The 72,089-nt window shown below is 42.4% G+C and overlaps 1 protein-coding gene across 1 annotated transcript; it reads right to left on the bottom strand.

Moving 5' to 3' along the window:
* Nucleotides 1-13,465: 13,465 nt before the first annotated feature.
* Nucleotides 13,466-62,597, bottom strand: LOC148013327 (pentatricopeptide repeat-containing protein At3g03580-like). The gene is made up of 3 exons (XM_087667870.1): nt 59,365-62,597; nt 59,200-59,262; nt 13,466-13,508 (listed from the first exon to the last, which is right to left on the bottom strand). Exon 1 carries the CDS (start codon nt 62,595-62,597, stop codon nt 59,547-59,549), a length of 3,051 nt encoding a protein of 1,016 aa, XP_087523996.1. The 3' UTR covers nt 13,466-13,508; nt 59,200-59,262; nt 59,365-59,546.
* Nucleotides 62,598-72,089: the final 9,492 nt, after the last annotated feature.

Raw genomic sequence — 72,089 nt, 5'->3', positions numbered from 1 at the left:
TCATAATGCTAACAAGACCACTCTTACAGAGTAGTTTTGTTGCGAGATGCTTGATGGGTTTGGAATGTAAGCAAAAGGGGTTGGACAAAAGGAAAAATGTAATACCATTGGCTAGATGTTCTTTGTTTCTCATACATGCTTTAAGATCCCATTGCAATTAGAGGGCCATTCTACATGGAATAGACCCGAGCAAGTGATCTAGCATGATTATTGAGACTACCTCATTTTATAGGATGATAAGAGTTTATGAGATGTCATGTCTTTTAATCGACCTTTTGGTGAAAATATCATGTTTTTTGGAGGTCACTTTAGACAAATCTTACCTGTTGTGGTCAAGGGAGGTTTTAAGGACATTGTGAGTGTATCCCTTTGTTGATCGACTTAATGGAAATATGTAAAAAAATTTAAGTTGACATAGAGCATGCAAGTGTGTCCTAATGATGAGTGCATGGGTACAAACTTCATTAGGTGACTTCAAGGTATTAGAGTTTTATTACTTGCATGCATGGTTATACAAGGGGGATTAGTTAGGGATCTCATTGGATGTGTATATAATGACTTTTTGAATATACATGATCAAGTAACTTTCTTTCTTGAAAGGGTGATTCTTATTTCAAGGAATGTAGGGTTCGAGATAATTGAATTTAAAAAAATTGTGTTTGATGCCAAAAGACATGAGGCAATATTATAGTGTTGATAGTATAATTGATACAGATAATAATATATTTCTCTACTCTCTATAATATTTGAATTCTCTTGATCTTCAAGGTGGATTTCCATTACATTTATTGCTCTTAAAGGCTAATGCACCTATTATTTTGCTTTGAAACTTGAATCATGCAATAGAACTATATAATCGAATGAGTTTGATATGCAAGGCTTTCAGTACCAAGGTTTTGGAAGCTAAGACAATTGCATGTATAGACATTGGTGCCAAAGTATTCATTCTAAGAATCACATTCATTTCCACAATTTTGCCCTTTTTCCTTCTCTATGAGGTGACAATAGTTTTCTATACCACTAGAATTCGCAAACTATTAACAAGACTCAATGACAAACTTTGACTTCAATGGGGCTTAATCTTAAAAGCTTGATCTTCACACATGGGCAATTGTGTGTGGCATTTTCTCGAGTGAAATCCTCTACTAGACTAAAAATCTTACTACATGACAATGATCATTACGCATGTTCCACTATTAATATTATGTATAAAGAAGTCTTGCAAAGAGTGTAATCATGTGCTGCTTCTTGGAATGTCATGCTTAATTGTTTCCTTCATTATTGCTCATTCAAGACTCATTTTATCTTTATTTGTTTAAATTTTTCACTTTTGTTTTGTAGAACAATGAAGACCATAGTATTTGGTTACTACCTTGTATCTCAGGCTCATATGAGATTACGAGAGAAATTATTGCCTTTGGTGCAATAACCTAAAATGCGTAGATCTCTTGTACACACAGTGCCTTAAGAGTCTTCCACCTATTCATAGGTCTGAAGGCCTATTTATTGAGATTGTTTACAAGGGATAAGTGTTATTGTGTAGTGCCCCCTATCTACAACCATATTATGTCCAAATCACACTTAGGGAGGATTCCTCCTCAGTGGCAAGGATGGAAGTGTCATGGCTTATGCTACTTGGTTGTGCTGCATCAACTAATACTGTTATCATCCAAGGTTTTTTTTTCTTTCATTGTAATTGGTTTTATTGTTTGGTGTGCTCACAAAATGTTGTCTTGCTAATGTTGTGTTTTGTTGTTGCAATACATGACATGTCTTGTAAAGAAGTATGTTCCACACATGATACTTCAACTAAAATTTCGTTACCCATGCATATGGAGACGAGGACACTTGCTATCATTGATAGCAATGCTTGCAAAAGAAAACTATTTGAAGACTAAATGATAACTTGAACATTTGTTTGATATCTCAAACAATCTACATTGATTTAAAAAAATCCCCTCTCCCAAACATACATTATTTGTATTATTTTATTGTCATGAAAAAATAATAAGGATGAGGTGTTGCCTTTGCTCTTGCACAAACATTAGAGATAGTATAGATAGTAGAATAAGTAATTTTAGGGCCTAGGGTGTAGCTAATGGGAATGATGGGGAGAGAGAGAGAGAGATGGAACCAATGTGTGAGAGTGTGTATTTATAATTTTAAAAAAAGTTTTTCTAGATCTATAGTATCTCCTATTTTACAATATCTTGACCCTGTCACCAATTTTAAAAAGGCTAAAAAGTACTTTGATATTTTTATTTTTGTTGATTTCATGTGCTAGTCATCTAATATGAAATTTCAAAATTTCACACGTTCTCTCAAACATGCATTATGCTGTTGTGAGAGATAATGAGAGAGGGTAATAAGTTGTTCATGCATTTTAAGAAGGAAGCTTACAAATTGGTGTATCGTTAACAAGAAAGATATTTCCTTAGAGAAACACACACGAAGGAGAAAAGAAAGGTTAAATACCATCGCATTACATGGGGTCATCATGACCCGCACTAGCATGTGTCATTACATGGAGGGCTAGTATATGAGAATTTCTCTTAGACTTGATGCATTGCATTAAATCTTATTAAAGTTAATGCATTGTATCAAGTTTCTTTTTTTTTTGTTCTTTTGCACTTTAATAATATAGAAGTTGCAATCTCACTGGAATTTTGATGCATTTCATATATACTCCAGACAAAAATATGGTTTAGAACATTATACTCTATGGACATTATTAACAAATTTTAAGTTGGTTTAAACTAGACTACAATAGTACTAATGGATCTAGAGTGTTTGGCCTCTAGTTAGTCACATTAGTTCAATCAAGAACTAATAATACTTCTTTCCTCGAGTTTATAAAGACCAACATGAACAATATTTCATTATACTTGTCTTGTAAAACTTCTTATGGATTTGCTAAAATTGTAAGTTATTTACATGGCCCTAACAAGTAATAGTGTAAAGGTGCAAAGTACTACATTACACAACATATGTAAGTGTTAATTATTATTTATTATTAACTTCCAGGCCCCAAAAGGGAAAGAATGTGTGTAGTTAATCTTATATACAAATACATTGTTTGGCCTAAACCTTATTATGAGGAAATATTATTCATTGTTTTCAAATACCTTTACTATTTTAATCCAAAATTCCATAAATTTAACATTACATTCACATACTAAAAATATCATTTATGAATGGTGTTGCAGTACTTATGTTATAACTATGTCAATATGGTTAAGTTTCTTATTCTTTATTGTAAAAGACCATGATCATGGTTACCTAAACTATCTTACAATACAAGTTTTTTATTTGTGGATAATGTTCTTATATGTTCATGTTCTTAAGTAACAGAATTGACATAGCTTTCTAATGTGTATATAGTGTTGAATTCATGACAAATATCTTAGCTAGAATGACATATTTTGTGCAAAATAATTAATGTCTCAAAGAAAACAACTTATGTGTTTTGGATATAACACAAGTTTTAACTTTTTGTAATATTTTACACAAACCATTGTGATTTAATAATGTACAAAATAAAATTAAGGATATCTTAAGTATAAATTATCATGGAGAGAGAGAGAGAGGATAATTAATGTCTCAAGAGAATGATGTTAGTTGCTCTCTCTCTCTCTCTCTCTCTCTCTCTCTCTCTCTCTCTCTCTCTCTCTCTCTCTCTCTCTCTCTCTCTCTCTCTCTCTCAGGATCTACTTCATGACGTTGGTAGGTGAATTGGATAGTCGGCCTCTAACAACCCCCAAGACAACACCACAGAATAAAGACCAAGGATCTCCCCTCAACAAAACCCACAAAACAACACCATTGAACACATGATTAAATATTCCTGATCACTCACTCCTCACTGAGACTTCAACTCAACACTTCAGCAATTTTAACCTTTAAGCTCAAAATTTGCCATTTTTAGAGAGAATTTGATACGGAAACAACCATGGTTGAGACTCTAATAACACAAGCTTTCAGATTCACACAACTTCTATTTTCTAGGGATAGCAGTCCCACACAGCTGTTAAAATACTGAGAATGCATGCTATGGAGGATCACTAATGAGCAAATAGACAATCATAATGAGACAGAAGCATTGATAAATAAGAACAACTAATATTATCCAAGCATAATGCAAGTACAACTGATATTATCCAAGCATAATGCAAGTACAACTGACTGATATTTTCTGATGGAATGAGTATGGGGATGAGTGCCTTTTATAGGCTTACAGTAGGTGGTATTGGTAGGTGGAGATAGATGAAAAGGGACCATGGTATTCAACAGCCGTGGTTTTAATAAACCGTGCATACATGACCTAGTCCAAGGCTTTATTTGTTGTATGTTTCATTGCCTTATTTGTCCCATACAAAGAGGCTATCGTGGATGTGATTGCACATTTCTCAATAGCAGCAACTGCCCCACAAAGCATGGTTGCTTCAAGCAATGCAAAATTAGTTGTAGATCCTTTCTATTCTTTTCTCAGAGCACACATAAATACAAACCAAATACTCAGATTACCAAAACTTTATAAGGTGAATTTCCATGCCAACTCAATGCCGGCTACAAGCATTTCACTATTGTAGACATTCCATTACTACAACAAAACAGAGTTTATATTGATATAGCAATGAATAATCATGATAACTTTCATGGGAAACCAAGTTGGTGAAGTAGATACTGCTGAATTCACATGTTGCCTCATAGAGCACAGAAATTACCTCATAGAGCACTGCACATAATAGCTCATAACTTTCTAATCAAGTCTTGGATTGCCAAGCTTCAAAAAGGAAAGTTGTAGCTCTCTGTCCAATCAAGAGCTCTGCAGAACAACTCAGAGCCAAATTCTTTGATCTACTATCCTAAAACAGCTATACATAGCCTGCAATCCTAAATATACTGTTGTTCTATACAGCAAACACATAACTTCTCTCCCCTACCAAGTAAATTTCCACTCTTGTGGACTCAAAATCAGAACCAAGAACATATTCCTTGTATGAGGATATCTCTTATTGCATAAAGCGCATCTCAAAATTGAAATATCATAACCACGTGTCGAACATGCATGGTACCACTTAGGATTTTCACCTATCAGCATGTCTCCTGCTACAAGGTGTTAGAAAGAAAAAAAAAATGATATTTGCATGTGTTACCCACTTGACTCCACGCAGGATCATGTCCCCGATCGCTCATTTTCACCCAACGTCATACCCAGTCCACCACCATGATGTCATGAAACTTGAACTTTAATTACTATGCAAAATATTTTTCCTTACTTTCCTCTTACAATTCTTTTTAGACTTTTAAGCATTGTTTTCTCCACTTCAATCCATTTGAAAAGCAATATCCAAGGCACTTCTTTTAGGAACCAATAATACACACTATCATCCCTCAAAATTCTTTTATTTCTCTGCCCAATAATGATCTAGACATATATTTGAACACCAAACCATTTTGGGCTTTTCTTTTTAAGAGATTAATCAAGTGCAATATGCATCAAGGTTATGATAATTCATTCTAGCTCTCATCTCTTTTTTAATCTTATTATATTTCTCATCCTTCATTATTAAACTTAGTTCTCTTTCATGAAGGTCTTATCTCCTCATTTTTAATCTTATTATATTTCTCATCCTTCATTATTAAACTTAGTTCTCTTTTATGAAGCTCTCATCTCTTTTTTAATATTATCATATTTCTCATCCTTCATTATTACTTTGACATCTTTCCTACTTAAAATCATTTTGATATGCATAGTTGAAGTCTCTATGCTTGAAACCACTTGTTGATCAGAATATAAAAGATTTGTTTTGTAAAACAAATATGGTTAACTACCATAAAGTAAATTGAAAAACAAGCTGAATTTTTTATAAAATAGAGTACGACGAACACCAAGAGATGTTTAGAAAAAGAGCACATTGCATCAAAACTCCATATTTTCAATATCCAAGGCTTTTTGTCATTTATTTAAGTCTAATCGATCCCTTTCTTTCCCAAGCTCCAAAATAGTCTCCACATTTTAAAATGGTTTACACATATATTGTCAATTCTTTGCTTCAAATAAGTATTCTCTTCTCAATAAAATCTATTTAATCAAGGGTATCACTTTGTTAAATAAAGGTGAAGTCTTTGTAGATTATCTTTTGGGTAGAGTCTTGTTAATCACAAGTCTATATTTTTTTTTCCTTGAAATCAACACATTTCTTGAGAAGAAGAAGGGAAAAGACAAGGTGTATGTTTCTTGCTTCAAGGCTTATACTCATGATCAAGCTTGATGTGGAGGTTATATGCATCTCCCATATGCGTCTATGATGTTGCTTCAACTATGTCCTAAACCTTCTATATGTTTTTCTCCTCTCAAGTTTGTTTCTAAAGTTTCTTTTAAAAATGAGAATGTATCAAACTATAACTTGCACTACGCATCAATTTTTTGCTTAACAATTAATAGACACATGTACCCTCAATCAATTTTGGTCTAGATACATCCAACAAATTTTCAAGTATGGCCATTCTAATCTAGATTAAATTTCACGTATTGGCCATTCTAAACATACCCATCAAATTTCAAGTATTTGCCATTCTACTCTAGATTAAAGGTAATTAACTACTTGAAAAGCTCCATGCAACTTTGTGCTTTTTTTTAAAGGCATATTGACCAAAAAAACCAATTTTATATCATTGCCAATGTTGTTTTAATTACCTCTTCCTATGTTGAGGTCAGCCTCCCTAACGACCCAAAAAATGAAAAGGGAGCTTCACAAAAGAATGAGATTTTCATGAGAAAAAGCTAATAAAACATGACAAACATGAAATAATTAAAGACCCCAAGATTCATGCATTAAAAAAATAGCATAGACCACATGGATCCCCTTAATTATGCATTGGATTAGCTTCTTATTGGCTAAATCTTATAAATCAATGAGTAATAATCCAACCCTTTTTTAGTCAACTTCTCTCGTAATATGAGGATTTAATACATATATTGCATCAATCACCCTTCTGAGTGACCTTCCTCTATTGTTAGAGGAAATTCTCTAAAAACCTAACTCTTTTTAAAAAGACAACATGGGTGTAGAGGCGAGCTCAAGCTCAACCACCAAAATCCACGAACTGCTTATTGTTTTAAGCATTTCAAGCCAAACACTAATGGCTACCTCTCACATAGCCGACACGCTATCTCTCTCTATGAGTGTAGTGCGCTGACCTCCATGCCCGATCAAGTTGCCTCCTCTCCCGAGCACTCTCGTAGCTCCACAATCCAAGTGCAAGCTTCAAGCGAGCTCGATCCTCAAGCTCCATGCTCCAAGCTCCATTGACGCGAGCAAAACAAAAGAAGAGAAGAGAATAAGAGAGGAGAAGATGGAGAGCTTCTCCACCACGATCCCTGACCCTCATACTCTCACACTCCCTCTCTCAAGCACAAGCTCAAGCAAGCAAGAACAAGAAGAACAAGAGGAAGGAGAGAAGAGCTACCTTTGGCCACACACAAGAATGAGCTCCTCATTCACTTTTCAACTTTATATACAAAACCCTAAATCCCTTTTGGGCAGTCATCCCCTTATCCCATTTTTTACATGGCCGACCGTGGCCTAAGCCCTTTTTCCCATTGTCCTCCTATCTTCCTAACTTCCTACCGCCCATCTACCTTTACAATTTACACGGGTGAGAGCCCCGATGCTCTTTTACAAAATAAATCATGGTGTGCCTTGCGCTCTTTTACAAAAGCATTGACTTGCGCTTTTCTTGTGTGTCTCTCTCCTTGATTTAGGATTTTTCTGTACTTCTTGTGTTTCCAGATTTTTCTTTGCGCGTCTTTGTCTTCTGTTCCACTTTTGCTTTGACCTTGCCTTCTGCTTTAGATTTTTGGATTTTCCACCTTGTTCGTCTGAGGGTTAACGTTATCCCCCTCCTAGACGAGTGCCAGTCCCATGGCACTCTCCCTCATAGGTAACAAGCTTTAGCATGCACCAAAGACATAGTTGGCAGGGACTGCTATGGTTTGCCGTAAAGGAGGTTTGGTGGGGGTGCAAATGAAGGTCGTTGGTGGCACTTTGTTGGCCTGATTGGCTAGTGATAGGATTGTTGTAGTTGGTGATAGGGCTATTCTTTGTTGGGAGTTGCACTCATGGATGTCACAGGTGTTGGTGTTCTGGGGATTGTGCACATGAAGATTCTTTGGTGGGCTTGCATGATGATAAAGGAGAAGAGTTCAGAGTTGAGTGTTGATGAAGAGCTGACAGTACTTTCATTAGAGTCTTCAATATCTGCAATTGAAAACCTCTCTTATGGTCTCTCCCTAGGGGTTAGTACTAGTCTTCAAATCATACATAAGATGTAGTTTGATTAGTTTGGAAGACATGTCGAACTCTAAGCAAGCCGAGAGTACTGTCCTGCACTTGAGAATCCAAATTGTATATAGATTGTGGTGCAAATATTATGTGAGTGCATGTGCATACTTAGATATTACGTAGTTAGACAATTGCTAGTCTGGTTCCTCATAGCAATGTGGGGATGAAGCGAGATTCAATGGGGTGGAAAAAATTGTCGATGTTGAGAATAAGTACGCTTGAAGGCTTCTTGAGACATCAGTTGTGATTTTGACAACACGATGTAGTATAATTGATCTCATTGATGCTAAGATTAGATTGCAGAGGCCAAGGTTAGATTTGATCGGGTAGTGGAGGCCTTCAATGTCGGTGATTGATCGCCATTGTTGAGTATACATGGAAAAAAAAAAAAGTGCACTACCCGGGGATGTGTCTACCTCACAGTGCAGTGTTGCATGGTGTCCATGCTAGTGAAACTAGGAGTTGGGTCAACCTCAGGGAAGCCTGTGGTGTTGTCCCGCACTTGAGGACCCAATTTGTGTGCAGGGGAGGTGTTGTGGATGTCACTTAGGGAGACAGATCTAACCATAAGCAAGCACAAACTCCCTAGGTGTATCCTACCCTTGATGTGCCCCAAGTGTAAAGTGGGGGGAAAGGAAGGACTAGGGGGTTAGGCACGGAACCGGCTAGCCAAGGCCACCGGACATGCCTAACTTGAGGACCCCTAGGTGCAGTGTTTGTGGCACTCTGATATACATGGAAAAGCTCATTGTTTCTTTCCTTTTTCTTTGTGTGGGTCTTTTCTTTGTTTTCTCTTTTCTTTTTCTTTTTCTTTTTCTCTCTTTTTTTTGTTTTGGAGATGAATTGGGAGGGGACACGCTAGACATTATCCTGATGCTCTACAGTAGTTACATTCCGAGAGGGCCTAAGAGATTTTCCAAGGAATGCATGGCTCGGTATGGAGCTCTTTTCTTCTGACTGTACTTGTGGCCACGGAGGGGGCTTGGTTCCTGCACTCATTCTTTCTTTCGTTGGTCTAATTTAGAGTCACACCCTTCTTCATGGACCAGCTCCAATGGCTTCTGTTGAGGCGACTGTGTTTGTTGTTTTGGCTCCCCAAGCCCTTAGCAAGGAGAGTTCCTATGAGATTCAGCCAGTTGAGATTAGGGGAGCACATTGCTCCTCTACTCTTAAGCATGTGTTAGGCTTAGGTGTCATGGCATGGAGTCCATGTTGCAACGATATGCTAGCTTGTAGGCTAAATCTTTGATTCCATCTTCATTAGAGTAATCTTCTCCTCCCTTTTGCCTTAGTCGTTCTTCCACCTCTTCTGGCGTTTGCTTGCGCTCTTCTTCTAGTCTCTTCGATTCCTCCTCCACCCTTTGCAACTCTGTTTTCTTTGGAGGTGGATTCAGTTCTTCTTATGTGGATTTTGAGAGTGTGATCTTTCCTCTCCCCTTGACTTGATAATTTTTTAGCCTTGCTCCTCACGAATTGTCCTCTCACTTTCTTGTTGTTGAGATGGTTGGTCATTCTCCTTTTTATTAGAAACTCTCTCCATATTGTCCTGCTGTTCCTTGTGGACTTCGTCTTTCTCTTGTTCTCAGATTGGTGACAGCTCACCCCCAACATGTTATACACATCCCTCCTTCGGCGTTTCTCAATCCTGCTACTGGCTAAACCCAGGGCCAGGCTCAACGCCACCTCTACTTTGGTGAGCTTCTTCTCCTCTTCTTACCGTCACCATGCCACATTTTCTTTTAGCATCGAAGCTCCTTGGAAATTATGCACACTTGCTGTAATCAATAGCATGCCCGACCTTCTCTACATACTTCTATGGATTGCACTCGTCCATGAGTTGTTTTACAGCTGGCTCCTCCATGATGGCGTCTTCTAGGTTTAGGATAAGCTTAAACATGAACTGGATGAAACACAGTGGAGGATAGGAACCTCTGTAATGCCAAGCTCTCTCACCAGACATGAAAGCCATAAAGTCTCCTTGCATGCCTCAGTGGTAGCCACATACTCTGCCTCTGTAGTAGACAATGCAACACACTTCTGCAACCTAGATATCCAAGAGACTGCTCCCCCCGTGAACATGAACACATATCCTTAAGTAGACTTCCTACAGCCACGATGACCAACATAGTCTGCATCCGTAAAGCCAATAACAGATGACTTCTGCTTCTCAAAGCACATGCACAAGTCCTTTGTGCCCTTAAGGTATCTCAGGATACCCTTCACTTCTTCCCGATTCTTTTTCCTAGGATATGCCATGTACTTGCTAGCCACTCCCACCGCAAATGCAATGTTAAGGCATGTAGCAACCATAGTATACATTAGGCTACCAACCACTAAAGCATAAAGAATCTTGACCATCTCAGTCTTTTCATCATTAGATGTAAGGTTGTCATTTGCACTAAGTTTCATATATGGAGGCAACAGTACACCAATGGCTTCCCCCCCTCCATATTGAAACGCCGCAAAACCTTAGTAACATACTCCTGTTGTGACACATAGAGAAGATCTTGCAATTCGTCCCCGAGTATACACATGCCCAAAATAGTATTCGCCTCACCAAGATCCTTCATATCAAAGCTGTTGTGTAGGCTTTGTGTCAAGGAGTCCAAAGCATGAACATTCATGCCTACAATCAACATGTTATCCACATACAACACTAAGAGAATAAGACTGTCATCTACCACCTTCTTGGTGTATAAGTAGTGATTAACTTGAGATCTATAGAATCCCTAAATTTGCATAAATGTATCAAATTTATGATATCATTCTCATAGTGCTTATTTCAGCCTATACAAACTCTTGTTGAGTTTACATAACATGTGTTCTTTCCCCTTTGCAACAAAACCCTCTGGTTGTTGCATGTACAGATCTCCTCATGCAGATCACCATGTAAGAAAAATGTTTTTACATCCATTTATATGAGTTCCGTATCTTGAGATGTAATCAAGCCCAAAATGATTCGCAAAGTAGTCATTTTGACTACAAGAGAAAAAATTTCATCAAAATCGATTCCATGTTCTTACTTGTACCCATTAGCAACCAGTCATGCTTTGTACCTTGGCAAAGAACCAGAAGTAACTTTTATTTTGTAAATTTGCATGGTAGCAATTTCTACCCTTTAGGCAAATGCACTGAATCCCAAGTGCTATTTTTCATGAAAGATTCCATCTTTGACAGTATAGTCTTATACCATTTCTTGCTGTCTTTTTTATCCATTTCTTCCTTGAAGCATGACAACTCACTACAATCTATCAACATGACATAATCAGCCACATAATTGACACCAAGAATAAACCTATATGGTTGTCTTTGCATTTTGGTCCACCTATGGACCTAATGATCAAGATTTGTTGGCTATTCTGCCTGCAAATCTACATAAACAGCTTGATGTTCTGCAGGTTCAACATGCTATACAGCCGATTCTGGTTATTCCAAAGACATCTTTTCTTGCTAAAATTGTGGTAAATCATGGGCAATATCTTGCTGATCATTTTTAGCATCATTTCCTACATTTTCAATCCCATTTACAGCAGGTATTTGCTACTGTCCAACACACATTCTTTGATGTCCTATTGGTACATCTTCCCGAAATACAACCATTTTGACTTCCTCAATCTTGTCAAGTTGTTTGTGCATGCGAACTTCCTAGAAGATAACATTATTGTTGCATATAATTTTCCTTTTGTCGGGATCCCATAACATATACCCATTTCACCCTCAATACCATATCCTAAGAAAATAGATTTGCAAGACATTGGCTCAAGTTTGCTACGTTCTTCCTTGCGAATGTGCACAAATGCCTCGCAACCAAACACTCTCAAGTGAGCATATGAAGGTGGCTTGCCCAACCACGCTTCTTACTGGACTCCCCTCCCCTGCCCCCAAGACCATTTTGGTGACCAATTAATCAATAACATCCTTTGCCCAAAATCCATGAGGTAAAGTAGTATGCGCCAATATTGTACAAACCCTGTCTTGAATGGTCCTATTTGTACGCTCTACAACACCATTTTGGGGTGGATTGTGAGGGGTAGTGAGCTCCCTTTTTATCTATTTGCTATCACAAAAGTCTTGAAGGGCTTTTGACACTTTATGTCTTATTGGTCTGATTTTCAACAAGTGCCATGAACTTTTTTAATTTATCCAAAGTCTCATCTTTATGATGGATTGAATAAACCTATACTTTGTGTGTGGCATCATCAATAAAAGTAATGAAATACTTCTTTCCCCCTAGAGATAACCCTAGCATCTGACATACATCTGAATCTGCCAACTCTAAGAGTAAAGCCTTTAGAGAAAGAGATTGTTTATGTGACATTTAAGCATGCTTAACATATATATAGTAATCACATTGTTCGAAATCAACATACCTCAAATACAGCTAATAACCCAACCGAGAAAGTACTTTCATTCCAGTTTCGCTCATGTGTCCTAACCAACTATGCCACAAAGAGACACTTGGCTGCTCGGTTATTGCGACTACATGGTCACGTATGCTAGATACATACAAAGGATACAAAGTATCACTTTTAGAGCCCTTGGTAACAATGCGAGAGCCCTTACAAATTTTCCATTTGCTATCTCCAAAGGTGGTATGATAGCCTTGGTCATCTAGATGCCCTGTGCTTATCAATCTCTTCTTGAGCTGAGATACAAATCTTATACTATGCAAAACAAACATGAAGCCATACTGAAGTTCCAATTCCACACTACCGATACCTGCAATTTGACATGCATAGTTATCCCCCAAGTGGACAACACCACATGCACCACCATTGTAGTCAAAAAACCACTCATGATGTGATGTGACATGAAAATACATATCTGAGTCAAATATCCAAGTATGCATGTCACCATCAGAATCTACAAACAATGCATGTGCACTCAAAGAAGCAAGGAGTACATCACAATCACTATCATTCTCATGAGTGACTATATTTATCTCCTCTATCTTCACACTGCTTTTCTTTGCATGTTGGATATCATTTTTCTCAACCTTGTTGTCTTCAGTGTCTTTGCTTTTGCCATTCTCTTTCTTCAATCAAAAACTGTCCCATTTGTAGTTCCTTTCCTACCACAATGACAACACTCCAAATTTTTACCACGAGACTTGATACGTGCTTTATTTTCAGAACTGCACTTTTGCTGAAATCTGCCCCCCTAGTATGCAATACATTAGAAGACTTGATTACCGAATTATTTTGCCTATTGAGTTCTTCCACTAGCAAAGAACTCTCCACATCAAAATCTAACAACTGAGCATTTGAGTTACTCAAAGACATCCTGAAAGTATCCCAACTTTCAAGCAAAGTGCATAGCAAAAATGTAGCCTTGAACTCATCATCAATGTGGAACTCCAAAGCAATCAGCTGACTAAAAGTTAAGTTAAACTCATTTAAATGTACAAACATGGTTGTATCTTTCTTCGTGTGAAGGTCCATCAACTTTTTCAACCAATGTATTGACCTACCCGACAAAGCAACTAAAGCAAGCGGCTCAACTTAACAAGAAGAGCCTCAGATCTAGAAGAATATGTGAGACTTCTCCCAAAACTAGCTGGACATCACATCTCTACAATTAAGGTTCAGACTTAGCATAAAGGACTTAAGAGTTCATTTTACACAGGAAAGCCATATGGCATAGTAATGTTCCATTGTTCATTCAAGTTAATGAAAAGTTTTGTGCTAACTTCTTCTCTTGAAAGATACATGTGAAACTCTCTTCCATGCTTCACTTCCCCCCTTCAAACACACAAATGATACATAAACTCAACCAAATACGGCAAATCTCTTGGTCAAAAGAGATCAATGGAAATTTAGATTTAAACAAATCTAATCAGCCGCAATACAACCAAAAATGTCAATCCTCACGTGGCTTATTCTTCACAAAAGCATATGGACCCAAGAAAAAGCAAGGAGCATTGGAGTGAGGACAAGAATTTGTCCACCATGTGGCAAAGGGATAGAAACTCTGCCACATATATTCCTCATATGCTGAGATAACCAGAACATAATGAACTAGCTATATAAAGTTATCTTTCTCCTCCACCCTTACCTGTTCAGCTAGAAGGAGATTCTATTGGGAGAAGCCAACAGGATACCCTCATTAGTCTGGACCTATTTAAGGGGGGTGATTCTTTGGAACCTTTGTTGCAAAGGAATTCAACTATGTTGAAGGACAGTTTCAAAAGAAGTCGAGTCAATCTAACTCTTAACCTTATATCGTAGGTTCTCTGCCATGCTAGGCTGATAGCAAGGATGGAAGCAAAGACTGAGATTACTCGCTCATTGGTAAAGCTTAACAAGGAGCCAAAAGCAACCATCTTGAACCAAAAAGTCAATGAAATGGCCACAGTTCTTTCACACATGAAAAATGCGATATTTAGTGTATTGCCACCCAACACAATTGCTCAAGAGCTGGCGAGCTAGCTAGAGGAAAGAGAAAAGAAAAAAAAAAGTGCCATTGGAAATCAAGATGATAGTCTACCACGAAAGAAGTCAATAGCTTGAACGCATGATGTCGATTAGTCTTTTGTTTTCCAAGCAAGTAACTCACCCTCTAAGGACAGAACTTGATCACCACCTTGGATACTCCTCTACCACAAATACAAGATATAATAAATAAATAGAAGCCATATAGGATGTCTCCACTTGCCAAGCACGTTGTACTTCACATAAGGGCAGTGCCCCTATTTTGATGTGATATCCCCTCTTTTTACTATAATACAAATTATGCGCAATATTTCACTTCTTTAAAAATAACAATGAAGGTGCCAATTGAAGGAGAGGTCATTCAATTGTAGTCAAGGCACCATGCGAGTATGCAAACAAGACTAGCATGCCATTAAGCAACTCGACATCAATGGTTTAGCTTATCCATGTTGAATATCCTCATATTGATTCCACATTGTATCAGGTCCGGTATTTCAGTCTATTTAGTTATTTGTTGTTTCCTAGCTAGATGCTTCCTCTTAGATTATGGTTTCTTTACTCTACTTGAGAAACGTGATAGTTCCTTGAAATTTGAATGTATCTATATATCTCTCATAGGCTGATTTGGGCTTTTGTATACATTAATACAACCCTCTCTCTTTTTCTTTTCCCATAATCAACCCCCCTCTATTTTGTCGTAATAGTCAACCTCTCTCTCTCTCTCTCTCTCTCTCTCTCTCTCTCTCTCTCTCTCTCTCTCTCTTTCATTTTGCTAGAGTTCCATATTTCATTGTTGTCATTCACTCACTATCGCATGCTCAAATACCCAAAAATGGTTTCAATGCATTAAGGTACATACCTATGAAATGTTAAGATTACTATTGTTGCTTCTCTTAAAGAGAGTTGTTGTAGAAGAAGATTAAAAGCAAGAGAAGAGGCCTTTACTCCATCATGTTCCCAATAGGTAGTGGAGGTGTGTTTGCAAGGATGGACAACTACTGCAAATAGGCAACCATCCATTAATCAGTGAAAGGTCCACCCCTCTCCCTGATGTCGACCCAGCTATCTAACATGTAAACCCCACCATCTACTATAAGAAGGTGCAACAAATCTATACTCATGAAATTAATCTTGGATAAGAACACTCATCTCAAAGGAGAAGAAATTGTTGAAGGTGAAGGAGAAGGAGAAAATGAGAAGACTAGGACACCGTGATTCCCCACATGGGGGAAGAGATTACAAAGGATGATATTATCACTCCCTTTTTACAACAAGACTTCAAAACCCTAAGGCTCCATTCAGCAAACTTTCAAAACTTCTTGCTAGTGACCAAAATCAATGGCAGCAATCTGAAATCATTCAATTCAAATAGCAATCAGAGTCAGACCTCAACAGACCATCTTGAACACACTGCAGGACTCATTCTCTCCTTGCAACCTAGCAAGGCTTGCTTGAAGCTTCCAAGTGAACATATCTTGAAGACCTAGCAACCTTCCATGGCATAAATAACCTTGTTGAAGGGAGTGGCTTTCGACAACTATACTACCAACCGTAAGGCCTCTTCTAGCATATGCACATCAACCTTTCGCCAATATTGGAAGGCTCTCAGGATCCAGTTAAGGTGAAACTCAAGCATCTTCGGCCTAAATTTGGCTAGTTATATATTTTGTACTTCCACCTGATACAAGCCAAAGTCAACAAATTGTGAAGAAATGCTCTAAACGTAAAAAACACAAAACCAATCGTACGACGAAGCACAAACTGATAAACACAAAATACAATTAATGTTAGGGTAACTTAGAGACAATGAACACAATGAATAATGAATATACAATGCGCATGCAGCAAACACACTATGCAATGAATATTGAACCTCGAACTCTATCTCTAGAATCAAGGTAAAGGCAGCCTTTGTGTGTCGAACACCAGCAAATGCAACTAGGGAAGGCTAGATCTGATGCAAATGGCAACACAAGAGAGAGAAAGACTAAAAATGTAGATATCAGAGGTGAGAGAAAACTGGGCGACATCTAGAGATGGCCAACGCAACAGTCTAGAGGTGGGCAACAGTGTAGATGACCCTGTGGAGGAGAGAGATGATCAAATGCGGTCAGTCAGTGCAAGGCGACAGCACCTAGATGATGGTGGCAGCTCCGGAGACCCCTGATAATTGTAAACGCAGCTTGGATGCTAATGTCAGCAGCTCGAGATGGATGCCTGACAACAAACGCAAATCTAACAGTGATGGAGCAGCAAGCGATAGCTTGGATGTGGGTGATGGAGGCTCGAATCAAGCGCCATATAATAGCAACTGGGTGGGGGAAGCTCTAACCATGATGTCCTCTGCAAACTGGGTATGGGCAGCATAGACATGGCTCCTCAAACCTGCAAAAACGAGATTGAGGGAGAGTGGTGGGTTGTATGCCTATTTATAGAAAGTTTGGGACACCCAAATTAGGGTTTTACATGTGGGACACAGTAACTCTCTAGAATCGCGTTTCTTTTTAAAATAAGAAGACTTCTTCATTAATTAAGCGTGTTTTGGGTTTGTTTAAGTTAGGCTAATGCATTTTTATCTTAACACTCCCTCTCAAGCCCAAAACTAAGCCATGAGAAATTAGCCCTTGATGTTCAGTTTCTTTTAAGGTATCCCACCCCAAAGCAACCAGGGCATCGGCCAAAGGGTCCATGTTGCCTACCCATTGACCTACCAAGACTATAGAAGCGATGGTTATCTTACCAAGGGAGCCCAAGTGATTACCCCAAAGAGGCAAGGGTATCAGACCAAGCATACACGTCAGTTGTCCAAGGGCCTACCAAGTCCTACAAAGGTGAATAAAATCAACATTGGACTTTTTTTTATGAGGGCTTTGTTTTAATTTTAAGAGATTTAGTATTAAGTGATGGTTTCAAACAAGTGGTTCCATTGGGTCACTATGTCCCAAAGTACTGATGAAAAGAAGGATAGAGAGCCCCACTACCTTCGAAGCAAACAAAACAATCCCACACATTACTAGGGTAAGTGCCTAGGGATGCCTAAGAGGATGTGTGTGTGTGTGTGTGTGTGTGTGTGTGTGTGTGTGTGTGTGTGCCAATCATATGCAAAATATGTGGAAAGAACGGCACAATGGGTAAGCAAGCAAGACAAGCAAAGCTAGCATGCAAGCATAGGAAAAAAAATGCCTTTGGAGACTACCATATGCAATGACACGAGTATGGTGGTGTCAAGAAATGACTTAGCAACCAGAGAGACGGTATGGTTTACAGGGAGGAACACAGTGCATATAGCAAACAATGAGAAGAGAAATAAAGAGAATTTCACCTGAATGAATGAAATAATGAAGTGAATCTGATACGAGGGTACTATAGCACGAAGGATGTACTAGAGCAAGAAGACTCCCAAAGAAGCCTCTAAGTTTGCAAATGCAGGGATGATGAGGTGTTACCTAGAGCAAGGAGACTGCCGTCGAAGAGGAGCCTCTGAATCCACAACGCAGGGATGATGACTGGTGATAAAGGTGACCTCCTGAGAGTAGCCCAAACCAAAGACTAGATGCTATCAAGGATTTGTACATTGTTGTCAAATGATGGAGGTGGGTCAGAGCTGCAAATGCAAGGATGAAGAGCCTCTAATGATGGAAACGCCAATTGTGATGTGATGCCATATGGTGGAGTAGTCGCCAAATGTTGCAAACACAAAAACCAACAACTAAGCAAGATGATGCCTGATAATAGGGGAAGACGCCAGGTGGAGAAGAGTCCCCAAGGTAGCCAAACGCAAAGATGAACCATCGCCTAAAGGAGAAGAGCTGACACTTGGTAGGTGGATCTTGATGCCAGCAAGGGTGAGCACCAAACGCAAAGGAGAAAGGGCTCTGGAAGCTGTCGTCTATGTGTGGATGATAATGCCAACTAGATGGACTCCAAGTGCAAACCTAATGCAAGAATGCAAGGCGCCTGAAGATGGAGAGAGGAGAGAGGAGAGAGGAGATGAAAATCTCAGAAGAAGTGAGTATCATGAAGTTGCTGAGAATGAGAGATGTGCCATATATGTAGGTATGAACTGTCTTGAGTCTCGCCCACTGAAGTCTCTCGTACGGCGCTCCGACTCTCTCGAAAGACCCTAGAAAGCATTTTTTGGACTGGAAACTAAAATCAAAAAAGGAAATGAAGGAAAATCATACCAAATGATGTGGTTTCTCAACACTCCCTCTCATGCCTAAAAAGGAGCAAAAAAAAAAGTGATATAAAGAGAAGAAGAAGATCCACACTGTAATCCAAAAATGCCACCTAAAAGAAGACTTGTGAAGATAGTCACGAGACTAGATGAGCAATAGAACCTAAGACACAACCTCAAGAGAGAAGCCACTAGCTCCATTATACCATGCTAAAAGGAATACGAAGGCCTAGACACAAAGTCGCTACTAAAAATCCAAAGGTCCTAATCAAAGATAGATCCTCTAGAGATTGGATAGGTATAGAGAAAAGGACTGCTCAAAAGAAAGCCACTCCTCGAAAGTAAATAATAGTGGGTAAGGAACTTCAAGAATAGTAGGATTCCCCTCTGAAACTAGAGGAGTAGGAGCCCCTTTGAAGCCGAAGAAAAAGGAGATTCCCCCTCTGAGGGCAAAGGAAAAAGATCCCCCTCTCGAGCCCCCTTTGAGAGAGAGAGGGACCCCAACTCATGGATCATGGACTCTGAGGTGTCTAATAACAAAGGAAGTACTATTGGTTGTACCAAAGAGGGTATCTGGGGCTCGAAAGGAGCAAAAAGCAAAGAGCGCCCAGAGGTGTCTTCTCGAACCTAAGTAGAAGAGGGTGGGAAAGAAAAAGGTTCAACATGAGCCAAGGGTAGGGAACATTCGCAGGCTCAAAATGGAGTGGATTATGGAGGAGATGTGGACCGTGGGAGTCATCAAACCTGAAAATGGAAGGGGAAAATCTCCATGCAATGTGGTGGTCTCCAGGAGGACTTATTGCCTCATAGGTCAAAATGCATCTGTCGTCTTGTGAGGAGGACTTATTGCCTCATGAGGTCAAAATGCATCTGTCGTCTTGTGAGGACATAGTGCAATGCATCTTATTGGTTTGAGCATAGTAAGCTGAGAGCTGATGCAGAACAATATCTGTGGCCCAGAAAGGAGAGGTAGCACAAGGAATGCCTAGTGAAAGATGCATATACTTCAGTGGGGTAGGGAGCAAAGATCAATGGTAACAATCGTCGGTAGTGAGACTGTTCTTGCCGCAGTAGGAGCACCTAGGAAATAGGCAATCTAACAGTGGAGTATCATGATACCGTAGGGCCAACCTATAAAAAAAAGGATGGAAGGGAGAAGAAAGATATCTCCCAGGGACACAACAACAGTAGAGTAATAATCAGATGTTGATGTCAATCTTGCAACCTGTGTCTTTGCCTTCACTGATGCAGAGGATCTTCATAGCTCACTGGCTCTAATACCATATCAAGAAATGACTGAGCAATCAGAGAGACAATAGGATTTGCAAAAAGGAACAAAAAGTGTGTACGGCAAACACTGAGAAGAGAAAAAAGGGCTATCAAATGAATGAATAAAATGATGAAGTGAATTTGATACAAGGATGTCATAGCACGAAGAATGTCTTGGAGTAGGGAGATTGCCGAAGAAGTCTTTAAGTCTGCAAACAAGGGGATGATGAGGTGTTGCCTAGAGCTAGGAGACTGTTGTCGAAGAGAAGCCTCTGAATCAGCAATGAAAGGATGATGACTCGTGATGAGGGTGACCTCTCGGATAGCCCAAACACAAAGGCTCGATGCTACCAAGGACTGGTAAACTATCACCAGAATGACGGAGGGGATGAAGAGCCTCTGACCATGGAAACGCCCTCTATGATGTGACGCCAGATAGTGGAGCACTTGCAAGATGCTGCAAACGCAAACTCCAGCAGCTAAGAAAGATGATCCTTAATGATGGAGGAAGGCACTAAGTGAAGGAGAGCCTCCAATGCAACCAAACATAGGGATAAACTGTTGCCTGAAGGTGAAGAGCTGGCACTTGGCAAGTGGATGCTGATGCCAATAAGGGTGAGCACCAAATCCAAAGGAGAAAGAGCTCTCGAAGTTGTCACCTGTGTGTGGATGGTGATACAAACTGGATGGACTCCAAATGCAAACCTTATGCAATAATGCAAGGCACTCGAAGAAGATAAAGGAGAGAGGAGAGAAAAGAGACGAAAGTCTCAAAAGAAGTAAGTGTGGTGAAGTTGCTGAGAATGGGGGATGTGCCGTATATGTGAGCACCAACTATCTCAACTCTTACCCACTGAAGTCTCTCGTACGGCGGTCCAACTCTCTCGAAGATGCTAGAAAGCCTTTTTGAGACTAAAAACTGAAACCAAAAAAGGCAAAGAAAAAGAAAAACTGTACCAAATGATATGATTTCTCAATAGGTGGATCCGGAGTCAACCACTCCAAGGGTGACCAAAAAGGGATAAATGCGCACAGATGCATATTTACATGAATAGAATGCCAATACATGGGGTAATCCAAAGGAAGATGCAAGTATTCATGCTCATGTATAAAGCGATACAACGGTGCCACTTGGATAAGTGGCCTCACACGGAAATTATTCACTTACCCAAGTGCCCTTTTACAATCATGACATCCTAGCAATGTAGAAGAAGTTACAAATATCCATAATATACAATACAAACATGTGGATCCGAAGTCGACCACTCCAAGGGTGACCAAAAAGGGATAAATGCACACAGATGCATGTTTACATGAACAAAATGTCAATACATGGAGTAATACAAAGGAAGATGCAAGTATTCATGCTCATGCATAAAGCAATCCAACGGTGCCACTTGAATAGTGCCTTCGTAGGGGAATTGTTCACTTACCCAAGCGCCCTTTCACAATCATGTCATCCTAGTAGTGCGCATGAAGTTACAAATATCCATAATATACAATATAAAATATAAGCATCATCATTGTCACTATCAAGAGAAGAAAACCACCCCCTCTCAAGCTACAAGAAGTAAAAAGGAAGCACCCTAGCACCCTCTCCCAGTCAATCTAAAGAAGTAGAGGAGGGTATACCCAAGCCAATCTGCAGTAGAAGATACTGAAGAACTAGCTAGTTGACTACCTTGGTCAAAATATCTGCAAAATTGTCACTAGAAGGCACAAACTCTAGGCAAATAGTGCCGACGTGCAGCTTTTATCCGATGACCTGGCTACTTTGGGGTGGGATGCCTTCGGGTAAATATTGCAGGTCTTCCCTTTTAGTCTCAGTTTTAGGCCTGAGAGGGGGTGTTGAGCCAAAACACACTTTACAACTTATTAGCATTTTTAAACAGCCCCAAAACATGCTTTCAATGGTCTCCCGAAATACTAATTTTTTAAGGCACCCTTCAACATCTATAAATAGACAAGCTCTCCACCATTCAATCTTATCCTTTTGTGCACGTTTCTCACTCTACCATGCAGATTTCAACCATTAGCAACCTACCATCTACTGTCCAGCCATCACCAACTATACTCCATCACTATCTAGCCCTAGATAGCCTGTTTTCAAGCGTCACCTTGTTGTTTGGAGGTGTCCTTCTATTGCATCATCATAGCACCTAATCAACCTGCATTTTCAGCATCTGCGGCTAGACAATAGGCTGTTGTCATCTCTCCCACCAAGCTACAGTACTTGCGTTTTTGTTGTCAAACAGATCATCTACATCAACAAACACCTCTCCAGTTGTCATCTCAGTTCCCTAACACTCTGGTGATCAGTGTTTGTGTTTCCTGTACTCAAACACTTCGACTAGTTGTCACAACACTTGGAATCTGTCTCCGATGGACGTCACTCTCCGATACCACATTGCTCTGCCCTTAAGCATTCTATACACTCTTACATTCATTTATAGCATTCATTCACTTCAAAGTTTATTCTCTCTTTGTTTGTCTATGTGTTTGAGTTTTGAGTTTTTGTGTTTTGCATTTAGCGTTTGAGATTTGCATTCAGTCTTGGTCGTACATGCTATGTTTCCTCAGTGCAAACCCTAGCATATCTTCACACAGAGAAGTGTTAACAGCCTCGGTCCAAAGGCACTTAGGGAGCTCTGCTGCGAACAGCATAGAGTGTGCCATATTCATGACTGTCCAGTTCCTACGCTCTACAACTTCATTCCATGCAAGGGAGATGGTAGCAGTGAGCTAGCATGCAATGCCCTGCTCCTGTAGAAACTCAGAAAACTCATGGGAGATAAACTCGCCACCAGAATCACTCCTCATAGTATCCACACAATGAGCAATTTGGTTATGGACCAGCAATACCCAAGCATTGAAATAAGTGAAGGCATCAACTTATGCTTTAGAAAGTATACCCACATGTATCTAGAGAAATCATCCACTATCAAAAAGAAATACAGCACCCTATTCAAGACAACAATGGATGTGGAACCGCAAAGATTTACACGAATGAGCCTAAGGGGTTCAACAACACGATTGATAGACTACTAAGGAAAGGGTGTACAATGCTACTTACCTAGCTAACATGCTTTATAGACCTCCAGAGATAGCTTTAGGCACGAAAAGCCCTCAATCATCCCCTGACGTAACAACTCATAAAGATAGTCATAGACAAGATGTCCTAAGTGTTGGGATAAAGGCCCTTTATTCACCTCCGTGTATTGTACACGTGTATTATTTAGTTGTACATGTGAATGCACCCTTACCTACCTTAAGTATAAATACATTTTATTCTTTGTGTATCAACACATTGTTGATACACCCAAAATCGTATCATACTCTCTGTCGCTCTCTCTCTCTCTCTCTCTCTCTCTCTCTCTCTCTCTCTCTCTCTCTCTCTCTCCTCCAGTTGCTGCATACTATCAACAACTGGTATCAGAGCCTACGGTACAAGACCAACACGTTGTATAGGTACTCGTGACTGGCTGCAGGTGACAAAGAAACCAGCACGATAGTCCATAAGTGATCTGGCGACAGGTGTACAGGCGGCTAGAGTTCGTGGCGTGACAACTCGAATTCGTGTCCATGGGAAGCGGACAGATGACGCACGCAACAGGGACCAGAGGGGAGTCGAGGCGACCAACAACAAGATGACGCCTTGACCAACAGCAAGGCGACACCAGCGGTCGACGCGGATAGGACCACGTTGCTGACCAGGCGCACCCGACAGACAAGTCCTTAGTCGTGATGACGGGTCAACGGAACCCTCCCCCCTCCCCCGTCATTTTTTTCAAAATTTCCTTTAATCACACTTACCTCCTTTTCTTTAACGGGGTTCATGCGTGGAAGCACAGGTTCTAGATCTGTGCAAATCTGGCCCAAAAATTTGGGGCTTTTCCCAAATTTGATCTCGTTTGTGCTTGGCAGTTACATTCGTGTCAGAAATTGCAAACATTGTGCGTGTTGACCTCAATTAAATTGGGGATTTTGCCAAATTTGTCAAAATTTCGCTCATTCAAGTAAAATTTCCTGACATTGGACCTGGAAAAATTGAGGCTTTTCATGTTTTGCCGAAGTTTTGCTCAGCTAGGTCAAATTGGTTGACATTTATGCATTGTTGGACCTAGAATTTTCGGGATTTTGTGCAAAATTTGATAATATTTACATGTGTGGTGGCTGGTTTATGTAAAAAAAGTAGAGATTCATTTCTGTTTGGGCAAGAACAGCAATGTATTTGCTGGTTCAGCTTGTGCTCTTGCAGTTTAGTCCATTAATTCTTGTGTTCGTAATAAAAATGGCTGCAACTTCTTCCAGTTCTAACATTAAGAGTTTGATGGAAATCAAACGGTTTGATGGTCAGGGCTTTGACCTATGGAAAGACCGTATGCAGGGCATATTGTTCTTAAATGATTGTGAGGATGCCTTGAGGAAGATAAACCCGCACAAATGTCTGATGCAGATTGGGCCAGAGTCAACAAAAAGGTTGTGGCTTATATAAAGATGGGTGTAACTAATGACATTTTGATGGACATTAAGGGCTTAGATACTAGCTGTGCAATATGGGAGAAGTTGAAAACTACTTATGAGATCACCACACCTATTAATTAGGTGCATTTAATGCGCAAGTTGGTGAATATGCGACTGGATGAGTCCAAGCTTGCAGCTGAGCACTTGAATGTATTTATTGGCGTTTTAAATCGGCTCAAGGATGCCAATTTGGATTTTGATGATAAGTTGAGGGCGATCTTTATGATCATGACACTGCCTGATTCTTGGGAGACCTTGGTGGTTTCTCTCAGTAATAACCCCAATCTCTCGTATGATGGTGTGAGGGGTTCAATCTTGAATGAAGAAATTAGATGTAAGTCTAATGGAGAAGGCAACAACTCAACTTGTAAAGTTAAAGGCAAGGCTGAAAAGAAAAATGCAAATACTGGACAAAGAAGTAAAAGTAAGAGCAAAGGAAAGGAAAAGAGTGATATTACTTACTATCAGTGTAGTCGCAAGGGCCACAAGAAGCCTAATTGCAGGTACTACAAGAAGGAACAAGAGAGAAAGAAAAATGTAGGAGACAAAAAGAAGAAAGAGGATAAGACAAATGTATCTGAGGCAGCCAAAGGCAAGGAAAAGGCCAATGTGGCCTCCAGTGTAGTCATACAGGAGCTCTCGGATACAGAGACTAATGTATTATGTGCAGTTGATTATGATGCCCTTGTATGTCACATGCAAGATATGCAAGTTACCAAGGCTGATATAATTGATGCACTTTTTTCAATTGATGATGGTGTCACTCACACTTGGATTGTAGACTATGGTGCCTCTTTCCATGAAACTCCTTGCTTGGAGTGTTTTGCTATGTTCAATGCAGGTAGTTATGGAAAAGTATACCTTAGAAATAACCATGCTTGCAGCATTGATGGGATTGGCACTGTACACTTGTCTTTAGATAATGGGCAAGAGCTTGTGTTGAAAGATGTCAGCATCAAGAAGAGTTTACTATCTGTTGGTCAGCTTGACTTGCATGGTTACACTACGCTATTTGGTGGTGGTTTGTGGAAATTGAAAAGGGTTCCATGCTGATTGCAAAAGGAACCCTTTTGCAAGAGCTTGTGTTGAAAGATGTCAGCATCAAGAAGAGTTTACTATATGTTGGTCAGCTTGACTTGCATGGTTACACTACACTGTTTGGTGGTGGTTTGTGGAAATTGAAAAGGGTTCCATGCTGATTGCAAAAGGAACCAAGAAGGGCACTTTGTATTGTTTGCACTGTAAAGCTTTGAATGGCAAGTTTCTTGCACTTGCTGAAATTGGTTGTCATTTGGAGTTGTGGCATAAGAGATTAGGCCATATGAGCCGAAAAGGACTTGATGTCCTTACCTCTTTCAAGAGGGTTGATGGAAAAGACTCTAAAGTTGATTTTTGTAATGACTGTCTATTTGGAAAGCAAATGAAAAATTCATTTTACTCTGGTGTCTCTCATAAGTCTAATGTCTTCGACTTAGTGCATTCTGATGTATGTAGTATGCCCGTGAAATCGTTGGGTGGTGCTGCATATTTTCTCTCTTTTATTGATGATTGTTCCACGAAGATTTGGGTTTATCTATTGAAAAAGAAAAGTGAAGTGTTTGCTGTTTTTAAAACTTTTCATGCATTTGTGACCACTTAGACATGTAAAAATCTGAAATGCTTGAGAACTGATAATGGGGGTGAGTTCACATCTACTAAGTTTTAGTCCTTTTGTGACTTGCATGGAATTAAGAGGGAGCTTACAGCTCCTTACAGCCCTTCTTCAAATGGGGTCACTAAAAGATATAATAGGACTTCATGTGAAAGAGTGCAGTGTATGCTGTCCACTGCTAATCTCCCTCATGAATTTTGGGGAGAGGCACTTAAAACCACGGTTCACATTTGCAACCGCTCTCCAAACACGTCCTTAAATAATGGCATCCCTGAGGAGGTTTGGTCTCGTAAATCGGCCTCATATGACCATTTACGGATATTCGATTGTGATGCTTTTGTGCATGTTAGAGATGAGCTAAGGAACAAACTTGACCCGAAATCCACCAAAGGCATTTTCATGGGCTATGGTGATGAGGGTGAATTCTATAGTGTGGTTACCACAGTCTAAGAAAATTGTTCACAGCCGTAATGTTGTGTTTAATGAGGCAAAGTTACTAAAAAGTACCTTAGCCTCTGATGAAGACATGAAAAAGGTCAAATTTCAGAATTTGCAGCCACCTATTACTTCAAATGATGAGCCTCATGATGCTGTACCACAAGCTAAAACTGATGATCAGCCGGTTATTTTTGAGCCAGATGATGATGGACAGCAAATAGAAGCACAAAGAGGTCATGGACAGCAAGATAGACTTGCTGATTATGAAAATGCAGGTGCTGGTAATGAAAATGAAAGTGTTGTACAGCATGAACAGCATGCTGAAAATGGCTTACAACAGCCAATAAATGCTGAAAATAACATACCGCCAGATGTAGACCCAATTCCTAAAAATGTAGATCATTGGGTACGCAGGTCTACACGCTTAAGAAGGCAGCCACATAGGTATGACCCCTCTTTGTACTATGTGATGCTTATAGATGAGGGTGAGCCCCTTACATATAAAGAGGCCAAGTCATGCAAATTCAGCAATAAGTGGGAGCTAGCTATGCAGGAAGAGATTAAATCTCTGTATGCTAATGATGCTTGGGATCTTGTGTCATTGCCCAAAGGAAAAAAACCTCTTCCAAACAAATGGGTTTACAAAGTAAAGATAGTTGATGGGAAACCCAAGTACAAGGCAAGACTGGTTGCCAAAGGGTATGCACAGAAGGAAGGGATTGACTTCCAAGAGGTCTTCTCACCAGATGACCACTCTACATGTACTTTTTGCTCTCACTGCTATATTGGACTTAGAACTGTACCAAATGGATGTGAAAACAACTTTTCTGCATGGTGACATTGATGAGGAAATCTACATGAAACAGCCCTGAGGGCTTTGTAGTTCCTAGAAAAGAGCAGTTGGTGTGTAAACTAAAACGTAGTTTGTATGGGCTGAAGCAAGTACCACTTAATGTCTGTCAAGATGTCATCAGTGACACCCATCTTAATGTAAGCCACAGCTTTTTTGTTTACTCTGGCCCAATCTGCATCAAACATTTGTGCGGGTTTATCTTCTTGCAAATCATCCTCACAATCCTTTAGAAACAATATGCCCTACATACAGTATTTGCAAAGGTCAAAGCCATGACCATCAAACGGTTTGATTTCCATCAAACAGTTTGATTTCCATCAAACTCTTGATGTCTGAACTGGAAGAAGTTGCAGCCATTGTATCACAAACACAAGAGTAAATGCCCTGGACTGTAAAAGCACAAGCTAAACTAGCAAGCACACTGTTGTTCTTCCTCAAACAGTAATAAACCTCTGTTGTTTGTACATAAACCAGCCAACACGGGCAAAAATGTAGAAATTTACCAAATTCTGCACAAAGCCCCAAATTTCCAAGTCCAAAAGTGCATAAATGTCAGCCAATCTGACCCAACTGAGCAAAATTTTACCAATACATGAAAAGCCCCAATTTTTTGAGATCCAATGTCGAGAAATTTTACTCAAAAGAGTGAAATTCTGACAAATTTGGCAAAATCCCCAATTTGATTGAGGTCACCACGCACAATGTTTGCAATTTCTGACCTGAATGCCACTGCCAGGCATAGACAGGGTTAAATCCGATAAAAGCCCCAAATTCTCGGGCTCAAATTTGCACAAGTCTGAGATTTGTGCCTCCAGTGCACGAACCCCCGTTAAAGGAAAAGAATTCAAAAGAGATTTGAGAGAAAAATAAAGTCTTTGATTTAAAAAAATGGCAGAATGATGCGGCAGGGGGGAAGGGGAGGGAGGGGGGATCCGTTGACCTGTCAGGCGGGTCGCGTGGCGCCGCCTGCCTGTTACGTGGCGCCCAACTGCAGGCACGCCTAACCTGTCATGTGGCGCATACTGCAGCCCACTCTATCCGCCGGTCTGCTGCCCTGTCGCCCGACTGCTACCCTATCGCCTGGCTGCTGCCCTATCGCCTGGTCACGCTCGACTGCAGCTTGCCTATTGCCTGTTGCCTGACACGCTGGTCACTAGGAACTCAAGTCGTCTGCTGGCTGTCAGCTTGTCAACTAGTCACAGCTTCCGCCTGGGCCTGCTCACTAGGACGTCAGCCCTGTCACGTGTCAATCGGCTGCACCTTGATCTCGGAAAGCACGCAGAACCTTAAGCTCTGATACCAATTGTTGGAGCTTAGCTGGGGATGTGCAGCAGTTCAAGGAGTGAAAGTGAGAGAGAGTGTGTGTAAAGTACGATTAGATTTGAGTGTACCAACAATGTGTTGGTACACAAAGAACAAAATGTATTTATACTTAGGGTATATAAGAGTGCATTCACATGTACAACTGAATAGTTTGTGTGCATTATACATGGAGGTCAAACGGACCTTTATCCCAACAGGAGACAACTTGCAGATGTGAATGGGACTCACATCCAATGTCTCTAAGGAGATAATGTGCACCTCTACTGACCAGTCAAACAAACCCTCTGGAGTTCAGTAGTTCGTTAACTGAGATAACTGACAAGTGGCAATGTGGGTCTAGCCTCGCCATTGCCCCTGCTGAGGATTGCCACCACCTTGCTTCTCCTGCTGGGGGTTACTCGACTGGAATGTAAAGGTCTAATTCTTGGATTTTGATTGTGTGTCTCTTGCCTTAGATCGACACTCCTTGTTATAATGGCCAACCTTTTGACAATATTGACAATACATATTCCTCTTAGGTGCATTCTGCCATCCAGGTTTAAGAGAAGATTGAGGGGTTCCTTGGGATTCACTAGCCCTGTTTTGATTTGGATTTTCATTTGAGTTTATTTGCCCTTGCCTTGTTGCCCCCTCTAAGAAGATGCAACTAGACACCGCTCTATCGAGGACGTATTATGAAATTGATCGAACAACCATATGTAACGCAACAACTGATACTCAAACTCATAAAATGTGGGCATCTAAGGCTATGAGATCCCATGCTGCACAAAATGGAAATGTCTTATTAGCAACTTGCTAAGAAATAGGGTAACTTGATCATCAAAGAACTTATGAGCCCTAGTGGTTGAGCACTCAACTAGGAGACACCAATACTCAACCAACTTGACTTTCAAGTCATCCTTGTCTATGGTTTTAAAGTTTTGAAGCTCATAAGCTAGATTGATGCAACGGGTCCTATCCCGAGCTGCATAGCGAACAATCAAGTGTGCCCGACGCTCAGATGCTAAGTCGAAATACTAAACATGAGAGTGTGACTCAGGCAATAAGCCCTACATAAGCTCGACAATAGTGGAGGCGTTACAAGCCTTTCATAAGCAGACAACCTTGTATGAAACAAGTGCGGGATCATATTGGGGTTCCAACCCCTACACTAAATCCCATGGGTTCTGAGAGTCTAAGATATGCCTCATCAAATTTGACCAAGTAGTGTAGTTTGACCCATTGAAACGAGTTTTGTCATTAAAAGCATGCTTGGCGGATGAGAAGCTAAAACCATGAGGTATTTGGAAATGGATAGATGGGATAAGATGAAGAATAAGATGGTGGCAGTAGTGGGGGTGGATAAGGAGGAGGAAGTAAAGGTGGATAGGCAGAAATAGGCTGTTGATCTCCAATGAGTGTCAATTGCTGCGACGATACCAAAACGAACATAGGTCCCCCACACTCAAGCCAAACTTCCTAATGATCAAATCCATGGGCAATCAATTTACTTTAATTGGGCCCCACAAGTCCAACCTGCATTTGATGCCCTTTTAACTCATACTATTCACCCATTTCTTCTCAAATAAACCTAAAGATTGGCCATCAATTAATGCAAGTGTAATTGGATAGAAAGCTTAAGGAAACATCACCTCTATGAGCATTCCTCTTTCTGTCTACATGCCCTAGAATATCCTTCCATGAATTGACAATAAGATTTCCCAAAGGGGATTGCTTTATGCTGATTTTGAAGGGTCGAACCATAAGTCTATCCCACCATCCAACTCCAAACCACAGCCATCCTTCACATTGGACCACGTGTCGATCTAGAATCTAAGCAGCTAAGCCCATGGCTGGCAACTCTATAAATCCTTGAGCCGCATGAATGCAAAGCAAAAAGCTTTGGCACTAGTGCTTGGGCCTTCTTCCCTTCTAGTGGCCTCATAGCGGCCAACTCCTCCTCCCTGGAAGGCTGTTCCTCTGACATACGAATGGCTTGAATCAAATCTTCCTCTTCCTTCTTGTATAGCTCTTCTACCTTTCCTTCTGCTTTCCTCCTCCTCTCCTCTTCAGACCTCCTCGACTCCGCTTGCACTCTCTACAACTCCATCTTTTCTTCCTTGGTCATTCTTTCCCTGGTTTCTTGCCACTGGCTTTGAGGAGTCTTCTTCTTGGGCCTCCTAGGCCCTCCTTGACTAGATAGTATCTCCGGTTCTCTGCCCTCAATCACTGTCCTTTCGCTCAATTGCTCTTGCTCCTGGGGTGGTGCTCTTTCACGTGTCTCCCCCACTTCCTCTTCACCTTCCGCCTCTTCCACAGCCTCTTGGATTATAACGATTAGCACCCCACCAAACCCTATAATCTCCTATGCTAAGCCAAAGTATTCAACTCTAAAATCTTGCACCCAAAGTTCTCGACTCTTCTTGCTTTTGCAAGAAAGTCTCGGTCTCCTACAAGAGGTTATGCATAGCCTCGTCATGAAGTACAACATGCAGAAAAGCAAGAAGATCACCCCTAAAGTGAGTAACAACCAGGACCACCTCCCTTCTCCGTTTAGCCTACTCCTTGCCATAAGGCTTGCATGCATTGATTGCAACATGGATTTTGGATCCCAAACCACTGTTGGGTATCCTGCAGCATCATCAACCATCTTCCACACCTACACCACTTTGTTGAGAAACCACTTCTTCAATTCACACCCTTCATTTAGGGTTTCACACTAACAGCCCCAAAAAGGGTTGGCATCCACATTTTTGCCACTTTTCTAATGGGCGCCCACACAATGGTGCACCACCCTAGACAACTTATGCCTATAAATAGGCAATCACTTCATTTATTCTTCACTCCTACCACTCTCTATTCAGTCTTCTTCTCCACCTTCTTTGGTCACCACCACCACTTCCCTTCTCTCATCAACCCCTTCCACTGCCCTCACACCAATTCATGAGGACATTGCCGTTTGTGGATCGCAGTTGCCTTCACCCTTCCTCTTCTGCTTCAAGCACACTGTTCCAACATCCAGCCTTGTGTTTGGAGCATCTTTCACCTAGCATCAACACCCTTCTCCTTCATGCTCCACCTTCACTTGCATTTTTCATTCTGGAGGCCTTCTCCTTGCCTAGCGTCATCATCTCCAACTTGGCGTCAACATCCTAGCCTCTAGTGATAGTCTTCATCACCAAGCATCAAATATTTCATCACTCATTTATTACAAGGGCTGCTAGGACCTACGTTTTTGCAGCCTAACTCCTCCATAACCTAGCGTCACTCGTTGTCACAGAAGCTACTAGGACTTGTGTTTTTGCAGCCTGGCTCATCCTCCATCATCTGGTGTCATCATTATCCACCTGGCATCAGTATCTAGGTTGCTCTCCCTGCATTTGATAGCTCTGACACTTTACGATTTGCATTTTCCTACCCAAGTCACTCCCCAACATCAGAGGACTATGGTTCGCTCCCTCGACAACTAGTCAAAGGACCACAGTCCGCTCCCTCAACAATTGTCTTTCACCTTCCAGTGATTACTTCAAGGCCCACTACCCGGAAGACTGCGTTTTTCTTCCTTCACTGTGCAGATTCCCACAGGTGTTGCCGCCTAATTCAGACAGGATAGTGTAGTTATCTTCTAAGCTTCAGCTCCACTGTATCATCTTTTCTTCTCATAGCATGATTCAGTGCATCATCTCCGTGTTCTTGTGTTTCTGAGATCCTCTTCTCTCTCACTATTTGTCGTACACACTTTGTGTTACTCCCCACAAACCCTACTATCTCTCTACACTATCACTTATTTTGACATGGTATCAAAGTATACCTGTTATTTTTGACACGGTATCAAAGCACAGGAGCTCAAAGAGCTAAAGACCCTGTTCATCAAAGAAGGCAACGACAGGTTGCGGGTTCAACATCATCTATATTGATTTTCCTCTTCATTTCCACTGCATCACCAAGAGATAGAGGTACCCTTATCTTTCTCTCCCACCCACCCTCCCTTTTACAGGTTGACACTCTGGTGCTATGACTTCTCCACAGGCGAATGGACAAACCACTAGGTGCTCCTCTTCTGGCATTAGTAGAGCCCCCACCGATACTCGCCGCCATGGATCTTTGCTCCCTACCCCGCCAAAGTATATGCATCTACCCCACAATACTCGTTGTGCCATCTCTCCCTTCTGAGCCATAGAGTTTATTTTGCACCGGCTTTCAAATTTTTATGCTCAAGGCAATAAAATGCATCCAATGTGTACTAAGCCCTTTCAAGCCACAAGAGGATCGATTGGTACCATGCCTCCTTGCGACCGTCGCAATGCACTACAGAGGTTGCTTCTACTTCTTCTAGGGTTTTAGAAATGTCACCTCGACAACCCGCAATTCTACAGTCCACTCCCCCGAGAGAGAGTGATCCCTTGACAGTCCGCTCCTTCAAGAGACAATGATTATTCAACACCTTCTATTACTTTGGTTCCGCAATCCGCCGCTCCACAAAGAGACAATGATTGTTTCCCACCCCTGGCTCAGCTTGAGTCTCTCTTTTTCCCACCCTCGACTACTCAGGTTCGAAAGGCCACCTCTGGGAGTTCTTCAATATCTTCAATACCCCAGATACCTTCTTCGACACGACCGATGGCACTTCCTTTGTCATCAGATGATTCAAAGTCCATGATTCATGAGTTTTTAGATTCTCTCTCTCTAGTAGAGAGGGCTTCAGAGGGGGTTGTACTCTCTTTGCCCTTAGAGGGGGTTTCTACTTGTTCAGCTTCAAAGAGGGCCCTTGCATCTCCACCCTCAAGGGGGACACCTCCTCATCATGAAGTTTGTCACCTACCCTTTACTCTTTTGGGATGGTTGTCCTCGAGCAGTTATTTCTCTATTGACACCCAAGATCTTCAGAGACCAACTAGATCAAGACCTTGGAGGTTCCAACCGCGACTTGGTGACGAGGCCTTCGAATTCCTTCCAGCATGGAGTTACAGAGCTAGTGGCTTCTCTCTTGAGGTGGAATCAAGTTCTACAGTTCATCCCATCTATTGTTCCTTACTACAAGTTACCTTCTAGGTGGAAATCTTGGATCTCCGAGATCCTCTTCTTCTTCCTTGTATCTCTCTTCGCTCTTCTTTCTTCATCCTTTTTGGGCCTGAGAGGGGGTGTTGAGAATTACTTCTTCAGTTCACACCCTTCATTTAGGGTTTCGCACTCACAGCCCCATAAAGGGTTGGTGTTCACATTTTGGCCACTTTTTCAATGGGCACCCACACAGTGGTACACCACCCTAGACAGTTTATGCCTATAAATAGTCTCTCTTCAGTCATTCTTCAACACCTTCTTCGGTCACCACCACCACTTTCCTTCTCTCACTAGCCCCTTCCACTGCCCTCACACCCCTTTAAGAGGGCATTGTGGTTCATGGCTCGTGGCTGCCTTCACCCTTCCTCTTCTGCTTCAGACACCCTCTTCTAGCATTAGGCCTTGCATTTGGAGCATCTTCCACCTAGCGTCATCATCCTCTACTTGGCATCAGCGCCCTTCTATTTTAGGCTCCACCTTCACCTATGTTTTTCATTCTAGAGGCCTTCGCCTTGCTTGGCGTCATCATCTCCATCTTGGCATCAACATCCTAGCCTCTAGCGACAATCTCCATCACCGAGTGTCATTGATTTCATCACTCGTCTATTAAAGAGCTGATGGGACCTGCGTTTTTACAGCCTAACTACTACTCCATCACCTGGCGTCACTCGTCTATCACAGAGGCTGGAGAGACCTGCGTTTTTGCAGCCCGACTTATCCTCCATCATCAGCGTCATCATTATCCATCTTGTGTCAATATCTGGGCTGGTCTCCCTACATTTGACAGCTCCAACACTTTGGGATTTGCATTTTACTACCCAAGTCACTCCCTCGCATCAAAGGACTGTGGTTTGCTCCCTTGGCAGCAGTTGGTGATTATCTTTCACATCTCCGATGGCATGAAAGGATTGCGGTCCGCTCCCTCAACAGCTGTCTTTCACCTTCCAATGATTACTTTGATAGCCCACTTCCCAAAGGACTACGTTTCGCTCCCTTCATTATGCAAATTCCAACAGGTGCTGCCACTTGATTCAAACAGGACAGTGCAGTTATCTTCTACATCTAAATCACATCAGTAACCCTGGGACAACCCTTCCAGCGCAGCATACATGTTCGTAAATGTCTATCTTTTCCTCACCATGGCAGTTTACCTGACACAATTTTTTATTTTCCTTTTCCATTTACCCCAGGTAGAGATGACGGTAGGATCTGTCCAGATGGCTTGTCACAAGGCAGCTTGTTGGAATCCTTGGGTTGTAGAGGAGAGTACCTACCTAGGCTTGCTAGCTTTAGCAAACTTCTCTCTTGAAGATCCTCTAGTTGCCTTACTATCTCCTATGATCGACACAAGCCCCTTTAGCTTGAAGCATGTTCTAGCTGCTTTTTCTGTGCAGGCTTACTGACTGCTCCTATTTCTGCTTTGACATCTTTGGTATTCCTTGACCAAATGGTCAGGCTTGTTACAAACATAGCAAGCATTTAGTAACAAGGAGAAGAATACCTCGCACAGTTCGAATCATTTGGCATCCTGGAGTTGAAAAATATCCAAGGGCTGAATGCACTTATTCCACAAAATGCATGCTTTCTGGTCACCTTGGGGAACCCAAGAAGGAAACCCATAGTGGGCACTTCAAAATCTATATATACAAACTTAATAAGTGAACATCTGCACACTTGATAAACATTGTGCACTAAGATCATTTCTTTATTATATAGGACTAGATGATAAATATATTTCCAAAAAATCCAATAGTGTTTCAATAACTAAAGACAACAACATTGATATGTATGCAGGTACATACCACTCTGGAATGTAGAGTTAGAGGATCAGGTTTTCCAAAGGAGAAAACTAAAAAACACAGCTAATATGCATAGCAAATATATTGAATGTGGGTGCTCCTTACCTACAATAAGCAACCATGTGTATTACTAGAGTAGCCTTCACAGAAGAAGTTACCTGCAACGAAAATTTCTCCAGGTTCCTCATGCGGCTACCATGCCCATGCCTACCCATCCCTACCTATGGATCAACCTTGCATACTCACCAGATGCTTGGTGGGTACTCCGGGGCCCATTCCCAAGTGCACTCCACCTCCCCATCCTACCCATATTACACTTTTCTCCATTATCCATCACCTAGCACTACCACTCTTGTTGCAACGACCAAAAATGCCTTCACGGATAAGACTCGTTTTAACATGTCGAATTTTACCACTTGGTCAAATTTCGTGCAACAAGTGCTTGAGTCTCAGGGTCTTTGGGATCTTGTCATTGGCCTAGAGCTTATGCTAGACCCTCGACTAGCTCACCTTGACTACATCCGTGGATGGAGAGCCCGCAATGCCACAACCAATGTTGAGCTGATGCAGGGATTGCTTCCTGAGTTTCACTCTCAATTACAGCCCTTCCCGCTCGTGTCAAAGCATTGAAGTCACCTTCTCGACTACTATGCAGCTAGAGATCGTACTCGGTGCATAATTCTCGACTTTGAGCTTCAAGAGTTCTCTATGAAGGAAGGGGATGATCTTAAAGTCAAGTTGGCTGAATATAGGCAATTACTCACTGAGTTCGCCACTACTAGCTCTCAAAAGTCAAAAGACGATCAAGTTACATTCTTCTTGAATAAGTTGCCTGAAAAATGTTAGAGTGCAGCGATGCGGAAGCGTGGGACCAAGACTGAGAGAGAGAGAACACAGAGAGAAGAGAGAGAAAGAGACAGTGGAAGATGAAGATCTGCTGTATAAAGTGTGCTATATACAAAGATATGCAGATATGTACACGGGCGCAGTGCGCGGGACTGCGTGTCTCCACCTCGACGATGCAACCTGCTGTTCACCTCGAAGTCCGCTGCAATCTGCATGATCTCCAACCTGAAATCTGCAAACAGAGATGTAATTTGCACGAATCTCCAGCCTGAAACCTGCGATCAGAGATGGGAGAGACTGCAGAACAACGGCTATAAATAGCCAGCATAAAATCGCCCAGAATATGCAGGTCGGCTGCATCAAATGCAGCCGACTATCCAGGTACAGGTCGGACTGCCACGTGGCAGTCCGACTGGTCAGTCCGACTGTCTGCCTGTACGGACAGGATCTGATCGCTAACACCCCCTCTCAGAGCCTGGGCGGGGCAGAAGCCTGAGGGATCTGGCATGTCTCCGAAGTAGAGCCTGGGGAAGCGCCTTCGTAAACAAATCTGCAAGATTGTCCTCCGTCTTGCAGTACTCCACAGCGATGGTCTCATCCAGAAGCTTCTCTCTGATGAAGTGGTACTGAATCTCTATGTGCTTCGTCCGGGCCTGGAAAACAGGATTCCATGCCAAGACAATGCAACTCTCATTGTCACATTGCAGCAAAGTAGGACAAGTCTGGGGGCAGCCAAGCTCCTCCAACAATCTCCGAAGCCACACAACCTCACATGTGGTGGAAGACGCGGCCCGATACTCTGCCTCAGTAGACGAAAGGGCTACCGTGGGCTGCTTCTTGCTACTCCATGAGATAACACCGGCACCCAAGGTAAAACAGTAACCTGTTGTAGACCGCCTGTGGTCCACATCACCAGCCCAATCCGAGTCGCTCCAACCTGCAAGTACAAGATCTGAACCACCTGTGCCTGCTGGATAATGAATCCCTAAGTCAAATGTCCCCCTCAAGTACCGAAGTATCCGCTGGGCAGCCTACCAATGCACCGTCTGAGGTTCACTCATGAACCCCGCCAAGAGACCAACAGCAAAACAAAGATCAACACGAGTGTTAAGGAGCCAAATCAATGATCCAATCAACTGACGATAGCGGGAAGCATCCGCCATGGGAGAAGCTGAATGTGAAGTGGCCTTCCAGTTCGGATCCATAAGAGTAGAAATGGTCCGACAATCCTCCATCGCAAAAGAAACCAAGAGCTCCTGTACATATCTCTGCTGATGAAAATCCCCCTCTGAGACTGATAAATCTCATGGCCCAAGAAGAAATGGAGTAGACCCAAATCCGTCATCTCGAACGTCTGATGTAAAGCTGCCTTCGTCTCTTTGACCTTCTGTGCATGATCACCTGTGACAATCAAATCATCAACATACAACACAAAAAGCACACAACCAGCCTCGAAAGTATGTACATAAAGCTGCGGATCGGCCTTGGAACGCCGATATCCCAACTGTGACTGAAGGAACGAATCAATCTTCTCGTTCCATGCACGCAAAGCCTGCTGGAGGCCATACAAGGCCTTCTTCAACCTGTAGACTTTCCCATCTGAAGATCCAAAGCCAGGAGGCTGCTCGACATAGATCTCCTCCTTCAAATCACCATTGAGGAAGGCCGACTTCACATCCAGCTGGTAGACAGGCCATCTCCTATGGCCAGCCAAGGCAAGAACAGCTCGAATAGTCGCCATACGAGCAGTGGGGGCAAAAGTATCATGACAAACAATCCCTAGGCACTGTGCAAAACCTTTAGCAACAAGGCGAACCTTGTGCTTTTCCAAAGAACCATCGCTAAGGTACTTGGTCTTGAAGACCCATTTGACGCCAATCACCTTCTTATTCGGGGGGCGAGGTACGAGATACCAAGTGCCATTCCTCTCAATAGCCTCCAACTCGGCTTCGATAGCTTTCTTCCATGGTGCGGACTGTAAAGTCTCCTTCACGGAAGTGGGCTCTCGATCCTGCATAACACGGGTCATCAAACAATAGTTAGAGCAAACAAGCTCCGTAGAATGTGCCTGGTGCCTCCGTGACCGCCGCGGACCATCCTGCGGTCCCCACTCCTCAGGGACCCCCTCGATCCCTGAATCTCGGAGTGTGTCACGGGCCCAACGAGGAGGAGGCCGGACCTCTCCTCGTCTCTCTCCATCAGCTGAAGACTTTGGGATATCCACCAGTGGTAACTCCTCGGGGGTGACTGGTGGAACAGTAGACTCTGTATCAGAAACAGAATCGGAATCAAAAGGCGCGGGCTCCAAAGGAACTATCTCGGGAGCCCAACTCTCCCCTGGATCTCCAAGAACGGGATGCTCCTCACCCGCTACTATGGCCGGAACCTCCACGAACCGCACATCTCGACTGGTGTACACATCCCGCTTGACGGGATCATACAAACGATAGCCTTGGGACTGAGAGCTGTAGCCAACAAACACCTGTCTTCGGGAAGCTACTTCAAATTTATCACGATGAGTCTTGGAAATGTAAACATAGGCATCACACCCAAAAACCCTAAAATAAGAAACATCGGGCTTAGTCCCAAAGTAAGCCTCAAAAGGTGTCATCCCATCAACGGCCGAAGTGGGGGATCAGTTAAGGATGTGAACTGCAGTAGCCACAGCCTCGGCCCACAGAAACCGAGGTGTCTGTCAATACTCCATCATGGTGCGCGCCATCTCGATCACACTTCGGTTCTTCCGTTCAAGAATGCCATTTTCTTGAGGAGTGTTGGGCTTAGCAAACTCCTGGTGAATACCTTTATCTGCACAGAAACGAGTTAACTCATTAGAAACAAATTCACCACCCTTGTCGGATCGCAAGGTCTTCAATCGCCGGCCTGATCGGTTCTCCTCAAAGAGAAGCAAATCCTTGAAGTGGGAGAAAGCTTCTGACTTCAACGCCAAGAAATAGGCCCAAGTCATCCTGCTGTAGTCATCTACGATCAACATGAAGTACGAGCTTCCTCTCAAGGACTCGTTCCTCATAGGGCCACAGAGATCCGTAGATACAAGCTCCATCGGGGAAGTAGGCTGCCGCGAAGCTTTGTTGGGAATCACATCCCTATGCTGTTTCCCACGAATGTAGGAGACGCATGGCTGCTGGCTTACCACTATGTCCGGCAACCCTCGAACAAGCTATCCACGTGACGCCCTCCGAAGATAATCATAGTTGAGGTGACCAAACCGAGCATGCCATAGCTCTGACTATGTCTGAGAGGTAAGAAGAAGAGTAGGGAGGGCAGTAGAAGACGTCAATTTGTAGATGTCGTTCTCCTCATATCCTGATGAGAGAACCTTCCTTGACCCACGATCAAGGACTCGCACCGAATCACTGTCAAACTCCACCAAAAGTCCAAGTGAACAAATCTTATGAACCAAAAGTAGATGATACCCTAGACCTGGCACATGCAAGACCTCTGAGATATGGGTACCACCACATCCATCTGAAATAAGCTGCATCTCACCCCGTCCTGCAATAGACACCGAAGAGCTCCGATGAGAATCTGCCCACACGAAGGTCGCAACTGGGCAACACCAACTGATGAAGGAGTCATGTGCCGGGAGGCACCACTGTCAACGATCCACTCTCGAGCCTGGGAAGCTGTCATCGCAGCATCAGAAGCATTCGGTGTAGAGTCCTCAATGACAGCTAGATGAAGAAATGCAGCTGATGAGAGTGCAGCCACCGCTCCAGAATCCTTCGTGTCCTTCTTGTTGGTGTCCTTCTTGTCTTTGTCAAGGCAATCCTTCTTCCAATGGCCGGTCTTTCCACAAATATGGCATGTGGATTCTTTGTCCTTGTCCTTCTTTAACTTGTTGTCCTCCTTCTTCTTCTTTTAGTCCTTCCCCTTCTTTTGAGAGGCTTGACCTGTCAAGGCTTCCGACTTGGAAGCATGCTGTCCCTTCAGTTGTTCCTCTTGGTCCAAGACCATAGGAACCAGCTCTTCCCACCGAAGAGTAGACTCTCACCCCGAAGCAATAAGGGCGGAGTAGAAAGCACCGAATCGTGGCGGCAACTAGGACAAAAGTGTGATCGCTATATCTTCGGAGGAAATCGGCTTCCCCGCATTCTGAACCTGCATCTGAAGCTGTCTAAGCTTGTTGATGTGCTCCCGCAACGAAGAAGACTTGTTCACGGACAAGGTCCACATCTGCACCTCCAAAGAAACCCGCTTCATAAGGTCATCCGATTATACATTTGATCAAGCTCCAGCCATATCTCCCGAGCCACCGTCAAGTGCTCGATGTGGGCTATCACAGTTATAGTACAAGACAGAAAAAGAAAAGAACGAATCCGGGCATTCAGTTTATCCCAGTGAGATTGTGCCTTGGCCAACTCCGCACGAGCATGGGAAGAGAGTTTGGACTCGTCTCTCACCGAGGGCCGGTCGATCTCCTCCTGTACAAGCTCCGCCAAATCATAAGACTCAAGGATGGCCAACATCATCACGCGCCAGATGCGGTAATTGTCGCCATCGAGCTTTTGATCTACGGGAAGAGCCGGTAAGACAGGCACCTTCTGGTCCATGATCGTCTAGAACTCCAAGTCAATCTCTGTAGACATCTTCACCTGTAATGCCTTCACAAACGCAAAAGCAGCCCCCTCTGACTATGAAAATGCAGCCTGATAGGGCTCTTTCTTCCGCGTCCCGAACCTTCTTTACCCGCAGGAGGCGATGAAAAAGCAAAACCTGCACTTGAAGACTGAAAACTCAGCCTTCCTCCTCTTCAAACAGCAATAAACAGCAGCAAATCCACCAACTGGACTCCTTTCCCGTGCGCCCACGCTCGCTTCAGCCTTGTTCCGATGCGCAGCCCTCCCGCTCGCCCTCGAACGCTGGAAACGCAGCCTTGTGTCGCGATGGAATCTCCTCTTCAGGTTGGTTCTTCACTCAGTCAGCCCTTCTTCACTGCTCTGATACCATGTCAGAGTGCAGCGATGCGGAAGTGTGGGACCAAGACTGAGAGAGAGAGAGAACGCAGAGAGAAGAGAGAGAAAGAGACAGTGGAAGATGAAGATCTGCTGTATAAAGTGTGCTGTATACAAAGATATGCAGATATGTACACGAGCGCAGTGCGCGGGACTGCGTGTCTCCACCTTGATGATGCAACCTACTGTTCACCTCAAAGTCCGCTGCAGTCTGCACGATCTCCAACCTGAAATCTGCAAACAGAGATGTAATCTGCACGAGTCTCCAGCCTGAAACCTGCGATCAGAGATGGGAGAGACTGCAGAACAACGGCTATAAATAGCCAGCATAAAATCGCCCAGAATATGCAGGTCGGCTGCATTAAATGCAGCCGGCTGTCCAGGTACAAGTCAGACTGCCACGTGGCAGTCCGACTGTCTGCCTGTACGGACAGGATCTGATCGCTAACAAAAAATACTTCAATTTCATCCAGCATATCATCTCACAGCCTAGACTGCCGACCTTCTATGAGTTTGAGTATCAGTTCTTGCATTACATGAGACTGCATGATCAAGTCCACAAGAAATCCTCATCACAACCTTATTCAGAGTAGAGGGGGTTGGTTGCCTCTTCTTTGAGAGGGAAAACCAACAGTTGCAAGAACTCGCAAGATGCAAAGGCAAGCCAATCCAAGGGTGACACCTCTTCCTCAAATGGAACCAAAGAATCAAGACTTATCTGGCAACAACTCCCTAAGAAAAATAGGTTTTGCACACACTGCCAGAGATCCAGCCATGTGGACGAGGAGTGTTGTTCCAAGGCCCAAGGACTCCCAACTAAAAAGCCTCAACAAACCGTTGCAACTACACAATCCAGTGGGGCTACGCCTCCCGCTTCTGCTTCATCTGCTCCTTCAACACCAGTCGTTGTTGCTGAACATGTGGCATGTGGACAGCCTCAGAAGATAGTCTCTTTCACTACCCCTGAGGGATTGTCTGATTGGTCTACAGGTTTTTCGATCCCATTGCACTTCATGCATCCATCTCACCTCCCTCTCCATCTCTTCAGGTGTTTCATTGGCAAAGATCTACTATTGGGCATACGCAATAGTGACCACACTCGTAGACTAGCATGTCTCTAGGTTTTGTACTCTTAGAGTCGGGCCCATAGGATTCATTGCCCTTAGCTTTCCTATTCTTATATCTTCCATTGCATTCTCACACACATACACATTCATTGCATTATACTTTCTATTAGCTTTTTCTTTCTGTTATGCTTTGCTTTGGAGCATCTCACTACTCACCTCTGTGCTTGCAAATTCTTCTCTCTTTTGCAAGGTTTTGTATTTCAGTCGGGCTAACTTGCAGATTTGCTTTGGTCCTTCTTGGGCCGGTGGAGACCTGGGGATGCACACCATTCCTTTCATGGTTTCATCATCCTAGGAGTGTTTGTTCTTCTTCCAGCATGAAGGCTTCCCCTTCCGAGACGGATTGTGCAGCATCTCTCTTGATGCTATCATGGCAATGACTTCTACCTTACTCTTCCAGCAGGGTGCTTCATCCTTTTCATCATTTATCATGGTTCTTAGCACCACATGAAGACCGACATTAGGATCCTCTTCCTCCTTCGGCATCTACATCCACGTTGAGAGGGGATTCCTACCCTTCTTAGCATTCTACAGGCTTCAGCACTTTGTCCAACATCGGCTTCTTCCTCCCTGTTGTACCTTTCCCCTTTGCATTGCATGATTTCATCATCTTTGTACTCGGGCGCTTGGGCAAGTGAACAATTTTCCCCGAAGGGACACTGTCAAAGTGACACTTGTTGCATGAGCATTCTAAAGCATGTAGCATACTTTGTATCTCATTGTGCAAAGCACCACTTGAGCGGATCCTAAGTTGTTTTCACCAGCAACTGTTGTCACCACACCACCATACTCCATCACATGGATACCTCCACCTTTTTTTTCCTCGTCATCGACACCCTCGAGTGGATAGGTAAGCTTGAATTGTTTTGTAATGTGTTGGGTGTACCCTCCCTACTCTCATCTTCTAGGTCACTATTACTCAATCGGCCGCATCCCATACAATTTAACTCTCACTTCTTTTTTTTCAAAGTTCAATGCGGTTCCATCCGCCTTTATAGGGCTTGGTAGACCACTGGGCAGCCCACGTGCACCCTTTGATGCCTTGTCCTCTCAGGGGTGACTACTTGGACTCCCTTGGTAAGATAACCATCGCCTCTATAGTCTCGGTAGGCCACTAGGTAGCCGACGTGCACCCTTTGTCCAATGCCCTTACTACTTTGGGCTAGGACACACCTTGGGGTAAGTAAAAATCAAAGTGGCTAGCCCAACCTTTCAGTTCAGTTTTCGGCCTAAGAGGGAGTGTTGAGCTAAAACACGCTTTTCAACTGATTAGCATTCTTAAACAGCCCCAAAACACACTTAATTAATGAAAAACCCTAAAAAGGGGAGTGGCCCGAGAGAGTTTCAGTGGTCCCCCAAAAACCCTAATTCTTTAGGGCACCCTTCAACATCTATAAATAGACAAGCTGCTCCCATTCAGCCTCATTCCCGTCTGTGCAGGTTTCCACCCTTGAGTGCAGATTTCAGCCCATCAGTCTACCTCTATGTGGCTGTCTAGCCTTCGAGATTGCTGCCACCTCTCCATCAGCCCTTGCAATGCCCTAGCACCCTCCTCCACGCTGTCGCCCCCACTATTTGGTGCCTTCCTCCAGGCTACGTTTAGCATCTTCTAGCCACCATCGCCAGCATCTTCATCACCTTCTGTAGCTTGTGTTTGAATCCAGACCAATTGGTTCCAGACCAACCAAGCGACACGTGTTGGTGCTCCTCCTCATACAAGTGACATCCACAATTTACGTTTATACTCATATGGGGGCCACCTTCCATCTAATGAGAAACCCTTCACCCGCAGTTTACGTTTTTTAGTTTCTGCGTTTTGCATTTAGGGTTTGCGTTTAGGGTTTGCAGCCCCAAAAAGGGGCACCATCCTAGACTAATTGTGCCTATTTATAGGCCACTCTCATTCATTCCTGATGGCTGATTCATTCGGGCTTGTGCTACGGTACCCTCGTTCCCTTGTATCACATTCACTCCATGATTCAGAACTTCATCCTTCCATTCATCAGAGTTTTTTTCTGTCTTCTCTTCTCTTCTCCATGTTTGCCGAGTTTACTCCGTGTTCCTCTCCGCAAACCCTACTGTCTCGCTGGTACATCATCTTTTGACATGGTATCAGAGCTGGATCTGCTCACCTAGCAGCGAAGATCCTCCATTCCAGTGCAGGCAAAGATCGGTGGCGGGTTCGGCATCCACTTCTCTTCTTCTTCCGTTGCATCAACATCTCGTTTTTGCAGGTTTCAGGTTGTTTCACCTTGCTGCCCACACCCCGTTCGCCGAGGACATCTCAGTCGAATCTATCCAGTGTTGTCTCCATCAGTTGGCGCTTGATTTCCAGCCCTCTTCACGCAGTTCTGAGAGCTGATTCCAGCCAGGCGACTATTGTTCCTGTGCAGACCTGCTGCCGTACAGCCTGCCACGTCATCATAGTCCTGCTGCCTGCGTTTTTAGTCTTTCTCTCTCCTACAGGCTGCCCTGCCTGCGTTTTTAGTCTCTCCTCACCTACATATTTCTACTTGTTGCAACCTCTTACTGCTGGTCACATCCTCCTCCCACTGGCAGCCCACTTCCAGCCCTTCCACTACCCTTCCACCCCTTGAGACGAACATTGCAGTTCGTGCTTCACACTGCCCTCACACCCCTTGAGGCAAACATTGCGGTTCATGGTTCATGGTAGCTGACCTCTTCCTTCTTCAGCAAGACACACTGGTATCCATGGCTTCTTTACCAATAGATGACCAGACTACTAGGTGCTCCTACTGTGACATCACCGGACACACCACCGATACTTGCCGACTTCGACCTTTACTCCCCACCCCCCCGGAGTATATGTGTCTTCCACCAGGCACTCCTTGTGCCACCTCCCCTTTTTGGGCCACAGAGATTGTTCTGCATCGGCTATTAGAGTACTATGCCCAAGGCAATAAGACACATCCGATGTGCACTAAGTCCTTTCGAGCACATGAAGGATTGATTGGCACTACAACCTCCTAGAGATCGTCGCAATGCCAGCGGCAATCTTCTCCCACTTATTTTCAGGTACAGTGGCTTCCACGACCTACGGCTCTGCAGTCCACTCCATCAAGAGACAACGATTGTGTGATACCGTCTCCTCGTTAGTCCGCTCCTTCGAGAGACAATGGCTGCTTGACTCCTTCCTCTTCTTCGACTACCCAATTTGCTCCACTGAGAGGCAACGACTGTTTGCCCACCTCTTGCTCATTCTGAGCCCCACCCTTCCCCACCCTCGACTACTCAGGTTCGAGAGGCTACCTCTTGGAGCTCTTCGGCACCCCAGATACCTTTTTCGGCACAATCGACGGCACTTCCTTCGTCATCAGACATTTCGAAGTCTGTGATCCATGAGTTTTTGGATTCCCTATCTACTTCAGAGGGGGATGTTACTTCTTTGCCCTCAAAGGGGGCATCTACTTATTCTTCGACTTCAACAGGGGCCCCTCCACCTCCCACCTCAGAGGGGAAACCTACTCTACATGAAGTTCTTCACCCATCCTCTACTTTCTTGGGGTGGCTGTCTTCGACCAATCATCTCTTCTACTGATACCCAAGATCTTTAGGTACCACCTAGATCGAGACCTCGGAGGTTCAGTTGCGACTTAGTGACGAGGCCTTCGTATTCCTTCCAGCATGGATGCACGGAGCTAGTAGCTTCTCTCCCGAGGTTGAATTTCGGTTTCTCCAGTTCACTCTATCTACTGTTTTTTACTATAGGTTCCCTTTTCGATGGAAATCTTGGATCTTAGGGATCCTCTACATCTTCTTCCTCCTCTTCTTCTTCTTGCCTTGGTCACTTGGTCAGCATTGAGTCACCTCCCAAGATCGAGTACGGGCATATCCTTATGGTTCTCAGCACCACACAAAGTCTAACATTCCTCCTATGCATTGCATGTTTTCGTCATCTTTGTACTAGGACACTTGGGCAAGTAAACAATTTCCCCACGAGGGACACTGTCCAAGTGACACCTATTGCATGAGCATTCTTCAGTATATAGCATTGCATCTCCACCTCGCTCTTCTCTTGTTCCCCTTTTTGGGCCTGAGAGAGAGTGTTGAGAAACCCTTCACCCTTCTCATACTTGCGTTTGTGCTCCGGGCCCTTCTGGCATCATCGTTTTGCAGATTCCTCACTCCGACTCTAGTGGTCACAGACTTGGGATCCGTCTCCAATGGATGTCACTCTCCAACACATTGCTCTGCCCTTGAGTATCTGTACACCCTTACATTCATTTATAGTATTTATTCACTTTAGAGTTGTGTTCTTCTCTCCCTTCTTTTGTTTATATTTGAGTTTTGAGTTTTGTGTTTAGGATTTAGGATTTGAGTTTTGTTTTGTGTCTATGTCTGTCTCTTTGTGTTTTTGTCGTGGTCATACACTCTGTATTTCCTTCGTACAAAGCCTAGCAGTTTTCTTCACAAGGATTGCCACCACTCTACTTCCCCTACTAGGGGTTACTCGATTGGGATGCGGGGATTGTGTACCTTTTGCCTTAGAACAACATTCATTGTCACAGTGGCCAACCTTTTGACAATGTTGACAATACCTACTCTTTTTAGGTACATTCTATCATCCAAGTTTAAGAGTAGATTGAGAGATTCCTTAGGATTCACTAGCCTTGTTTTGATTTTGATTTGGATTTGAGTTTTGTTTGCCCTTGCCCTATTGCTTCCTCTAAGAAGATGCAACTAGAGCCCCCTCTATCGAGGACGTCGACGTCTTATAAAATTGATCGAACAACCATGTATAACACAACAATTAACACTAAACTCATAAAATGTAGGCATCTGAGGTTCTGAAATAATCATCTACTACACAAAACAGAAATATTTTCTTGGTAGCTTGTTAAGAAACAAGGTAACCTCATAATCATAGAACTAGGTGCCCCAGTGGTTGAGAACTCAAGGAGAAGATGCCAATACTCAGCCAACTTGACTTTCAAGTCATCCTTGTCTATGATTTTGAAATTTTGGAGCTTGTGATCTAAATTGATGTGACGGGTCCTATCCCGAGCCACATAGTGGTCAGTCAAGTGTGCCCAATGCTTGAATACTAAGTCAAAATTATAAAGCTAAGAGTGAAACACAAGCAATAAGCCGTGCATAAGCTCAACAATAGAGGAGGCGTTATAAGCCTTCCATGAGCACATGCCCTCTAGATAAGTAGGGTAAGGTGGACAATAAGTTAAATGGTGATAAGGAAGAGGAGGAAGTAAAGGTGGATAGGCAAAAGTAGATTGTTGATGTCCAATAAGTACTAATTGCTGCAAAGGTACCGAAACAAACATAGATCCATACGATACCATAGGTGGAGATGGAGGCACTAGGACACAATAGTCTTGTCGAAATATCAGCTAGGGTTCAACATAATGACCGGATGGTCCACTAGATAATGCCATAGAGACAAACTACGATACCAAACGATCCATACTCGAGTATATCTAGGGTGCACTTCCAGAGGGATAACTCAAAAGTGTGTGTGTGGAAGGTCGAGCCTCCGTCACAACTACACCATGGAAAAATGAGTATGTAGAGACCCTAAAGGCTGTGTATAAATGTGCAGAATCCCCTAGTATGGTTTGTGGTGAACAATGTGGTGCACTTAATAGAAGTGGAAAGGAAGGTGCAACAGAAGATAAGGGAGAGATGGGTGGGAGCTTAAATGGATTTGTGATGAATGTTGTTATAGGAAACATTGTTGGTTCTTTTTCTCCATTAAATGCATTGGATAAAGACGCACCTACTCCAAATTGACCATGAGAAATAAAATCATTTCAAGGAAAAGGAAGAGACGGAATACTTACATGTTTTTATTTCACTTTCTTACCTAGTTTTGAGTCCATAAAGAAATACCTCTCTTCCTCATTACTCAAAAACCAAAGGTTGTTTTGAAGAGTCCCTTCTTGATGAGCATCCCTTGGTCCAACAAAAAATACATAATCACTTGGCATAGAATCTGAAATAATAGGGTTCATACCTAGCATTAGAGAAAAGATATACTATGAAAGTGAGGTGTAATCCGAGCTAGGTTCCACTTGTGGATGGCCATTCGTAATGGAGATTCTGAAGGTCCTACAAGATCATTCATTCTATGCACCAAATTTAAAGGAGAAAACTTGGGCTTACCTTCAACCTCCTATTGAGCCCTATGCGTAAGGATGAGATCATACTCGGTGGCAGAAATCTGATATGGTCTGTGGACTCCATGGTAGTCCAATAGTTCTTCGTCCATGTTAGATCGGGCAGAAGTAAGCTAGAGACCCAATCCTGATCGTTTCTATCGATATTTAGTTGTGGAAATCGGAGTGGTGTAGTGAATGTGTTGGAAGTCATCTAACCCTTCTGTTGTTCCTACTTTTACGGATGAGCTTTCCAATGAAAGGCCAAGGTTTCTAAGAGAGTACCTAGCTTTGATAACATGTGAAAAAATTATCTAAATGCAGCAAACACAAAACCAATCATATGACAAAGCACAAACTACTAAACATAAAACACGATTAGGGTTAGGATTAAGGTAACTCAGAGACCGTGAACACAATGAATAATGAAGTGAATGAATAATGAATATACAATGCTCATGCAACAAACATACTATGTAGTGAATAATGAACCTTGAACTCTCATATCTCTAGGATCAAGGCAGAGGTTATGAGCTGGAGAGTGTGTCACACTCCGAACAAATCTTGAAACGCAGCAAGGCAACCTCTGTGTGTCGAACACCAGCAAACGTAGCCAGGAAAGGTTGAATTTGATACAGACGACAATGCAGGAAAGAGAAAGACTAAAAATACATGTACTTGAGGAGAGAGAAGACTGGGCAACAGCCAAAAGCTGCAAACAATTGTACAAAAGATACAAATGACTATTAGAGAAGAGAAAAACTCAGCCAAACACTTAACTATTGATGATGGCGATAGTGTCTCGCAGTAGGCGGCAAGTCCAGCTAACAGCACCAATAGTAAACGCAAGGATCTGGCAATAGACGACAACTCCAAGCTACTAGGCAACAGCTATAGAGAAGTGGAGACAACAGCAAGCAGGTCATGACAGCAGCAACAGGATGTGGACAAAGGCTGAAATCAAGCACCAAATGGTAGCAGATAGATGGGGGAAGCTCTGACCACGATTTCCTCCACAAAAACAAGATGTAGAGAATAGGGATATGGCTCCTGAAACCTACAAAAACGAGATTGAGGGAGAGTGGTGTGCTGCATGCCTATTTACAAAAAGTTTGGGACACCCAAATTAGGGTTTTGCATGTGGGACACAATAACTCTCTAGGATTGCACTTCTTTTTAAAATTAGATGGTTTTTTCACTAATTAAGCATGTTATGGGGCTATTTAAGTCAGGTTAATGTATTTTTAGCTCAACAGAGATATCCACCTACACCTTTGACCTTATTCAATGCTAAGTGCTGTAAAAGGTATTCACACCTAAATAAGCACTTTTACATGCAATAATGTGTGTTTACACACCGGGATAAATAAATCTAACAATAATCAAAATCTCTCTCTCTCTCTCTCTCTCTCTCTCTCTCTCTCTCTCTCTCTCCGTGAAAATAATTGAATTAAGTAGCAATATTTACATCAGACCATCAGGTCAGCTAAGAAAACAAAACAAAAACACAAATCAAGGTGAAAGGCTACCAAGACCCTATAACACAAATATCACACAGAAAGGACAGCTAGAGTGGAGTGAACAATATCCAACCAAGGAGGAGCAGCAATGTTAGGAAGAACCAGATCAATTGAAACCATAGAGGAGATCTGCTACAACACTAAACCACGAACATGGGCCACATGACCATGGATGCCTGAGGCAAAATCAAAAATAAAGGCATTCCGAGTACACCAAATATGCCACAGAGATGTCCATCGAAGGAAATGGAAGAGGCAAGAATAATCATATTGCAAGGCAGAGATAGTAGGCATCCTTCCCATAATCTACGAACAAGCTGATATCCGCTGCTAAGTCGCCGAAGACTACACACTGTTAGCAGATTAGTCAGCGCAAGGTGAGTCTGTGCTGCAGAGGCTGTGGCCTTTTTATAGTTTTTTTTTTTTTTTTGCATTTTCTGGTGCCCTTTTTTAGGGCTAGGGAGCATTTAATACTGGCCGACTGCATTTAATGCTCCCCCCATTTTATGTCTATATATTGATAGGGCTCCTCCTCCTCTCCTGTACTTCAGCCATCATTTGTGGATTTTTCCGAGGAGAGAGGAGCCGATGCCACGGTGCCCACACAGCCAATGACTCACTGTTGTATGCTGCTGTCTCGTGTTCAATGTGGATTCCATTTCCCGGGCATACATCTGAGTTCTCATCTGTATTTGTGTTTATTCTTTCTCTTGTCTTGTGTTTCAGCAGTTTATTTCAGCATGTTGTTTATGCTTCCATTGCTGCACCACTTCTAACATGGTATCAGTTTTCAGGTTTTGTGTTTCTATTGTGCTTTATTGCTGTTTTCAGGACTGATTTACCCCTCTGCTGCCCTGGCGACTGCTGTCAACCTGATTGCGACCAAATTTTGGCTTTCCTACTCTGCGTTTTGATCGCATATGCATTGCTTGCCTGTCCAACACCTCCTGCTGCCTGTATTTTCCTCATCAGGCTGCTGGCAACAGTTCCCTACACCTGTTTAGGCAATGTGCAACCTGCATTTAGCTATTTACAGCACTATTTTGGGGCTGGGCAACTCGCAAAACAGGCCGTTTTTGCTGTTTCTAGCAGATTTCAACTTATTTTTTGACTTTGTGCAGCAGATTTTGGCTTCTTTTGATCAGTTTTTGGGTTATACTCCATGTGAACTCTTGGTTTTTGCAGTTTGTGCTCATGGTTTGGCTGTGTTCCCTCTCCCAATCCCTTCGTTTCTCTACTTCTTTTCTAAATCCTCTCCAGATGGCTCCTCCATGCACATCCATTGATGACAAGCTCCATGGCCCTGATTATTACATGTGGAGTGCGGTGATGAAGGCTTGGTTTATTTAGAAGCGGTTATGGTACGTGGTTAACGGAGCTATGGCACGTCCTCAACAACCTTCTCCAGTTCCATTTGATTTTGATGAAGACAACCATGAGGAGGCAATGCTTACATGGGATTCGGATGATGCCCGTGCTTATTTAGCCTTACTTCGATCAAGTTACCCAACTCCAGGACCAGCTTCGCACTATGCAGTCTGCCCTATCAGAGGCACATCTTGTTGGTACAGTACTCTACAAGCTTCCTCGGGAATTTGATGGAGTGGTGAATGCTTTACGGACGCAGACATCTTACGACTCCTGTCAGTTTTCTTCACATGTCCTCTATGCTACTTGAGCATGAGGCTACTTTGCAACTACAAGGGCGGCTTCCGTCACATTATGGAGGTTCAGATGAGGCTTTTGCAGCTTCAAAGAGGGGTTCAAAGATGAAGAAGTTGAAGGCCCAGTGTTACTACTGTGGCAAAAAAGGTCATTTACGGAAGGACTGCAAAGAGTTAGCAACTTCCAGGAAGAACAAGGAGCAGAAGACGAAGAGGGATGCGGACTCCTCCGACAAGTCATCATCTGCCTCAGATTCCAATTCTGATCCTCCAGCCAAGGCGAAGTCCAAGGCGCGGAAGGGATCCTCTTCTTCGGATCGTGGAAAGGGCTTAGTGACCCCTTCCTCAGCTACTTTCTAGTAGTGGTGATGCGGACATTCCTCACAACTCTCCAGTGCCACAGAGGGAGTGTGAGAGGGTGGTGAGATGGGGTAGCCGTGCCTCATCTATATGTCTATACAGATGCACAAGATCCAGAGAGGGACTTCCTTGACGCATCGACCGAAGTCTAACAGGTACAAATCCTAGAGCTCGGATTCTTTGGCGGTTCTAACCGAAGGCGGGGATTCCATGGTCACATGTTCAGAGACATATTTGGCAGATTGGTCTTGTATGTTTTGGGTGACATAGATGATGTAACGCGGACGAGAAAATTTGATGCTTTGCTTATGTTTAATTGACATTTAATTAAAGGATTAATCAAATGTGCAATTAAAAGATGCACATATGTTGCACATGTGAGGTGCAAGCTACTTTTTCACAGTTGAAGACCAAAGGATCCTGTGAAAAGATGGGTATCAAAGGAAAAAGTTGTAACAAATTACACTTGTTAGATTCTAGGTGAATTTTGGTGTCAGTTTGCCCCTAGGACCATTAATTGGCCATTAAGTGTCAATGGTGACACTAGGGGACTAGGCATTAATTAATGGATTAATGCTTGTCCAAGGGTCAATTAATGCATGGGACCACTTTGGGTTGCAAATGGCCTAGCCAATTAATTTTTGGATGGGCAAGGTCAATTTTCTTGGCATGGATTAAGGGCTGAATTAATTTACAGAGTTAATTAATTCTGAAAATTAATTAAATGGCTGAAAATTGCTGAAAATGGATTAAGAAAGCTGCCACTTGGCAAAACTTTCCCATGCAAGTGGGGGAAGGGTTAAATAGGGCTGAAGGGAGAGGGAAATCTCGTTTTTTCATTTTGGAGCTATTGGAAAGAGATGTTGGACTGTTGTTGCCGGCTCTTGGGGCCAATTCCCAGCCATTGAAGACCATTTTGGTGATGGAGATTGCATATTCTTAACCTTGGGAAGCTGGCAATCAGCAGCTAATTTTGATCAGTTCTTCGCGACAAATCTCAGAATTTTCTCTCTCTACAGCATTCTTCATTTTCTCGAGCCTATGCTCAACCATTCTCAGCAATTCTTAGCCATTTGGAGGAGATTTCAGCCGTTTTTTGTGGGCTAATCTGTACTTTCTGCAGTAAACCCTGCCATGGATTGAAGGCTCAAGGGACTGAAATCAGCAGCTGATAATTGAAGATTATCAAGGGATTTCAGGAGCCAGCCCATCCCAAATTGATTTGGGGCAACATTTAGCCAACCAAGGGTCAAATTGGAGAAGAAGTCCTAGGTGAATCAAGGGGCAAATGACCCAAAAGGCTTGCTGGTCATCTATGACAACAAGAGCAATTGGTTAGCAAGAGGAGATTGAAGAATCTCGAGTTGTGATGAAAGCTAAAGAAATACCGCAAGGGGCGCCAGTTTTGGGGCCAACAGGGAGTCTACTGTCCAAGTATGTTATGGTAAAGTGTGTATTTCGTTTTATGTGCATTTATTTATTGCTGTAATTAACTCTTAAATCAGGTTATCACCACCCATTCCAAGAAGGAAAGTTGGTTTCATGGTTCCATTGCCGGGATACATCAAATCTCTTGATTTAGTGGGCCCGAGGCACCTGACTGCAAGCCAAAGCTTTGTGCTAGTGCTAATCTTTGTGCTCAGCTGAGAAATTACAGCAATATGTCTTCATACAATGGGATGCAATCAAGCAGTAATGATGCCTCTCATAATGCACATTCACATGGGAAAGAAGGAAATGCAATGCCTAATCTTGGACAAGGCACGAATCATGGACAACATGCTGAAAATGTGGCTGAAGGCCAAGATATTGGACCCTCAATGTAAAAAGAGGATGATGATCAACAAGGGGAAATGGAATTCGATGATGCATTCAAGAATCGAATGAGGGCAGCAGCCAATATCTTTGCTGAATTGGCAAAAGATCCTCGGTTTACTCGGTTTTTGAACACTCCTACAAAGGACAACAAGGGCAAGAAGAGAAAATCCTCTTCTAGAACTTCGGGACAGCAAGATGCACTGAAGAACAAGCCAAAGCTTTCTCAAGAGGCTCCTAAAGATGCTCATGGTCAAAAGCAGTTGGTGCCAGTTGGGCAAGAAATGCATATGCAAGTTCATGATGTAAATGCTAATCCTATGGTTTTTGGACAGCAAGGTTTGCATGAGAATTTAGGGCAGCCAGCTTACTTTGGTGGTAGCACAATTTTTCATGCTATGGTGGGTGAGCGACCAAATGTGGGAATGTATGGCACACCTCCCCATAATTTTCAGCAACCAATGCACGGCTTGCATAACCCAATGTACTTGGGTATGGCTCATGGAATGCATAATCCGATGTATGGCGGCATCGGTATGATGCCCGGTGTGCAAAATCACGCATATGGGCAAGCATCGATACTCCGTCGTGCTTTTGAGGCTCAAGGAATAAGTGCTGGTCATGCAAATGCTCCGTTTAATGCTGGCTATCATGGAAATTACCTCTACACTAGCAGATATACTATGCCTTTCATGTGAGCTTGTTGAGGCCTTTTTATGGTGATGTTCCTAAGGATGTATCTGCTGAAATTCAGTCCAATGTAAAGGAGCTGAATAGGATATTGGTATCTGAACAGATTTTGGCACATAAAGAGAAAAGGTCAAAGGTAAAGCTTCCATAAGCTATTGGGTGAAGTTTCACAATTGTTCACCAATGGATGCTAAATGGATGAAAGAGGATGACTTGGCAAACCATCCTCAGTTGTTGCAGCTTTACCTTGATGCCTTTCAATTAGAGCCGACTTTGGATCGGGCTCTTTCAGCTTCAGCGGGGCAAGGGTCCAGAGTACCACCTGATACTCAAGGGGGAGGTAGCACTTCCACTCCTCCAGGAATGGACTGCTCTCGTGTATAGTGGATCTCGAATGTATTTAGCATGCATCCAAGGTACTGTGCTGACAGTATGTCTGCCATGAGGTCACTATTCAGTGTACTAGTCACTGTGGTATGTATGCAAATGGGTATGGTTTTCACTGCAACTCTGAAACTGTACATTGCATCAGGTTATGATCATGAGAGACTGATTACAGAGTGCTGGTTTTCAGTGTATGATTATTAGTTTCAGTGGTATTCAGCTGGTTCTATGGACAGCAGCATGTGTATTGAATGCCATTGACAATTCAGCCATGGTTTCGGCTCGGTTTATGCTTTACTATGGTTGTGTAGTCAGCACTGTTGAGAAACAAGAGTTTGGGATGCATCTGATGAGTTTTTGGCAATAATTCTGGACTATTGTTAAGCTTTATGCTGGCTGGAAATTTTCAGCAAATGGTGGGCATATGAGATAGTTAGCCAGCAGTGGCCAATGTTGTGTTGACTATGATGCCTTGTGAAAATTCCAGTGCAATATTATTTGCTTTGACACATTAGAGTGCAATCGAGGACGATTGCAAGGATTTCAAGGGGATGGTCTATCACGCGGACGAGAAAATTTGATGCTTTGCTTATGTTTAATTGACATTTGATTAAAGGATTAATCAAATGTGCAATTAAAAGATGCACATGTGAGGTGCAAGCTACTTTTTCACAGTTGAAGGCCGAAGGATCCTCTGAGAAAGATGGGTATCAAAGGCAAAAGTTGTAACAAGTTACACTTGTTAGATTCTAGGTGAATTTTGGTGTCAGTTTGCCCCTAGGACCATTAATTGGCCATTAAGTGTCAATGGTGACACTAGGGACTAGGCATTAATTAATGGATTAATGCTTGTCCAAGAGTCAATTAATGCATGGGACCACTTTGGGTTGCAAATGGCCTAGCCAATTAATTTTTGGATGGGCAAGGTCAATTTTCTTGGCATGGATTAAGGGCTAAATTAATTTACAGAGTTAATTAATTCTGAAAATTAATTAAATGGCTGGAAATTGCTGAAAATGGATTAAGAAAACTGCCACTTGGCAAAACTTTCCCATGCAAGTGGGGGAAAGGTTAAATAGGGCTGAAGGGAGAGGGAAATCTCGTTTTTTCATTTTGGAGCTATTGGAAAGAGATGTTGGACTGTTGCTGCCAGCTCTTGGGGCCAATTCCCAGCCATTGAAGACCATTTTGGTGATGGAGATTGCATATTCTTGACCTTGGGAAGCTGGCAATTGCTGCTGATGCACTTTCTCCTGAAGATCACAGTCTCTAATGCTCCTATTGTTGTTGGTGCATCCGTTTGGGGCTGGTACAGCAAGGCAGCAGCTGATTTTGATCAGTTCTTCGCGACAAATCTTCGAATTTTCTCTCTCTACAGCATTCTCTCATCTCCTCCAGCCTATGCTCAGCCATTCTCAGCAATTCTTAGCCATTTGGAGGAGATTTCAGCCGTTTTTGGTAGGCTAATCTGTAATTTCTGCAGTAAACCCTAATTTACAGCAGAAATTAGAGTTTAGCAGCCACCTTGGGATCCATGCCATGGATTGAAGGCTCAAGGGACTGAAATCAGCAGCTGATAATTGAAGATTATCAAGGGATTTTAGGAGCTAGCCCATCCCAAATTGATTTGGGGTAGCATTTGGCCAGCCAAGGGTCAAATTGGAGAAGAAGTCCTGGGTAAATCAAGGGGCAAATGACCCAAAAGGCTTGCTGGTCATCTATGACAGCAAGAGCAATTGGTTAGCAGGAGGAGATTGAAGAATCTCGAGTTGTACTCCTTCCAATTGAATGAAAGCTAAAGAAATACCGCAAGGGGCGCCAGTTTTGGGGCCAACAGGGAGTCTACTGTCCAAGAATGTTATGGTAAAGTGTGTATTTCGTTTTATGTGCATTTATTTATTGCTGTAATTAACTCTTAAATCAGGTTATCACCACCCATTCAAAGAAGGAAGGCTGGTTTCAGGTGACATAACACAGAGAGCTGCTCTGATTCTTCTCTATTTCAAGTGGTGCTATTATGATTGACATCGACGTCACATACTCTCCGAGGCATCTTGGTGGTGGGCTAGCCACTCACTGCTTGGATATCCATGGTTTTTCTGGTGGTTCTATGTTGTATAGTTTATGATTCCCCATCATTGTACTACTGTATTGTATCACATCACCCCTAATCTGAGAGAGGGCGTTAGCAGATGAGTCAGCTCAGGGTGAGTCTGTGCTACAGAGGCTGTGGCCTTTTTATTGTATTTTTTTCTGGCATTTTCTGGTGCCCTTTCTTAGGGCTAGGGAGCATTTAATGCTGGCCAACTGCATTTAATGCTCCCCCCATTTTATGCCTATATATTGCTAGGGCTCCTCCTCCTCTTCTGTACTTCAGCCATCATTTGTGGATTCTTCTAAGGATAGAGGAGCCGGTGCTAGGGTGCCCACACAGCCAATGACTCACCCTAGTCAGTCAGGAAAGCAGTCATCTCGGAGCTCTGATCTGCACCATTGACTCAACTCTGCTCACCTAAATACCAGTCCCAGAGACATGGAACCCTAAGGCTCCATTGTATCATCATTGCACATGATTCATCATTTCATTCATTTTCTATGTTTCTGAGTTCTGTGTCTCAATGTTTGTTGTACACACTCTTTGTTCCTACCTTTTCTTTACATGGTTAAGTGACTTACTTTCAAGGGACATGGTCACTCAGCTCATTGGAATATCCCATGTTCACTCAGAAAGATCAGACATGGGTAACTCTACTCATGGCAACACCCCATGTTCACTGTGCTCTTTGGAATATCCCATATTCAGAGAGAGGCCAAACCACAAATAACAGACGAAAGGAACAATCATCAACACCCAACAACACTTGTATATTGTGACCACAAGAAAGCAACTTACTTTCAAGGATATGGTCACTCTACTCATTGGAATATCCCATGTTCATTTTGTTCATTGGAATATCCTGTGTTCACTCAAAAAGACAAAACAATAGATAATAGACAGAAGCAACAATCATCAACACAAACAAGTGCCAAGTGACAACACTTGTACATCGTGACCACAAGAATCCACCACCACCTTGAGCTCCATGGCATTTGGAGTATACATGGTTCATTGAAACTAACACCTGGTCACTAACAACTCTAGTGTCGCAATAACACTAATATGCTTTGCATTGGGCTTGGATAGCAGCTTGCCCATGATAGCAGATTTAAGCACAACAATATGCTTGATCACCACACAGGTGTCTTGCTCATCATAGGACAAAGCTGACTTGGTCCAAGAAGAGACGTGTAGGCTTTCTCACCACCATGGCAGAGAATGACTAGCCTCCAAGTAAGGCCCCATCTCAAAGACTAACTGATTGCTCAATTGTAGATTGCCATTTGACATTTAGATTCCACCACCACTACAACAACCATGACCTACTATCATCACTACCATTATCACTGCTGCTGCTACTAATAACAGCACAATTTGTACTACTATCAGCACTACTGCTGCTGTGCCACAGCCACTACCGCTACCATACCACTACTATCATCACCACCACTGCTGCTGCTTTCAACACTTGCTACCACCATCACTAACACTAATACAACTGCTATAACCACTACAACCACCACGAGCACTACTATGACAATTGCTTCTAAAACTACCACTACTGCTATTACTACCGATACACCACTACTAATTTACAGCTATCATCAATAAAACTACCACCACACCACTAATATTGCCACCACCGCCATCACCACCACCACAACCACCTCTATTACAATTATTACAACAACAAGGATCCTTCTTAGTAGATGAAGAGCATGCCAAGAATATGTACCTGGAGAAGGAAAGATGTAGCAAGTGTGGGCAAGAAGTAGCCATCTCTATTATGCCTCCAAGCCTGCCACAAAGAGAACATCAAGATTTTAAGACGAAAAATATTTAGGATTCCCCTAGCTAAAGTCTAGATTGTGTCAAATAGAAAGTATAATGAGACTACTACCTCTTCCATTAGGCCGCATGACTTATATGCCATAACTTTGTGGCACTAAACATTGTGCTCAGACGGTGAAGTTTCAGAAGCTATTCCTCGTGCGGTAAGCTCAGAACATGCTAGGATAAGCAAATTAGGATGCACCTCTTTGCAGTCATTGTCCAGCACCAACCCCTCAGGGTTTACAAGGCTTACACCAATGCTTCCTCCACTTCACTGAATATATGCCTTACAACTGCACCTACATTTGGCACATATCCCTGATTTCTGATGCGCAAGCTCAATGGTTCAAATGTGGTCAAAAAATTTCTCGAATTGTTATCTGTCACACTAAACTTCTCCAGCTTCTCATTGACCTCTATAGATGCATTTGCAGGTTTCTTCAATGCCTCTGCATGTTGTCTCATCTCCTCTATCCTGATTGCCTCAGTCCACCTGCCAGCATTGGCATAGATATCTGCCATGAGCAAGTATACAGTTGCATCTTCTTTATCCAACTGTATAAGTTGCTTGAAGCATCTCAATCCTGCCTCTACTTTACCATACACTTTGCATGCAGTGAGCAAAGCCCTCAAGATTTCTTTGGATGAAAGACACTGCATGGATTCAGCAAACTTCTCAGCTTCGTAAATATCTCCTGATCGTGCAAGAAGATCAATCATACAAGTGCAGTGCTCCAGAGTTGGTTCGAGTTGATAAAGCTCTCTCATCATCTTGAAGTACTCTTGACCCTGTTTAACTAGGTTTGCATGGCTGCATGCAGCAAGAAGACACGTGAATATTGTTGTATCCGGCTTGACACCCTGTTCTTGCATGTCTTGAAAGCATTCCACAGCTAGAGTGCCCTCATAGTTCTCACCATATGCCTTGATCATCACTGTCCAAGATATAACATCTCGGATAACTAGCTTGTCGAACACATCCCGCCCCTCCAAAAGTAAGCCACATTTGCCATACAGGTCTACCAGCACATTGCCCACAAAAGGATTGGTTTCTAACCCCAATTTCATGACCTCAGTGTGCACTTCATGGCCTGTGTCTAAGGCTCGTGTGGCACCACAAGCTTTCAAGAAGCGAACACACGTGTCACAATCTGCAGGTACACCATCCATCTGCATCTGTTCACAACATTTCAGAACTTCTTCATCAAGCCCATATTGTGCATACCCTGATACTAAAGCAGCCCAAGAAGCTGTATCTCGTACTAGCAGCTTGTCAAACACATCTTGTGCTTCTACAAGGGAGCCAGATTTCGCATATGTACTCACTAGTGCTGAGCTGATACAGTGATCTTTTTCAAGACTCCTCCTAATTACTTCAGCATGTATTTCTTGGCTTGTTTCTAAAGCTCCTACCATACCACAAGCTTTCAAGATGCAAGTGAATGTCACATCAACTGGAGCAACATGCTGCAGTACCATGAGTTTGAAGGTGTCCAATGCTTCCCTACCAAGCTCACATTCAGTATAACCTGCAATTAATGCATTCCATGAAACCACATCTCGGGCAGATAGCTGCTCAAACACTTTTTGTGCTTCAGTCAGCATACCACATTTAGCATGCATATCTATTATTGAGCTGCCCAGAAAACAATTGCCCTCTAATCCATGTTTGATAATCTCAGCACATAGCAAATGGCCTCTACCAATAGCTCCTAAATTACCACAAGATTTCAAAGTGCAAACAAAAGTGACGTCATCTGGCAACACACCTTCTAGCAGCATCTCCTCTGAACATCTTAAAACTTGCTCAGCAAGCCCATGATCAGCAAATCCCACTATCAATGCATTCCAGGAAACTATATCCCGCTTAGTCAGCTTGTCAAAGACTTCCTGTCCTTCTGCGAGTGCACTGCACTTGACGTACATATCTATTAGCACATTGCCCAGGATTATATTACTATCCACTCCCAGTTTCACTGCCTCAGCATGTATTTCCTGGCCATTTTCTAGGATTCCCAAATTACTACAAGCCTTTAAGCAAGTCATGAGCACAACAACATCAGGTGAAACACCACTTGAGTACATCTTTTTGAAACAACTGAACACTTCCGTATCAAACCCATGGTCAGCATATCCTGACATAAGTGCAGCCCATGAGACTGGACTTGGAATTGGTAATCTGTCAAGCACCGCATGTGCATGTATAAGCAAGCCCCATTTCGCAAGCATATCCACAAGTGTAGTACCAACAATAAGTTCCTGCTCCAAACCTCTTAAAACTAGTTCAGAGTGTATTTCTTCACATCTCTCAACGGATCCAATAGTACCGCAACTTTTTAAGCCGTAGGTGAAAGTGGTCACATCAGGAGAAATGCCATCTAGTTGCAACCGCTTTAAACATACAAGTGCTTCCTCACCAAGCCCGTGTTTCATGTAGCCTGAAATCAGTGTGTTCCAGGAGACAATGTTTCTACCTGGGAGGTGATCAAACACTTCTTGGGCTTCTGCAAGCAAGCCGCATTTTGCATACATATCCACCAAAGTGTTGCCAATGAGAAGATCTTTTTCCATTCCCTTTTTCACAATTTCGGTGCACAGTAGCTGGCCTCTGTCGGTAGATCCTATACAGCTGCAAGCCTTCATCGTGCACACAAACGTGACTTCTGCTGGAGGGATGCCTTGCAGCTGCATCTGCTCAAAACAGCTCAGTGCCTCCTCACCAAAACCATGTTCAACATAACCTGCAATCATTGTGTTCCATGAGATAGCATCTCGTCTATGAAGCTTTTCAAAGACTTCCCTTCCTTCCACAAGTGAGCCGCATTTGCTATACATGTCGACCAATGAGTTGCCCAAAATGGCATCTTTATCCAAGCCCTTTCTGATAATGTGATCATGTATGCCACAACCTGCATCTGTGTCTTTCAGGGCAATGCAAGCTTTAAGCAAGGCTACAAATGTGTAACTGTTAGGCTGTACGGAGTCCCTCTGCATTTCATGATAGAGGTGGAAGGCATGTCGAAAATCTCCGCGATCGACATATGCGGAGAGGAGTGAGGTCCAAGAGTATTCGTTGCGGGAAGGCAATCGACCGAATGCGTGCTCGGCATCAGTCAGGCTGGCGCAACCGGCAAGCACTAGGACGAGGTAGTTACCCAGGACTGTGTGCAGTTCAAGCTGATGCTCGCACATGTAAGCATACCAGAGCTTGGCAACGGGCAGATTATTTTCCTGCTTGCACTTCTGCAAGACGCTGATGAGCCGATTCTCAAGCGAAGGGCGGACCTCGAGCTTTCGCATGCCTTACTGAAGCATGTTCTCGCTTCCTCCCTTCTCCTTTGGGAGTGTGTCGCCACCCTGAACGATGATGAATTAATTGAATTCAGAATTACATCAAGGTCCCATGCCGTTTATTTGAAAGGTTAAGTACCTGGCCTCCGGCACACTTTGACATTTCCCACGGGGAGAGAAGGGCCTCTTTTCCCTTCTTCTCCTCTTTAGCATTGACACTAGGCGCGGTGGCACCCGCTCCCGCATTCTCTTTTTTTTTTGTGGGGGAGGAGGGAGCACCCACCTCCCACCTCTCCTTAACTAATAGTATAGATGATGAGCTTCTTGTGAGAGATCACATACCTAGCTAGGTACGATTACGAGCGAGAGGCAAATCTACACACAGTAATAAGTTTTTTGGCATTTTTACGTGTGAGAAAATGGGCTCTTTTGCCTTATTTTTCTCTATAAAATTCAACACCACGGGATAATAAATTTTTTATATATTCTTTTTAAAGTAAATATGCATAAATTATATTAAAGAGAAAAAGGTAGTTACATCACAAAATGGGGCACTGCCCATATGCAAGATAGCAAGACATTGGCCAGGAGAGACAACCAACACGACGTTTAGTTATTTATTACATTGTATATAGGAGGCCAAGGTAGTATCTATCATGAACAAGTTCATGTCTGGCTTGCAGAGGCTAAGTCTCTTGCTTGGAAAACAATAAACCAATAGGCTTCACAACATTCGAGTTGCAACCTCCTTTCATTATGGACGACCTTTTTTTAATTTTCGAGTGGAATTTTTTCTTGTTCTTTCCTTTTTCTTTCTTCGAGACAACTCCCTAACTCTTTGGCTTTTGTATTAGGAGGCAATCCGCTAAAAACAATGTTTTTCATTTGGGAGAGTACTGCAAACATTTCACAAACTTTCTAGTGGAGTATGGCTCATCTCTAATCCTTATTAAGCGTGACAGGTGAGCGAGCGATCTCCATTTTGGCTTCCATCTTAGCGATCAATCAAACATGGTGAAGTACCTGCAATAAAAAATCAAAAGTTAGATTGTCCTAGTTGCATTGATATTCACCCTCAAACACAATTGCATTCCTTTGTAATTAGAGGTTCCAAAAGACAAACCCCCCCCCCCCCCCCAATATACATGTCTAGACTATAGAGGGTAACCCATTTGCTTCCCCCAACTAGATCTCTTTCCAACCGAACTTATATGAGTGAAGGTGAAAGACAACTTTGTAAAACCACTTCATAGTGTTCTTGTTAGAGAGGCAGGTGAGAAACAAATGAGGGAGAGTTTCAACTTCCTTGCCACAGCATGGACACATTCATGTCCCCACCAATATGTTCTTGTTAGAGAGGCAGGTGAGAAACAAATGAGGGAGAGTTTCAACTTCCTTGCCACAGCATGGACACATTCATGTCCCCACCACAATGCTTCTCACTTTTTCTTGGGTCCACACAATTTTATGGAGAATGAGCCACTAAAGGCTAGAGATTTTAGGTTATATCATAGTTGACCAATTTTGATTAAATCTAAAATCCCACTAATTGTTTGACCAAGAGATTTGCCACCTTCCTATTGAGTGAATGAATTACATGTGAATTTGATGGGGGGAAACAAGGCATGGGATAGAGTTTAGCATACATCTTCCAACAAAAAGAGTTAGGAATAACCAGATCATTAATTTGAATGAACATTGGAGAACTAGCATTCCATATCGCTTTTCTTTCCAAAATAAAATTTAAGTCTTTCCTAATAAGCTTGAATCTTAGTTGAAGTGTTCTTAAATCTTGCACATTTTTTTAGGGGAAATCTCACAAATTCTTCCACACTTGGAGGCCTTTTCAGTTGAGACAGGCAATTTGCTTTAAATGATTTGATGGGTTGGGCAAAAAAGTAAGGCTAAGCCAAATTTAGTCATTGGTTGACTAATACATGGTTTTTGGTCATTGTTGTAGTTGTAGGAGGAGTTTGAATCTAAGACATGTGTACCACAATAGTTTGACCAATGGAGTGCTCCTATAGGAGTAAACTTAAAGTCTACAAAGATCAGTGTGTGGGAGGTGCAGATTGCTAAGCCTTGGACAAGTTGAAACTATGAACCTAGATAAAGAGTATGAGAAAAGAATGGGCCAATCCTCATCAGGGTGGATCCTACTTCTCAACACCCACTTGCACCCAAGTTTGCCAGCTAGAGAGTGTATGTCTAGGATTCCAAGACCTCCTAGCTTCTTAGGAAAGTATAGGTTTTCCAAGCTACTTTGGATGTTTTAAACTTTGGGGATTCCCCACCCCAAAGATAGTTCCTACAAAGAGCCTCTAATTGTGGGAGGTTGTATTTTGGAGGATGCTAGTAGGCGAGGAAATATACACAAGAAGGTAGGATGATCTAGTTGAGAATGACTATTCTAGAAGCGAAGCCCTACTTGAGATCATTCCACTTGTTAATCTTATTTTGAAATCTATCCATCATCCATTCCCATCTTTGCTTCATGGTGACCTCAAATCCCATGGGGATCCCCAAGAGCTAGAAAACAAGCCCTTCCTTGATGGGCTTGCACCCCACCTCTAATAGCCAAGGGGGGGATTCTTAAGGAGGGTTTTGACCCCCATTTTGGAGTGGTTGATTTTGGAGCCATGAAGGAAATCTCTAGATAGGCCGAGAAGGAGGAAATAGACACTAGGTCATTATTTAACGTTGAGTTAGTGTCATCCGCCAATAGGTTTAGGATCGTATCTTTGGCTCCCCCTAGTAATTTGATACCTTTAATGTTCCCTTTTTTATATTGATCCTCTATAAGCCACCCCCAAACCATTAGCTCTGCAATAGAAAATAGAAGAGGAGTAGGAGGCAACCTTAGCTGATTGATGTTCTAAGAGGGAAAGGGGGGGTGAGGTCCCTATTAACATCTATCCTTGTTGAAGCATTCCCAAATAGAACAAAAACAAATTTTGTGAATCTTTGACCTAGTCCCATGTTTAAGAGGGATTGGAGAATGAAATCCCACTCCAAACTGTCATAGGCTTTATCAAAGTCTATCTTCATAAATACATAATCCTTGTTATTTTGTTGAGCATAGTCAAGCCCTTCCCAAAGGTTGATAATAGCATCCATAATATATCTGCCTTTTATAAATCCTTTATGTTCCTTATTCCTAATCCATTTGTCTAAGTGAGCAAGCAATGTTTTAGTGAAAATTTTATAGGTTGTGTTTAGGCACATAATTTATCTCCGATTACCTAGTAGTTCTTTCTCCTCCCTTTTATGAATAGGTTTGACAATGCCTTCATTGATGAAGGATGGGAGGGCCCCAAAGTGGAATGTCTCCTTCCAAGCATCAAGAAAGGGGGGAATAAGTGTGTCCTTGAATGTTTGAAATTTTTCATCAAGCTAGCCATATGGGCCAGGCGATTTGGCCCTTGGCTAAAGACTTTATGGTATCATCTAGTTTGAAATCCAATATGTCAACCTCTAAGAGTGAAGTTATTTCCAATGAAACTACTTTCTTTCTACACATAGAAACCTTAACCTTGGCCTCTATTTGATGGGGTGTAGGTGGGTTAAAAACACTAAAAATGTTGAAGTGTGCATAGAGAATTGCCAAATTCTCTTCTTGAGATTGGTGCCAAGTCTTGTCCTCTCTCCTTAGGAGGGCAATAAGTTCTTTAATATGTTTTTGTTTGAGCATCTTGAAGTTTTCTTTAGTCAATTTGTCTGCTCTATCAAACCACCAACTTTCAAAAAATCTCTAAAGGTGCTCCACCTTGATCAATTCCTCCCTTAGAAGAGTTTGTTTTGCAGAAAGGAGGTTTTCTTGGAGATGAGCTTCACCTAGATCAATCCTAGCTTCCAGTAGGATACTTTTTTGGTAGGTTTAGGCCCTTCCCTTTTGCCTCATAGAGGTAAGAGTTTGCTTGGCTTTTCTCAAGAATTCCTGAGAGTCCTTAGTGGCTACAGTCCAAGGTTTAGTTGGGACTCCTTGAAGAGAGGAAATGCTAATTCCATATAGTAGCAATCAACTTCTAGATGTATTGGAATTCAAAGCGAGAAAGATTTGCATGGAACTAGCTAGCTCTTACCTTAGGATTTTGGGACTGACTTAATATGGTGATGATAGGCTTGCGATCGAAGAGAGCAATCATATGAAGAACCTTTTGCCTACAATCCACATAGTTCCCTAGGAGCCTTGCTGAAATGTAGCAGTGGCCTAGTTTGGCCTTATAAAGGTGAAGGGGTTCCTGATTATTAGCCCATGTAAACCTTGTGTGTGTGTGTGTGTGTGTGGCACGAAGGGGGGGGGGGGGGGATCTACCAATGCATGGTAGCCTTTTAATGTGGTCCAAGCCTCAAGTTCTTGTCCTCCCAAGACTATTCCTCTAACCTCAAAATGGTCACTAGGAGAATCCACCATGTTGAAGTCTCATGTCAAAATGATTGAACACTCAATTATTTTGAGGAATTCCTAGATTTTGGAACAGGCTAGTCTAAGCTTGTGGCATAAACCAAGACTACCACTATCTCCTCGTCCAACTCAAGCAAAGCTGCTACCTAGTTGTGGTTTGGATAAGTTAAAAATTTACAATTGGTGCTACTAAATCTATTGTGGACCCCTATCACCGCTCCTTGATTGTGAGCATTATAGCTCGAGGATAATGCCACTTTTCCCAAAAACTACTATAGCATCAAAGTCCACATGCCTTATAAAATTAAATTGATTGCAATTCCATTCATCCATGTTTGGAAGTCCTAGTAATCTCAACCATGTGAGTCAACACCTTAGTAATCTAACATTTGTGCCTCATTTCACCTACCTAGGCACTAAGATCTTGACTACTACAAAACTTAGTACTTTTGGAGATTTGAGTAGTGGGATATGGATTTAATGAAAACTCTTTTGAGATTTAAGTTAAGTAAGGGTTACTCTAGTTTGTATATACTACCTTATTAGATGGATAAACACTAAAGAAGTGAAGGAAGAAACTTCCAAGGAGATAGTAAGGTTTGTTTATGAATGCATTTGTAGTAGGTTTAGAGTACATTTTCTATTAATAGAGGGCCAAGAATCAAGAAGGATTTTGTGACATAATTGCAAATGAAGCTTGAGATGCATTATAAGCATTCCTTGCCATGCTATCATCAATGTAATGGTTAGTGGAAAGTAGCAATCACATCAAAAATTCACAAATGCTAGCCAATTATGTTATCAATAATCGAAGGATGTTGGATGAAGAGTTGAGAATATCCTTGTGGAAACATAGAACATCTTGCAAAGTCCATACCTCTTTTACTCGTTTTCATTTGATGTATGACCAAGAGAATTTAATGCCATTGCAAAATCAATTGAGAGCACTACAATGTTACAGATTGCAGCTTCCTTGAATGAACAATACTAAGCAACGTTATATTTTTTAGGATAGACATGTATCATACATCATGACCAACTACAAGAATACACTATCCTAAATACTACAAGTCACATGTTTCCTAAATGAATAATAGTAGCATATGGTACATCTATAAGAACACACTATATTGAATCAAGTAACATGTTTCCTAAATGAAGGACAATAGCATACAACATCAAATTTTTAGGATTACCACATAGACAGGTAGCATGCATCATGATCAACTCGAGGAACAAGCTAAATATTACATGTCACATGTTTCTTGAATGAAGAACAATAGCATATGACATGAGTTTTTTTAGGATTTTCAGATAGACATGTAGCGTACATTATGCTCAACTATGGGAACAAACTATCTTGAATACTATAGGTCATAAGCTTCTTAAATGAAGAAACATGAGCAAGTAGCATTATATTTTCAAGAGATAGAGTCAGAGTTTTAGGTTTGATCCATAAACATCTTATAGTGGACCATCCTGAAGGATTTGCATTTTTTATGAAGGATATATCCAAAAAGGTACATACTTATTAGACTATCCATAAGATACGACTTATGAAGAACTTAATTGATACGCATTTCCTTTTTCTTCACCTAAGAATGTGTATTGGCTACTAATTTTAACATGCATTCATTAAGATAACATCGGATGCAAGATAACTATCATTTCAAACAAAAGACAATTTATTTCTGCAACTTATAAGGATTAGGGGAACCTAGGTTTGTAGGGCAGGGATTTGAACGTTATCTTTGCTCGTATTTGTGGCTCTCATAGCTCCTGTGGCTCGGAGAGCTCTTGTAGCTCCTGTGACTCCTGCAACTCTCATGCTTTTCCTATTTGGCACTATGGCAAAGGTGCCGCTTTGATGGGCTTCGATGAACTTGATGAGATTCAAATTAGATGGCAAGAAAATATTCTTCTTCTCTATCTTTCTCTCTATCTCTTTCTTTCTCTTTCTCTCTTCTTTCTTCCTATCTCTTTCTTGTCCTCTCTGCATCTCTCTCTTTCTCTTTACTATCTCTCCCTTTTCTAGAATAGCATATCAATTCAATGCTGCTATCCCCTCTTCCTTCATTCAAAACATAACCATTTCTACACTAAGGGGAGGGGGTAACCCCCCCCCTCTCTCTCTCTCTCTCTCTCTCTCTCTCTCTCTCTCTCTCTCTCTCTCTCTCTCTCTCTCTCTCTCTCTCCATGTCTACTCTTGGAGCCACCAGATGTCATGCAACAATCTTCATGGCTACCATGACTGGAGAGGAAGGAGTCTTGTTGTCAACCGTTATGATGATGATGACGATGACGATGACGACAATGATGATGAGGGTTGTGATAGTCGATGTGGAGGGGAGATAAATGGTGGTGCTCACGTGTAAGGTAAGTTTTTTATTTTAAAGCTTTTTTTTTCTTTTTAACCTTGGCCTTTGGCTTAAGGGTATGTTCATGTATGTATGACAGGAGTGAAGAAATTAAAATTTTGAGTATCCTAATAAATCTCCTATCTTCAAGGTATCAATTCACGTGATAAAATCTAGAGCATGGGTGTGTGAGGAAGAGAGAAACCAAGGTCTTTATGAGTCTGGTAGACATAGTGCAAATGAGAAAACCAGTTTACAACTTGAGACATTATATGGTCTAGTTGGACAAACACTTAGGGAACAACCCAACCTCATATAAGGCTCACAAGTCCTAGCAATAGGCCTTTGTCTTGAACCTAAGAACCTACCAAGACCTAGTATCTTGTAGCAGTTTTTTTTCCATGATGGGACTTGCAACAAATTTCAGTCCGTAGACCACATTCAAGTCCCAACCCCTCACTCACTAGGGGACTTTATCATGATAAGAAATCAAATTGACACTCTCATCTAGGATGCCTACCTTACAAAAGAAAGGCAGCTCCCTATTTACCATCAAATGGATAAGAATGGCACCGAAGCTCAACCTATGACCACTCTCAAGAAAGAAACAAGCAATGGAGGCATCCCACAACAAGGATACTCAATCCCTAGCCCAAGTCCTAGCCTCACATCCATGAAGAATAATACATAAGTCATCCCTACCTCTTCCTCTCAAAACATAGAGTAGTAACCAACAAGAGATAAGGTGATAAAGACACCTAGTAGTGATGAAAGATCGACATTGTCATGCAAAACACCTTTCTTAAATGTGAATGAACTAATATGCAAAACACCACTAACAAACAATCCACAAGTTAAAGCACTTGCATCAAGAAAGAGAATACATGACCCTCTTAGCCTAATGAAATATGACTAGAAAGCACCAAGATAAGCTAAACAATGTTGATCTAAACCCTTGATCCTCATAGAAACTCTACTAAAGCACAAAATCTAGACCAAGGGATGTGCCACTCAAGCCCTGCACAAGATGCATCAAGTTGTTGGCCAACCCCTACATAAATAGCAAGGGGCATCTCACGAATATGGCATTGAATGATCTGATGCATCCACAAAAGATTGGAAGGTGATCTAACACTACCAGACTCATTATCCATATTAACCATAGACATGAACATGTCAGTAAGAACCCCCCAAAGTAGCCCTAGGTTGATATCATTGAATAATTATAGAAATAGGACCATGATTGAGAAATAAATTAACAAAAGCATAATTAGCCTGGGATTTTGCAAAGCAATTCCATTAATAGGGAATCGACTGCTCTAACAAGTAATTGACTCAAAAATCTCCAGCATGTCCAAGGCTGCACGATGATAGATCCATAGAACGGGGTCCCTCACAGTGTAGGTCCCATTCAACTAGTTGATCACCAGTTTGAATCATCTTTCACCCTAATAAATGACAAATACCACCATGTTTGGATACATTTAGCCCCATGAGTAAGACCTTGTATTCTCACATATTATTATTGAAAGTGGTGCCTAGATAAACTCCAATTTTCATTATTACTCTACGACAGGGGTCTTTAATGGCAATTTGCAATCCCTACACTCGCATGCTTGGTGGGTCCTTGAGAATCTCCATCAAAATATAATGCATAGATGAAGGCGTCATTGATGTGCCACACCATATAAGCTCTGCAACCCTTCTAGTAGACTTACAAGGGATAGAGTTTAAGACTAAAGTGAACTTCAACCACTTGAAGTCCTATTATGTGTAGGGGATTGACATAGTCCTTAGTGCCTTTGCAAGTCTCCCAAGGTCCAACTTAAACTTGCAAAGTGTACCAAGGCTATCGGATGGGAAAGGGCATTCCTTATCATGAGCATCCATATCCAGAGGAGCACTACGACCAAGGAAAAGTCATTTGGTGGAGTAAGGGTTATCACATCTCTAAGTGGCTAGCTAGATCTTTGTGGGACATTAAGGTTTATTACCACCACCATAGTAGGGTTCTTACTAGCATTCCCATTGAGTTTAGTGAGGATGGAGGAATTGTACTACCTATCACATATCCCCTTTCTATGCTAGATTTTGATTATCATAAGTACAAGTAGATTGATTTATATGGTGTGGCACATCAATTTCCCTATGTGAATAATTTTATAAGGGCCATCCCACTTGGGTTCTAACTTTCTTGGGAATAGCTCATGACGTGCATCATAATACAAGACCAATCAACACTTAGTAAATATATACTTATTGGCTTGAAGATCATGAAGCACTTTTATCCACTTCTTCTCTATCTCTTGATGTAATAAAGCTTGCAATCTAATCTCATCAAGATGTGCCATGGAAGCTAACCACTCTTGCAATGCTTTCTCTTTACCTTAAGTGAACCTTACTATAGGTAGCTCAATCTCCAAGGGCAAGACATTCTTCTACATAGACTAACTCAAATAGAGTGTGGCCTATCGCTCTTTCAAAAGTCATGTTATAAGCCCAAATAGCCACATCAAGTTTTTTTATCAAGTCACACTTGCCCTCTAATACAGTCTTGAATAAAATCCCCACAAGCTATGTATTGGTACTCTTTAACTACCCATTTTCTTGGGGGTTATAAGGTGTGGCTTTATTATGCTTAATTTTCAGAGCTTTAGTTAATGCTTCTATGACCTTATTCATGCTCAAGAAGTGTGTTTTATGATTAGACACAAGCTCTTTGGGTGGACTGAAATGACA

Source organism: Lygodium microphyllum, chromosome 26 (genome assembly GCF_053477565.2).
Source record: "Lygodium microphyllum isolate KBCC chromosome 26, Lygodium_microphyllum_v1.1.10, whole genome shotgun sequence".
Lineage (NCBI taxonomy): Eukaryota > Viridiplantae > Streptophyta > Polypodiopsida > Schizaeales > Lygodiaceae > Lygodium > Lygodium microphyllum.
Note: the sequence above shows the minus strand (reverse complement) of the source record. Positions and strands in the feature narration are given on the sequence as shown.

Coding starts and splice junctions, on each gene's coding strand:
- LOC148013327 (XM_087667870.1), bottom strand. CDS start 62,597: ATGCGAAAGCTCGAGGTCCGCCCTTCGCTTGAGAATCGGCTCATCAGC.